Source organism: Heptranchias perlo, chromosome 11, assembly GCF_035084215.1.
Source record: "Heptranchias perlo isolate sHepPer1 chromosome 11, sHepPer1.hap1, whole genome shotgun sequence".
Lineage (NCBI taxonomy): Eukaryota > Metazoa > Chordata > Chondrichthyes > Hexanchiformes > Hexanchidae > Heptranchias > Heptranchias perlo.
In genome coordinates, this window is record NC_090335.1 from 24,708,230 (window position 1) to 24,780,318 (window position 72,089).

General features: G+C 43.8%; 1 protein-coding gene across 2 annotated transcripts; it reads right to left on the bottom strand.

The window, feature by feature from the left end:
• Positions 1–13,013: 13,013 nt before the first annotated feature.
• Positions 13,014–59,220, bottom strand: frmpd4 (FERM and PDZ domain containing 4). Of its 2 annotated transcripts, XM_067992718.1 has the most exons (12): positions 59,122–59,220; positions 55,781–55,888; positions 40,775–40,906; positions 36,516–36,635; positions 34,408–34,544; positions 33,873–33,999; positions 32,658–32,747; positions 29,490–29,672; positions 28,573–28,726; positions 15,485–16,555; positions 13,882–15,192; positions 13,014–13,100 (listed from the first exon to the last, which is right to left on the bottom strand). In XM_067992718.1, the coding sequence occupies exons 1-12, from the start codon at positions 59,206–59,208 to the stop codon at positions 13,096–13,098; spliced, it is 3,525 nt and encodes a 1,174-aa protein (XP_067848819.1). In that variant the 5' UTR covers positions 59,209–59,220; the 3' UTR covers positions 13,014–13,095. The 2 variants fall into 2 exon arrangements, with proteins under 2 accessions (XP_067848819.1, XP_067848820.1); XM_067992719.1 differs by lacking the exons at positions 40,775–40,906; positions 55,781–55,888; positions 59,122–59,220 and adding an exon at positions 40,593–40,642.
• Positions 59,221–72,089: the final 12,869 nt, after the last annotated feature.

The following is a 72,089-nucleotide window of genomic DNA, read 5'->3' on the forward strand; positions in this document are numbered from 1 at the left end:
TTTTTTTTAAAAGTTACAAATCAAAGACGAGTCTTATTGTGTTTTTGTTTAATTGTGTTAATATGTTGGATATTTTTGTTTCATGCTGGTGGCAGCTATTGAGAGATCTGACTCCAAGGTGCCACTGAGTTTGACAAGTATGAGGAAGCTGAATTAACAGACGCAGTTGAATTGGTATGGTCACCAAAGCCCAAAGGAGGGTAGCTCCGATAATATTAATTCAGCTGCTTCATACTTTTGAGCTCAAAGCCCCCTTTACCAGTTCCCCTGAAAATGTCATCCGTATTCTGTTATTGTTAAACAACAATATTGAAACAAAGCTCAAAGTTTGTTCAAAATTTTACAACTGCTTGATTTCTGACAGGGCTTTTGATGCAGAGACTTTAAAAATAAGCACAGAAACATGATTATAATTATCATGGCATCGAACAAGCAACTCTCATGTGCCATCATTAAGAAAAATGTTTTTTGCCAGTAATGAAAACTCACCTTTGGCTCATAACAATCAGAAAACTGTTTGAAAATATGATTTAAAAAAAAACTGTTGTAAATTCTTCAGTTATATAAAAAAACATATATTTTATATTCATCTTCACACAAACATGAGAATTTAGGAAATAGGAGCAGGAGTAGGCCATAGAGAATTCCAAAGATTCACAACTCTCTGAGCGAAGACATTTTTCCTCGTCTCGGTTCTAAATGGCCAACTCCTTATCTTGAGACTATGACCTCTAGTTCCAGATAGTCCAGCCAGGGGAAACAGCCTCTCAGCATTTACCCTGTCAAGCCCTCTAAGAATTTATACATTTCAATGAGATCACCTCTCATTCTTCTAAACTCCAGAGAATATAGGCACATTCTACACAATCTCTCCTCGTAGGCCAACCCTTTCATCCCATGAATAAATCTAGTGAACCTTTGTTGCACACCCTCTAAGGCAGGTATACCCTTCCTTAGGTAAGGAGACCAAAACTATTCACAGTACTCCAGATGTGGTCTCACCAGAGCCCTAAATAATTGCAGCAAGACCTCCTTACTCTTTTACTCCAACCCCCTTGCAATAAAGGCTAATGTATAATTTGCCTTCCTATTTGCTTGCTGTACCTGCATGTTAACTTTTTGTGATTCATGTACAAGGAAACCCAAATCCTTCTGACTACCGACATTTCTTAGTCTCTCACCTTTTAAAAAATATTCTGCTTTTCTATTCTTCCTACCAAAGTGGATAATTTCACATTTCCCCACATTATGCTCCATCTACCGCCTTCTCACCTGTTCACTTAACCTGTCTACATCCCTTTGCAGCCTCTTTGCCTCCTCTTCACTGCCTACTTTTCCACCTAGCTTTGTATCGTCAGTAAATTTGGACATATTACACTTGGTCCCCTCATCTAAGTCATTGATATACATTGTAAACAGCTGAGGCCCAAGCACTGATCCTTGCGGCACCCCACTAGTTACAACCTGCCAACCCGAAAATGACCTGTTTATTCCTACTCTCTGTTTTCTGTCCGTGAACCAATCCTCAATCCATGCTAATATATTACCCCCAATCCCATGAGCCCCACTCTGGTGTAACAACCTCTTGTGTGGCACCTTATTGAATGCCTTTTGAAAATCAAAATATACTACATCCTCTGGTTTCTCCTTACCCTGCTAGTTACATCCTCAAAAAACTCTAATAGATTTGTCAAATACGATTTTCCTTTCATAAAACCATGTTGACTCTGCCTAATCAAATTATGATTTTCCAAGTGCCCTGTCACTACGTCCTTAATAATAGATTCTAGCATTTTCCCTACTACTCATGTCAGGCTAACTGACCAATAGTTCCATGTTTTCTCTCTCCCTCCTTTCTTGAATAGTGGGATTACATTTGTAACCTTCCAATCCACGGGGACCGTTCCAGAATCTAGGGAATTCTAAGGATAAACAATATCCTTTCAGTTCTGAGAGTGACGTATCATGAATATTTGTGACCCTGAAAGCCATTCAACAAAGTCTAAAGAAAGGTATGGATGGGGGTAGTTGAGAACATTTATAACTGTGTGCAGCAAGAAATCAATCAGTCTTCCTTAAAAAGATGGAAACCTGACAAGTGGTCAGATGGTAACAGTATTCCAAGTTAAAAACTGACAATGACTGATGTTGCAGGACACAAATGAAATATCATCGACCCGAAGTGTTAACTCTGTTTCTCTCTCCACAAATGTTGCCTGACCTGCTGAGTTTTTTCAGCATCCACAGTATTTTGCTTTTGTTTTCACAAATAAAATATCTGTGCTTTTCTGACATTTTTTTGTACAGCAAATAATAAGCTGTGCACTTGTTGCTGCAAATCCCACTGTGTTATGTTTTCCCATTCATGGGTAATTCATGATTGCTGTGTGATGGACTGACTTCAGTAAGGATGGCTGATATTACAGTCACATGTGTGTAGATGGATTGTCATATTACCAACTAAAGAGAAACAATGGATGAATAATATTTGGAAAATATAAATGACTATTTATTGCTCAACTATGCTCTAATAGCAGAATTTAAAAACCAAAAGTTTACGGGGGGTGAAATTGGGCCATGTAGCGCCCGTTTTGTAGGCGCTATGCGGACTCCTAAACCCTGAAAATGGCGTTCGTGATGCGGGCGCAACTTCCGACGTGAAGTGCGCAGGACGCCATCTTGGTAAAGCTGGTTGCACCTAACGAATGCTGGCAGCATGTAAGTTAGGGAGATTATGACGTAAATCAGTGTGCAACGCTGATTAGAAACAGCCGATGGCAGTTTGGAACTCCCCGCTCCAGCCAATGCTTAACCTGTCTTAATCTTGCACAACTGAACAGGACTTAAATGGTATGAAGGACCCCACCACCAATGCTATTTAAAGGGATCATGCAGGAGTTACAGGGGTAGGAGCAGGAATGCTGTCATCCTGAGAGAGGACAGCAGGTTCGTCTTCCATGGTGCCACTGCCACTCTCCCGGGGCGACGCCTCAGCAATCCTGGTGATCTGCTGGAGAACAGATTGCTGGAGTGCTGTGATGCCCTGGAAGCCCCATTCCACAGTGGTGTCCACAGCCATGATAGCAGCAGTCTGAGCTTCCAAGGCAGCTGTCTGAGCTTCCAAAACAACAGTCAGACCTTGGCTGGCAGATGTTTGTTTTGCAATGGAAGCTGTGACATCAGTCATCAGATGCTGCCTCATGGTGGGTTCCATAGGTGTGCTGATGGAGATGACCACCCATTCCATGTGGGAAAGGATGGGCTCCAAGCTCAGTGCAAAGCCCTGTGCCAAGTTGGAGCTGGACTCCTCCATTGTATTGTACACAGGCTTTCCAGTGCACCAAGCATTTGGTTATGTACGCCCATCAACCTCCTTCTGTAGCCTGGCCCATCGAAGTCATCACTTGTCTCCTCTGCAGCGGAACTAGTGAGCGACCTCGCCCTCCGGCGAGCTGGCACCTGCGGTATCCTTTCCCACTGCCCCAGCTCCTGCGCTCTTGTGCCCGATGTCTCACCACGTGCAGATCCCTCCTCCATCCTAGCCTCATAAGTACACGCAGTGTCAGTTTCTGAGCTGGTGGCTGTAAGTGTAAAATTGAGTGACGGTGTGTCTGTGCCATCATTGTCATTTTCCTCTGCTTTCTTTGACTGTGCTGGTTCAAGTTCTTGGGTATCTGAAATGACAAAGGGACACGGGTTGAGTTGTGAAGCGAGGAGAGGAGAAATTAAAACATGCTTATACCATCTGCAGCACGTGAGTCAGAAAAGATTGTGGGATGATGGAGAAATGGGAAACGAGAAGGAGGATTAGATATGCAGAGACCCTCATCATCGATACCTCCAGCATCGCCAGTGGCCACGGCTTCAGCGACGGCCCTTCCAATGATGGTCCGCACTGTCTCCTCCATGGGGTTAGGGCGTGTAGCCATGCCTGTTCTCACCCCCCCCCCCCCCCCCCCCGTCTTTCTTGCTGCCTGCTGTTGTGTGCCACCTTCTCCTGTGTGTCAGTGAGTGTCCTGGAAGATGTTTGGTTAATGTGGCTGTCAAGGTTGAATAGCTGCCAGTGTGTGTGATCTGTGAGTTGTAGATATGCGGCTTGCAAGAGTGGTAATGTGTGAGGGTGAGATGCAGCATCTGATTTGCTGGGTTGCATACTGATTTAAAGAGTTTGTTGGTAGGTGGGTGATGCGGGCTGTAGTGCATTGAGCAGTGGATGAGGCTAGTGGTGCAGTTGGTAGGATATGCCACTTGGCAGTTGAACGCACTCACCTTGACCACTCGTGTCAAATCATGGAACTTCTTCCTGCACTACGTCCCCATGTGCAAGGTGCGATGTTCCTGCCATTTACCTTGTCTGCCACAGCCTCCCACTGCCTCTTGAGAATATGTCTTCCCCCCTGCGGATATAGGATGGCCCTCCAACTATCCACCTCTTCCACCTAGCCCTTTAGTGCACCGTCCGAGAACCTTGGTGCCGCTCGCCCCCGGCGCAGCCATTCTTCAATATCTTCCAACACTTCCCAAAGGACTTCCTGCAGCCACAGTGCACTTCCCCTTTAAGAGGTGCAGGCTCCCTTTAATTGGTGCTAGCCACTCCTGATATCGGGGACCCCGCTGGTGCGTGCAGCCAATCAACGGTGCAGGTAGCGCTGGCTGCACGCAGCAATCATTTAAATCATCAGGCAGCATAAATGTTTTGTACTGCCTGCATCGCAACCAACGGCCGTGGGTTAATCGCGCTCCGCGATCCCAGTGCCCGTTTTTGGGAGTTATCCAATAGAACCCCCTACTTTGCTTACTTTTATAAAATGCCTTTTCACACCCTCAGCAAGCTCCAAAGCGTTTCATAACCAATGAATTACTTTTGAAGTATGTCACTGTTGTCTTGTAGGCAATCGTGGCAATGAATTTGCACACAGCAAGGACCCCTAAGTAGCAATTAGGTGAACAAACAGTTAATCTGTTATTGGTAGTATTGGCTTAGGGACAAATGTTAGCCAGGACATTAAGTGCCTTGGGATCTTTTACATCCACCCGAACAGGCAGACAGGTCTCAGTTTACTGTCTCATCCAAGAAATGGATGAATATGGGAGTTTTTGACATGTTGTATATATTATTAAAGTATGTAATATAGTAATTGCTGCACATTTTAAAGAGATGTGTATACATCTGAATTGTCACACAACCCCAAATGCTATAAAAGGAGATATCTATACAAAGGGGTCAATGTTGCTGTTTTTGTTAATTTTAGTGAAAAAGTGAGTAAAAGTTTGTAGAACGTAGGTAGTGTGGGGATTATATTGGCTAACCCCCCAAAACGGGCACTGGGATTGCAGTGCGCAATTAACCGCGCCCATTGGTTGCGATGCAGGCAGCTCGTAACATTCGTGCTGCCTGATGATTTCAATGATAGCTGCGTGCAACCAGCACTACCTGCGATGTTGATTGGCTGCACGCATCAGCAGGGGGACCCGATATCACGAGTGACTTGTGCTTCTTAAAGGCAGCCTGCACCTCTTAAAGGGAAGATGCACTGTGTCTGCAGGTAGTGATGGAAGTCCATTGGGAATATAGTGAAGAATGGCTGCGACTGTGAGAGAGTGTGCACCAAGGTGCTCAGATGATGCACTCGAGGCCTTGGTGCATGAGGTGGAGAGAAGGAGGGGCATCTGGTATCCACAGAGTGGCAGGTGGCCCTCCAGACAAGAAGCAGTGGGAGGAAGTAGCGGCGGAGGTCAATGCTAGGAGCATAGCGCCAAGAACACGGATGCAATGCAGGAAGAAGTTCAATGATTTGACATGAGTTGTCAAGGTGAGTGAGTTTAAGCTTCAAGTGGCATATCATACCAACTGCACCACTAACCTCATCCACTGCTACAATGCACTACACCCCATCACCCACCTACCAACAATCTCTTTCCATCAGTACGCAACTCTTCACATCACATGCTTCATCTCACCCTTACACATTACCACTTTTGCAACATCTCACAGGTCACACACACTGGCAGTTATTCAACCATGACAGCCACATCACCCACATCCCCCTTTCTTGCAGGAGAAGGTGGCGCATAACAGGAGGCAGAAAGAACGAACTGGAGGAAGACAGGCACGGTTACATGTCCTCACCCTCATGGAGGAGACAGTGCTGGCTATCATTGGATCAGCCACCGCTGAGGCCGTGGGCACTGGCAGTACTGGAGGTAGCGATGATGAGGGTCTCTGTATACCTAATCCTCCTTCTCGCTTCCCATTCTCCCTCAGCCCACAATCTTTTCTGACTCACGTGCTGCAGATGGTGTAAGCATGCACATCTTATTTTCTCCTCTCCCTGCATCACAACTCAACCTGTTTCCCTTTGTCATTGAAGATACCCAAGAACTGGAACTGGCACCATCAGAGGAGGCAGAGGAAGAAGACAGTGATGATGAAGACACACCATCACTCAATCTTACACTTGCAGCTGCAAACTCAGAGACTAACACTGCACGTAGTTTAGAGGCTAGGTTAGAGGAGGGATCTGCACATGTTGAGACACCGGGCGCAAGTGCGCAGGAGCCAGGGCGAGGGAGTGGATACTTCAGGTGCCAGCTCGCCGGAGGGTGAGGTCACACACCAATTCTGCTGCTGAGGAGTCAGATGATGACTTTGGTGGGCCAGGCTATAGAAGAAGGCTAATGGGCGTACATAACAAAATGCTTGGTGCACTAGAAAGCCTGACAGAAAGCCTGCACACAATGTCAAGGGGCATGGAGGAATCCAGCTCCAACTTGGCACGGGGCTTTGTGCAGAGCTTGGAGCCCATCCTTTCCCACGTGGAATGGATGGTCACCTCCATCAGCGCACCTGTGGAACCCACCATGATGTAACGTTTGATGACTGATGTCACAGCTTCCATTGCAGCACAAACATCTGCCATCCAAGCTCAGACTGCTTCTTTGGAAGCTCAGACTGCTGCTATCGGGCCGTGGATACCACTGTTGAAAGGGGCTTCCAGGGTGTCGCAGCACTCCAGCAATCTGTTCTCCAGCAGATCACCAGGATTGCTGAGGCGCCGCCCTGGGGAGAGCGGCAGTGGCACCATAGAAGACGAAGCTGCTGTCCTCTCTCAAGATAACAGCATTCCTGCTCCCACCCCTGCCACTCCGCCAGTGCCCTTGCTGTTGCCTGTCAGCCAGCCACGCAAGACTGCCGCAGCCCAGGCCATGATGGTGCAATATGGAGCCGGGCCCTCTCGGCCCAGAGCTGCTCGAGGTTGTCCTCCAAGGCCACGTGCACGCTTCTCAATTGATGATCAGTAGCCTTCCACCAACCATGCTCCAGCCACTGGGGATGCACCTCGTAGAAGCACTAGGAAAGGTAAAGGCACACGAACAAAAGGCACTAAGGAAATGCACAAGGGCGAATAGTATCAGTTTGTTTGAATCATTTGATGTGTAAATCTATAACTGTGATTATGAATATGTATTTGGTGTTGCTTTTCATTTCTGCAATGAACTGAGGGAGGAAGCAATGTATAATCATTGGAGGACGATTTGATGGTCATGTGAGCGAGGAAAGGTAAGGAGTGTTAGACTGTTGGTGAATGGGGAGGTGTCGTTGAGGTCACTGGTATCGCTCATTAATCATCTGATCACGCAGAACCCTGGCAGACTGGGCCTGTCTACCTTGTTGCCTCCCTGCCTCTTCCTCTACTTCCTCCTCCTCCACTTCTTCCTCCGCCTCCTCCTCCACTTCTTGCTCCACCTCCTCCTCCACGTCCTCCTCCTTTGCCTCCTCCTCCTCCTTCCTCTTCTTGCAGCTTGTCCTGCTCTGCGTGGCCTCTCTGCATGCTCCCAGTCATGTTCAACTCCCAGAGGAAGCCCTAGTAGGCTACTCATGTCTGAAAGCAACATTTTTCAGCACAATATTTTAAATGCCACTAACAGTAATGCAAGACCAGCCAGACCATGAAGAGCCCTGGCAGACAGGTCCTGTCTACCTTGTTGCCTCCCTGCCTCTTCCTCCACTTCCTCCTCCTCCCTCTTCTGGCAGCTTGTCCTGCTCTGCATGGCCTTTTTTCTTATTAATTCATGGGATGTGGGCATCCCTGGTGAGGCCAGCATTATTGCCCATCCCTAATTATCCTTGAGACGATGGTGGTGAGTTGCTGCAGTCCATGTGGTCTATGCGACACATGTAGCTTGCTGATTTTAGCCATCTTTATGTTTTGGTGCGAGTCAATGGTTCAGATACGTGGCTAATGTCTGCAAATCTCACGCCTAGGATTTCTCAAATGTTGAGAGCTCTATGAGTGGCCCTTTCCAAGAAATAATTCTGTTATGTAATGCAAGGTAATTTTAACGTCAATGAGGGTGGAAAGGTGCTAACTGAATGGATGCCCTTGCTCTTCTGTCTAGATAGTGATGTGGGTTCATTGTCACTTACTTGGACTGAGCTTTCCCAGCCAATTGGGAAACTTTGGAGCAAAAAGTGGTTTAAGGAAGATTTTAATACAACTTTGCACATACCTGCAGCAGGTTACATATATTCAATGGTTATAGGAAAGTTTGACTTTTTCCACTTCATTAACTTCTCTAATGGCTGGTACAGATGAGTAGCAGTAAAAAAGCCTCACTATCTGTACAGAGGGGATATGTAGCACCTCAAATATGGTGAACACGTTTATTTGCCACCCTTACTTCCACTGTCTGTTCCACTTGCGTTTATACTGGCATCAATAACGGAGTCAAGATTCCAGCTTGTGCCTCCAAAGACAAACACCTTGGGTGGATCTCTGAGAAATCAGAGGCCACAAACATCAACTTGTTTGTATTACATATTTGTTGTTTGCATCAGCTGTTGCATCAACGACAGCTTTGTGATATAAAGGACAAGTCTCCCTTTCTTTGTCTGTTTTATGCTGTAACATCACGTGTGATGAATACATCTATTTTTGTTTGCTCTTGCAAAGCACCTTGGCAAGTTTTTCTATGTTAAAGGCGCTATATAAATGCAAGTTGTTGTAGCTGTTGTTTTGAGGCTGCTTGGTCGTGGATATTTTACATACCACCTTCTCTTCAGTAACATCATGAACTGGGAGGAGTTATCCTGTTTCCCCACTCCAGGCAGCACAACTTCACAATATCACTGACAAGGAATTTTATACATTCTACAGGTTGGTTCCGACCAATGGTTTTATAGCACAAGCCAGTGAAGTACACACGTATCTCCCTTCACAATAATGTGGCAATTCAGATGAATACAATTTCTATTTTCTCTCCCTCCTCCCATTTCCCTCTCGTAGGCCACACACCATTTTTGGCCAAGAGGTAAGGCAGGAAACCTGCTCTTAGACCTCCATCAATGTTGCTCTAAAACCAGTTGCTCAACTGGAAAAGCAACCTGGAATGACCTTCCATCCCCATTGAGAAGTGCCCACGTTCCACCCTGCACCTTTCCACGATAACACAGTCGAGATCAGGAACTCACTGTGTAGGGGATTGGAGATTCAAGCCCACAGGCTTCAGATCAATATCTAAAACACAAGCCTATGCTCATGGCAGAGTCTTCAGATCAATGTCTAGAAACAAAGTTACTAGATATTGCATTTTCAGAAATGTTCACTTTTATACTGCACCACCAAAACAAATCAAATATATGTGAATTAAAAATGTTAAGCATGAAGTGAAATAATGATAGAATGAAGTTGGGCACTGAAGCATATGTATATCAGTGTCATATATGTTATTGCAAAGTTTATTTGATCATCATCAAACTAAGTTTAATTGTATCATTGATGCAGCCAAAAATCATTAGAAGGGACTTTGCCCTGAACAACACTTACTATAAAAAATAATCCTATGTATCCAGAAATGTTCCACATGACATAAATAAATAAATACCGAGCAAATGCACCCATTTTTAAATATTCAGTGCTCCCATTCACATTCAGTTGTTTCTTACAGATGGCACGTTTCTTTCATTTTCTCTCCATCTACTTCATGCTTTCACTGGGGTCGATTTTACCTTGTATTGTCTGGCATTAAAGGGGCAGTGACAGCCTCAAAATGGGGTCATGCTGCCTTACCGCCCTGTTAACCCCGATAATGTGGCCGGCACCATTTTTGAAAGGGGCCCTCTGCTGGGTGCCCAAAATGCCCCTCTCCCCGCCCCCTACTTCAGGCAGTAGGCCCATTTCAATCTGCAAATAGGGGCCTTAGGATCCTGATTGCCATTTTAGGTTGGCAATGGTCAGAGGGTGCGCTGTGCACTCTCTGATCATTTCCACGGGTGATAGAGCCGAAAAGGTCCAGCCAAGATGAGTTTGGTATTAGTTTTCATTAAAAATAATCTGGGCCCCTGCTGCCCCAGGATCTCCATCGTCCGTGATCGCGACCTCCGCCCCCCTCCGTCCGCACTTATCTTTCTGCCAGTTGGGGCGGCCCCATATTCGTAGGCCTCAATCCGGCAAGCTGCATCCGAGAACAGCCGTTCTGCACCATGCAGTTTGCCAGCCCGATGTTAATGAGGCCGTGGCTCCAAATCACTGCCGCCACTTGGTTTCGAGTGCGGGCGACCAGCTAACTCGCTCCGCGCGGTGTTAATGGGTGAAAATACACCAAGTATGGAAACAATTAATAAAGTAAAAGGCATCCCCTAATTGAAAGCAGAGCACCACATAAACATATAAGTGGCACTGCTGTAATTGACCAATGCACTGGAGATTGGTCATTCGATGGATACCACATTCCCAAAGAGAAGCCACATATCCTCCCTGTTCTGTTCCCGCACCTGCTCTTAAATGTTATTAAATCATCAAATATGATATTAGTAGTGGATCATTAATGGATGCTGGGACGTTCTCTCCTCGCTCTTTGAAATCTCTGTACATTCCCAGCTTTCCTTATTTTCTTAGAACGCCTATTTACAGATACTCGCCTGTAAAGTCCAAAGCTTCCTGTCGATAGGGAAGTACTGAACTGTCTGGTACGAAACAACATACAAAAGCTCAGGTGTTTAAAAAAATTGCTCTTTGTAAGTCAGCTGACTTTAAAGGGCATTGTAGGGTGCCAATAAAAAAAAATATTTTTAATACAATATCATTATAAAGAAATCACATACTCTCCAAATATTTCCCTTTATTTTATCATTTCCATCTTCCTATCAGATTAGAATATCTCCCAATTGTGCTTTTGTGCAAAACAATTCTTATTGTTATCTAAACAAATCAAAGCAAAAGGAAGGAAATGCAAATCTTTCATTTATTTTATGATTTGCTCCCCTCAATAATAAGACATAATAGATTGATTTGATTGTTTATTGTTTATATTGTTTGCATTGGTTAAAAAGCATACTTTAAAATTTTAGATAATACTGTATTATTTACAGAGTGATGCAGTATCACATGTGTGAGCAGTAAAGTCCCCCCCATGGCAGTTATAGTACTAGGGGACCTCAACACTCTTTTGGTTAGGGCACTAAACCATTCTTGAGCATGGGTACCATATGAAAAATAACTAATTTTTATACCATTGCTTTCTATACTTCCTTGTCATCAGAAAGGGAGTTTCAATTACATTTCAGTTCTACCAGATTGAGCTGCATAACATTAATATCCCACAACCTCATCATATAAAACATAATGTACACAAAACCAAGTTTCTTTTACAGCAGTACGTGTGGTAGTCCCACACTTACAGTAAACGCTATGTATGGCTTTACAAGGGTACATTTTAAAGTACAATTTGCATTTTATTTGTTTAAAAGCGTTTTAAGTGAACGGGTTAGTGTGCTTACGATAGCTGTCATGGTAATTGAATGTCGCGCTAAAACCTTAACACTAGGGTCGATAGGGGCTGCTCCTGATACTGCTTCCGCAGCTCCCAGTAGACAAATATAGTTCATTACAACCTCGTCTACCTTAGCAACGATTTCCTGTTGCTGTGTTTCAGAATTCATTACTTTAACTAATCGCATGCACGCTTCTGTTAAGCAACACAGTACTTGGAAGCTGGAAGTCATAGCTAAGAGCATTTCCTCTGGGCTTTTTTCTGCGGCAGCCATTTTCCTGCAAGCACTTCCCAACTCTCTCGATTCGACTGACAACAGTTGTTTGTACTGGTTAAATCGGAGTTGATAAAGATCTGGTTTTACGTCTTCTTTTTTCCCAATGCTTGCCTGCAATAGAGACAGCAGCTCACTGGCATCCTTCTGTGCTGCAAGAAATCCACCTGGCAATGCATACACCTTGTGCTTCAGAGCATTGATTCTGGCAATCCTGCTGTCAAATGCCATGTCATTAAGGTTAATGCCTTTGTGTTCCTGCTCTTTGTCACTGTTGCTACCAGTCTCCCTGCAAGGGCCCACAGTGGGCCCCATAGATTTCCTGGCATTTGCAGCGCCGGGAGATGCACAGAATGCTTGTGATGAACTGGAGAACAAATGATTTTGGTCCAAGTAGGACAACTGGCCCTTACTGCCATATCCATCATCGTCGTCATCAGCATCAGTGTCTTTATTAAGGAAACAATAGGTAAAAGGACCATGACACTTCCAGTTGCTCGTCTCCACCTTTGGGAAAGGCAACGGCCTAATGTGTCGAAAATCTTTTTGTACTGAAAATATCTGTGATGATCTCTGACTCTCCTTTCCATCTGCAGTAGTGGAGGAGCACGATGAATTTGTCGTCACTGATCCTTGAGAGTGGCTCTTTGATAATCTCTCGCCCAGAGGAAGTTCAACTCTTTTCTGTACAGGTTGAGGATCAGGTATTTTGGGGAGATCGGAATATTGGAATCCTGTGGAACTCTTTGATTTTTCTAATGGGGTTTCTACGCTTCCCATTCCTGGTGTAACACTGCTGCTGCAACGCCTCAGCACCTTCCTTCTGGGAGGAATTTTAAGGCTTCCTCCACCAACGTCATAGGCCTTTCTATTAAGTGCTGTTGCATGCGCTTGTTCTACTTTGGGAAGATCAGGTGACTCTTGGCAGGTACTTGGCACCTTTGTATCATTGCAAATGTTTGATGGCAGAGTAATGTTTTCAGTTTTGAATTGATTAGTGAAAGATGAAGTTGCACCTCCTCTTCCTCCTTGCTCAGGCTCTGTGCAAGCTACACTAGGGGTGGCAGAAAAACACAGAGAATCATTAAGCATCTCCTTGACAACATGCTGCAATTTACAATCTGGGTTGCACTGCTTGTCCTCAGCAGAGAGCTGCTTCTCATGAAAACCTCCAGGCAGAGCTTTAGTATTCTCACTGGCAGCTCCTTTGCTCAGACTGAGACCTTGCTCAGAATGCAGATCTTGTCCTACATGTCTGTCAAAACAGGCAACTTGTCTCCTTTCCTTATTAATTGTTTCCTCAAGCTGCCTAGGTTTTTGAGTCCTCTGATTAGCTAAGTCATTCTCCCTCCTCAACTTTGATGGTAAAGATGTAAAAAAAATATTTCTAAAATTACATAGTGAATTCTTAGGTAATTTACTTTTACTCGAAGTAAATAAATCCTGGTGTTTAACACTGCCTGGGTCTTTTGATGTTGAAACTAATGAAGGGAATGTTAATGTGTTAGACCTATAACACTTAGAAAATTTCTGATGATCTTTAACACAGTCATTTTCATTTGGGAAAGTGATTGATGTGCTTTTAAGATTAGGAAATGTGCTGAGTTTAATTTCTTGAGATGAACTACTACCATCATCAACTTTGGACTTACTTGCTCTTTCCACCGTATCTGTATTACAATTTTGAGAGCTAACTTCATGAGATGAACCTGACAAAAGAGGACTGTTTTCTTGATCTCGAAAATAATAATTCCTTTCACTCTCTATCTCACTTTCAAATCTTAAATGTTGCAGCTCAACATCTGCGTAAATATTATCTCTGTTTACTGAGGTACCTGTGGTTTCTTTAATCTTGGGTACTCGGTGGCACCCATCACGTATGGTACCAAATATTGGTTCAGCATTTGAAGGCGCATGCGTGTTATGGGCTGTTCTTCTATGACACATGGCTTCAGCTTGGGGATGCAGATCTTTATATGATGTTCCATGGCTTTGAAGCAAAAGTGTTCGCTGATCTTCTGAAATGTAGCCAAGACCTTTTAGAGAAGATTCTGATAATATGTGCTTAATATCAGTTGTACAGAGGGGGGACTCCACTGGGGTGGCACATGTACTACTGCCTGTACTGCAGGCTGCATCTACTGAAGAACACTGGGAGCTCTGCAAAGAGTAATGACCCTCGCTTTGTAAAGAGGACATTCTTTTTGTCATATGGTATTCGCAAAGTCTAGTCACGTTCTGTTCAGCTTCTGGAAGATCTGAAGGGTGATCATCTGGAAAAAGCTCTGTATCTTCTGAATCATTCAGGTGTTTGGCTGAAGACGTGTAAGTGGTATCTGAAAGAAAGCTTTCATCACGTCCAAGCCCTGAAGTGCTGGCCAAGGAACAACGGTCATCCATTTCAGTATCAGCTTCTTTCCCTTCAAGTTCAGTTCTAGAAACTACGCAGGCTTTGTGAAAACTTTTGCCATTAATTAACCCCGGGATATGCTTATCAGCCATCTTTTCATCTGAAACTTGAAACCACCTTTGTGTCTCTCTACGGAAAGTGGTGCTCTCTAAGTCAAAAGAGGTTGTACGATGACTGTTCTTTGTAATCAGTGTGTTGTATTTGCTGTTGGATGACAAATCATCACCCAATTCTGTCTTTCTGTTTGCATGTTGCCTTTTCATTGATACATTACCATCAATTGCTATCTTGATACTAGTATCACCTGCCTTGCTTTTTTGCTTACTTGAGCATGAATACATCAGAGATCCCATCTGCAGTTTGTTGAAGTAGTCCGTGACAGATTTTGTCTCCATTGTCTCTGGCTCCATTTCAATTTCCTCAGAAGGAAGAATTTGTTTCGAAGGCACAACTTTGGACTTTGCGTTGCTTCCTCGTTGAGCGGTCAAGGAATGTGTGGCTTTCGGAATCATTTTAGAAGTGGGCCCTACATTCTCGTTCTGAGAGATTGGGAATTCAGTTTGCTCTTCTTGAAGTTGCTGATAGCCTTCACTGGTGGCCACAAGCATATGCATGGAACCCTCAGAATGCTTCTGTGCTGAGGCTACCTCAGAGCTTTCAGTCATTTCAGAGGAGTTTGTTTCATTGCCAGAATCCGATGACGACTCAGGACTATAAGCTCTTAATATCACTACACCTGTATGCCATAAGAGAATAAACAGCCAATTAATTACTTCATCATAGGCACTTTATTAATCTTAATAAAATAGGTTTATTAAACAAAGTGTTAGCATTCTTAAATTTCAGTGCATAACAAGCATCCAGTGCATGAAATATCAACTAAGATTGTTCCATTAGCATGCCAGATCAGAAAATGGGATGACACAACTGATGGTAAAATTTGTTCTGGAATGTTGCCAAGGTGTTAACAAGTTTACAGATGGAACATTATGACAGTCAATGAATAAATGTTACTATGGTGAAAGAACCTGAACTATCATCTGTTTGCTGAACGGACTGCTCCTCAGAAGCTGCCAACGCCTCCAGTGCTTGTAAAGTGGAAACCACTGCATCATCCAATGCCCGCTCACCACTCTGGTCTTCAGCCTGTGTAGGAATGGCATCTATGAGTGACACAGGGATGTCATCGCTTGGAGAACATTTGGTTTGGCCGGACTCTCCTGAACTTTGTGCCGGCTGATGCTGGCCATCTTCTTCATCTGAGCTGTTGTCTCTGAAGCCAGGTGGAGGGGCAGCTATTGCTATATTCAGTGTGTGAAGAAGAAAATCATCTTCATCGTCATCATCACCTCCAGGTGGAGGAAGTGATGTTAAGTCAATTATGTCATCGCTAGATCCAGAAATATTCAGAATGTCAGTTTTGTCTGCCTCTCCAAGTGGGATATCTTCCTCACAGCTGGCCTCATCTTCATCCTCAGCATCATCTGTGGTCTCTGAATAACAGATGTCATGTAGCAACGGTTCTTCAATGCTTTCTGCATTTGCAAACATTCTGCTATCGTTGATGTTTGCATAAACAGCATGCGTATCAATGTTGTCTACATCGATCCCTGGGAACGAGAACTCTGAGCATTTAATGTCACTTGCATTGGCCAAGTACATAGATGTCTGTTGATCTAAGTTGCTTGGGCCATCATCCAGCAATCTTTCATATCCAAGGGTCCTTGGGTTAAAGGCAGCTACATTGTGATCCTCAAAGACAAAGGATACTTTTGCTCCTCTTGGAGATTCCTGCACTGTTTTGGTAGGCTCTTTCCCAGAGGACAGCCTGTTGAAAGCTTTGTTTTCAGCTTCCATTGTATCTATATATTCAGCCCCTAGATGGCTATGCTCATTAACATCTGTAATCTCAGTTATTAAAATACCCCTGGGATCTTCATGGTAAATTGGATCATCTGAGAAATCTACATTTTTCTGCTTTGATTCTCTAATAGATAATGGCTGAGCATCTTCCTTTTTGGCCCTGACATGGCATGAACTCTTCGGTAAATAATTCCATTCTAAGCTGTGCGTATTATGTTTAGTCTTGTATTCTGGGCCTATGTAAAAAAGAGAGAGAGATAATTATTCACAAACATTCAGCATCACTGTTTAACACATAGAATATGGAATGCTTTACATAGAATTTACAGATCAGAAACAGGCCATTCGGCCCAAATGGTTCATGCCAACGTTTATGTTCCACATGAGCCTCCCTCCCTACTTCATCTCACCCTATCAACATACCCTTCTATTCCTTTCTCCCTCATGTACTTATCTAGATTCCCTTAAATGCATCAATGCCATTCATCTCAACTATTCCATGTGGTAGCGAGTTCCACATTCTAACCATTAACAGTTATACAAACTCGTCGATCTCCCTTGCCGTTGCACAGGAGAGTGAAAACCACTAAAGTGAAAGGATGAAGAATAATTTTACCAGAGCATATGGACATAATTTGGTCCCCGTTTTAAAGTCATACATTCTGTTCTTGTTTTTATACTTCCATTATAAATTCCCATGTCCACATTTATAATGGTAGCTGCCTATGTAAACTTGTTATGCTGTAATTCCATCTGCCTGCCTGCCAATGGTGGGCATGCTGTGCCTCCAGTAGGGGGAGTAATTTCCAGACTTTTAACTTATTTTTTATATCTAAAGTAACCTAAGCGATATTTTCCTCACTGTTTTGTTTAAAGGAAGCTGTAAAACTCTATTCTTGTTTATCGTTCCTCCAGGCTCCCACTACCGATTATGAAATTGGCAGTAATTTAAAAAGGAATTGGTGTTTCAATGGTTAAAAACTAGCTCCAATGGATTTTTTCTAGTCAGGCAAAAGCCCAGGCACTGAACACATAGAATTTACAACATGGAAACAGGCCCTTTGGCCGCACCAGTCTGTGTCAGTGTTTATCCTCCAAGCGAGTCCTTACCACATTTATGCATCCTGTTCCCATATCCCTTTAACCTTGTTTCCTTCATCCACCTATCCAATCTAATGTCACATGTTCAACCACTATCCCTGGAAGTGAATTCCACAGTCCCACAACTCTCTGTGTAAAGAAATTTCTCCTGTCCTCTGTTTTAAATCTCTTACATTTAATCTTGTATCTATGGCCCTTCGTTCTTGACCCCTCAACTACTGGAAACAGCCTGCTTATATCTACCTTGTCCCATCCTTTCATAATTTTAAACACTTCTATACTATCGCCCCCCCCACAATCTGCATTTTTCGAACAAAAAAAACCTACTTTTCCAAGTCTTTCTTTGTATTTATGTTTCCTCATACCAGGCAGCATCCCAGTGAATCTGCATTGATATATGGTTATGTCATAAACTTAACAAGATCAACCTCTGATGCATAATAATGCATGAGAATAGGAAAGGGTGTTAACAAATGAATGGATTATTTGGATGCCCAAAGAAGACGAGCCCACCCAGAGTAGTAAACTCACCTATGGAATGCTAAGGGTTAAGGAAAATTCTGCACTGCATTAATTTGCCTGGTTCACTCAGTTCTTTTAATGCAGAGAACTCTAATCGATTTGTATTGTAATAGCCATTCATTCTCAACCATCGTCAAATTTTGATCCTCACCAATGCCCAGACAAATGAGTCAAGGTCATGATAATAAGCAATAATGCTTTGGTTTCTTTTGGCCAATTTTAAATGGTAAATGAACACAAATCATTGACTGTTGCTCTTTCTATACAACTATGAGTAGAAACTGTAGCAGACACAACGGAACCTTTAAGCAGTCACTTTGTCATAGGCGCCTTATGGGACTTATATTTATTGACCGTACACTGTGTCTGATCGTAGATTTTGTTCCATTTACCTTTCCTGCTGAAAGCCAATACAAACATCAATATAAACCTGAATGCATCAGTTCGAAATATAGGACATTCAGAGATTCTATTGGGAAGGGCAAAAGTAAGGTAACCAATAGCTATGACCCGGTAATTTTAGATGCCGATCCTGCTTCAGCTGTGTTCTAAGGGGAAGATATATGTAAGGCATCTGTCACATGACAACTCTGCCACAGAAGGAGCTTGGTATGATTTATATTAAAATGTTACTTTAAAGTTACATTTTGTTCTCAAGAGGGTTAAATTCTCTGGAGGATGTGTATTCGAACCAGACATATGAGGTTGTGAAATGGGTGTGCAGCAGACACTGATTTGAGATGCTGTAATTACCCAAAACATACCGAAAACAGAGAGGCCCATTTGACTGCAGGGGACATCACGTTCAAACAGATGAGAAGCAGAGGGGTAAAGGAATAAAGAAAACCAAAAAGGAAACTAGAGACTTTTTGAAAAATTGAAAGATTATAAAGGTAGATTGAAAAGGGAATTATGGTGACTGTAGTGAAGAAGCAATGAAGAGAGAAGATGCTCTGAACTTCATTTTAATCCACCATTGCTTTAAAAATGTTTTTTGATACTTTGCCAGCAGGAAGGGTGCAAATTAAGGAGAGAATGCAAATGTGTCAAAATACCTCAAATTACAGAGCATGAAAATCAGCATAGTTCCCTGATTCCAATCCAGTAACTCTGCTGGTAAGTGTACGGGCTCGATCTTGAAACAAAAGTGCGGGTGGGTGCGTTGGGGGCGGGGGAGCGAAGAAAATCGGGTTTTTGAGGAGTCGGCAGAAATCCCGGTTCCAACACGCCTAAGAACACGCATGACCCAGAGTCATTTGTGTGGGTGCGCCGTTCCCGAACCCGAAAGTCCCGCCGGCAATTAAAGCCAGCGGGATGATATTTAAAGCAGTAATTTAAGTATTTAAAATACTTGAAATATACATAAATATAATTAAGAGTGACGGCAAGTGATATTTATGCTGCCTCATCGTGTTTCCCGTGCTGTGTGAAACACGCCATGGGGAACGAGTCGTGTTTCAGCCGGCAGCAATTTGGCCATTTAAATCCCTGTTTGACAGATGGGGATAAAAGGTCAGTTATTGCAGCAGGACATTCACGTCTCTCAGACAAACTTTTGGTTGGGAGATCGTTGTGTTTGGACTGATAATTTTTGGTTTCCACTCTGAATTGTTCTGTTTACACATATTTACCAACTTTTCGGAACCCCTCACACTGACACCATCAGGATGGGGAGTGCCGTGACTGAATTCACCAGAACATCCGAGGATGAGGAACATCACCATCCTCGCCAGGCACGGCGTGCACTTCTGACACTTGTAGCTCCACAACTCAATGCTGCACCACAGGCACCTGCACAAGAGCACAGAGGGGACCAACAGAGGGAGCGATGTCACAGGAGGCACTCCCCTCATCAGAGGGTCTACAGACCAAGGCTCATCTTCCTGGACCTCTCTGAGGAGCAGTGCTTACACAGTCAACTTCATGATGAGCTGCTCCTGGCTGAGCCTGGCGGCATCTCATTCCCCGTCGCAGTTAAAGTGACCACTGCCCTCAACTTCTTTGCCTCCGGAACATTCCAGGGTGCCACCGGTGACATCGCCGGGGTCTCTCAGTCGTCTGCACACAAGTGCTTAAGGCAGGTCACCGACGGTTTGTTTTGCAGGGCCTCGCACTACGTCAACTTCCCCATGGACGACCCCAGCTTTAATAAGCACCAGCAAGAGTGGGTCGCGTTATAGTAGTGTGTTGTGTCCTGCACAACTTGGCACAACAGAAAGGGGTACAGATTGATGAGGCCCGATCCCCTCATCCACCATCCACATCTGCCATCCACATTGAGGAGGAGCAGGAGCAGCAGCAGCAGCAGCAGGAGGAGGAAGAGGAGGAGGACGATGAACCCAAGGGTAGAGCAATGGCTCACCTGGCTGCTCGTGAGGCCAGGGAGTCACTCATATGTGAACAGTTCTCGTAAGATCAGAAAGTGAGATGAGTCCAGTCCTCACACCACCTGGAAAGACCAGTGCCAACACCAGCCCCCCCCACCCCCCCCACACAAAACAGTCCCGCAACTACACATATACCCACTGTAAAGTGACCCACTGGGTGGCATCAAGTGTCGCCGTTCATGATGAAGCACATGAAAGGGAACTATCACAAATGCCAGTCAAGAATGGGCGAGACGTGGCAGTAGAGGTGAGAATGATAACATTTAATGTGACTTTAACAAAAAACAAATATAAATGAAAAACATGACAGTCTGTCAGACACCCTTGTGTGTACCCTTCATGATCACAAATCCTCAGCCTTTCTCTTCCTGCCGCTTCTACGTGGTGTATCCTATGTGGCTGCAGCAAAGGTATTGGCAGGTTGCTCATGTCCATGGCCAGACTGCTTAGATGCTTTCGGCCTATGCCCTCTGGGTTTTGGAACCCGTGAGGGCCCCTCCAAAGACTGCTCCATCTGCACTTGTGTAGGGGCAGACTTGGCCACCTGGAGAGGAGGCAGCATTGCGGCTACTGGTTGAGAGGGAGGCAACGAGTGAGACGGTGAGTGCTTTGAGTGGCATCCCCACTCCTATGTCCACTTTCACCATCATCTCTCTCCTGGACCAGGCCCACATCTCTCCGACCACCCTACTAGAGATCAGTTTGGAGGACATGTATGATGCCTTGGAAGCCTAGTTGTAAATTATCTGTCAGCCTGTTTAAGGGTTGTCAGGACCTTAATGGACTCATTTGTGAGCCGTGCTTGAAGCACAATGGAGGCCAGCCTTCTCTCCATTGCAAATGTTCCCGCATTTACCTGCGACACTATCTCAAACATTTCCGCAGTTATGTGCGACACTATCTCAGAGCTTCCCTCACGTCCCAGTGACATGATCTCAGATATTCCCCCATGTACCTGTGTCACCATTCCACTAATGCAAGAGTTGGACTCCTCCATCCTCTGCACTATTGCGGAGAGTGCGCGTGGCACCTGTTCCAGTGCCTTGCAAGTGTGCTGCTGTCCCTCAATCATTTTCCTATTAAAGGATGGCCCCCAGGGTTCAGATTCTGCATCCAGCTGAGCAGAGCCTGGAGAGGAGTGTGCCCACCGACGTGGACTCTCCACAGCTGCCCCTACCACCAGTGTCTGCTCGTGCTCACATGTGTGTGGTGACTCACCAGGTGCCAACCCAACTAACTCACTACTAGGACCCACAGTGGTGTGAGTATCTGCACTGGTGGATGGCTCACTAAGATGTGATGGTGCACCCTCAGAGGCCGGGAGATCCTCTGAGGAATCATCCTCTCCCGTCACCGCGGTCGTTGAAGGGCCTGTAAGTGAACAGAAGGCAATATTAAGCATCATCACAGATGTGTCATGTTGCGATGAGCACACTGAGGTGTTCAACATGCCAATCATTGTTAACATCAATTCATGTTGTGTGTGATGAATGTTAAAAGTTGTGTCACCAGACGTTTGTGGGTGTCAGTCTCAGCGTCCCCGATGGACAGGCACTCGAGGGTGCGGCTGATCTGCAGGGCTTCCTCCTCCGCTTCTGAGAGGACCACCATTTGTTGTGGCCCCTCTCTGTTCCTCGCCCTCTCGCGTGCATTTTGCACTCTCTTCTCCTAGAAGGGGAGAAAGTACAGACGTGTGAGTGAGTGATGGTGAAGTGGTCAGCCAATTAATGCATTGGTTTGGGTGAGGCTGACCATGAAAGAGGTGCATCAAAGGGTGAGTATCAGACAGAGACATCATTTTGGATCAGGATTGGGGTGAGTGGTGGTGGTGGGGTCACAAATGGGGAGGTGCGGAAGTGAAGGTAAGTTGAGGATGAGCCTTAAGTGGGTGTGAGGAGTGATGTGATGGAGGAGTCTTGGCAGTGCAGAATGAGTTGGGGGGGGGGGGGGCGGTGATGTGGAACACGGAATGCAGGAGAATCAGTGAGTGTACTCACTTTTGCTGACCTAGTTTGGTCATTGAAACGCTTCTTGCACTGGACTCAAATGTGGGATATGTTGCTCCTGCTGGTGACCTCCTCTGCCACCCCGAGCCAGGCCTTCTTTGTGGCAGAGGTAGGGCGCTTCCTCCTGTCGGCCGAGTAAAATAGTTCCCTCCTCCTCCTCACCCCGGCCAGTAGCACCTGAAGTGATGTATCGCTGAATCTTGGAGCAGCCTTGCCCCTGTGATGCTCCACTGGGTCTTCTTGCTCTTTGCTTCAGCAAAATCCACTGGAGCAATGGCCCTTTAAATCTAGACGCTGCAGTTAACAGCCTGTCATGTGGGTGCGCAGTCTGCCCACTGCGCAGCTTTCGGACGGCAAACCCAGAAACAAGATTAATGGCACCAATTACGTTGCGAGAGCGTGGAGAACGGTAAGTTTTTATTATTTGGATTTACCGCGCACCCATTGACCCCCCCCCCACTGCTGCCATCCTGCAGCCTTATTAAAATTGTGCCCTATGTGTCTGTGTTGGGTGTGGACAGGATCAAACTTGACTGTGATGCATTCTGAGATTGAACAGCCTCCCAACGCTCACTGTCCAGGCTCACATATGATCACTTGTACCATGTAGCTACCCGTGGACCATACAGCAACAACTTGCATTTATACAGTGATTCTACAGTAGTAAAATGTCCCAAGATGCTTACCCCAGCAATAGTCAGTGCCTTCAGGGAGGCAGGGAAGAAGATCAGAGACAACAGGCTCAATTTTCAAGCGGAGCCGGGAAGGAGGCAGGGGGGTCAATTTCTAGTCAGGAAACCCATTATTACGGGTTTTCCGGACGTCCGTACGATTTTGGCTGAAGGACATCTTTAATTTTTTTTTGTCAGTTTCCCGTCCGACTGACCGGCTGATTGATAGGCTAGTCTCAGTCAGATGGGAGACCAGCCAGGGAGAGGACGACTGCAGGTAAGTCTTTGTTTGCATGGGGGGAGGGGGGCAGAGGTGGGCAAGGGGCATAGGTGGGCATAAGTGGGCACAGGGGTTGCGAGTCATGGGGGTTGGAATCAGGGTCAATCCGGTGGGGGGGGGGGGGGGCGGGATCGGGGTTCATCGCAGGGGTCCGTGTTCGCTGAGGGGGAGGGTTGGAGGATCGAGGTCAGAGGATCGGGGTCGGGGTCGGGGGATCGGGGTCGGAGGATCAGGGTCGGAGGATCGGGGTCGTGGGATCGGGGTCGGAGGATCGGGGTCGGGGTCGGGGGATCGGGGTCGGAGGATCAGGGTCGGAGGATCGGGGTCGTGGGATCGGGGTCGGAGGATCGGGGTCGGGGTCGGGGGATCGGGGTCGGAGGATCAGGGTCGGAGGATCGGGGTCGGAGGATCGGGGTCGGAGGATCGGGGTCGGAGGATCGGGGTCGGAGGATCGGGGTCGGAGGATCGGGGTCGGAGGATCGGGGTCGTGGGATCGGGGTCGGAGGATCGGGGTCGGAGGATCGGGGTCGGAGGATCGGGGTCGGAGGATCGGGGTCGGAGGATCGGGGTCGGGGTCGGAGGATCAGGGTCGGAGGATCAGGGTCGTGGGATCGGGGTCGGAGGATCAGGGTCGGAGGATCGGGGTCGTGGGATCGGGGTCGGAGGATCAGGGTCGGAGGATCGGGGTCGTGGGATCGGGGTCGGGGGATCAGGGTCGGAGGATCAGGGTCGGGGGATCGGGGTCGGAGGATCAGGGTCGGAGGATCGGGGTCGTGGAATCGGGGTCGGAGGGTCGGGGTCAGGGGATCGGGGTCGGGGGATCAGGGTCGGGGTCGGGGGATCGGGGTCGGGGGATCAGGGACAGATGATCGGGGTCGGGGAATCGGGGTCGGAGGGTCGGGGTCAGGGGATCGGGGTCGGGGGATCGGGGTCAGGGGATCAGGGTCAGATGATCGGGGTCAGATGATCGGGGTCGGATGATCGGGGTCAGATGATCAGGGTCAGATGATCGGGGTCAGATGATCGGGGTCGGATGATCGGGGTCAGATGATCGGGGTCAGATGATCGGGGTCGGGGAATCGGGGTCGGGGGATCGGGGTCGGGGGATCGGGGTCAGGGGATCAGGGTCAGATGATCGGGGTCTGGGGATCGGGGTCGGATGATCGGGGTCGGAGGATCGGGGTCGGGGGGATCGGGGTCGGGGGATCGGGGTCAGGTGATCGGGGTCGGGGGATCGGGGTCGGGGGATCGGGGTCAGGTGATCGGGGTCGGATGATCGGGGTCGGATGATCGGGGTCGGGGGGATCGGGGTCGGGGGATCGGGGTCAGATGATCGGGGTCGGGGGATCGGGGTCAGATGATCGGGGTCGGGGGATCGGGGTTGGGGGGATCGGGGTCAGGTGATCGGGGTCAGATGATCGGGGTCAGGTGATCGGGGTCAGATGATCGGGGTCAGATGATCGGGGTCAGGTGATCGGGGTCAGATGATCGGGGTCGGGAGATCGGGGTTGGAGGATCGGGGTCGGGGGGATCGGGGTCGGGGGATCGGGTCGGGGGATCGGGGTCGGGGGGTCGGGGGATCGGGATCGGGTAATCGGGGTCGGGGGATCGGGGTCGGGGGATCGGGGTCGGGAGATCGGGGTCAGATGATCGGGGTCGGGGGATCGGGGTCGGAGGATCGGGGTCGGGGGATCGGGGTCGGGGGATCGGGGTCGGGGGATCGGGGTCGGGGGGTCGGGGGATCGGGATCGGGTAATCGGGGTCGGGGGATCGGGGTCGGGGGATCGGGGTCGGGAGATCGGGGTCAGATGATCGGGGTCGGGGGATCGGGGTCGGGGGATCGGGGTCGGGGGATCGGGGTCGGGGGGATCGGGGTCGGGGGATCGGGGTCGGGTGATCGGGGTCGGAGGATCGGGGTCGGGGGGATCGGGGTCGGGGGATCGGGGTCGGGGGATCGGGGTCGGATGATCGGGGTCGGGGGATTGGGGTCGGGGGATCAGGGTCGGGGGATCGGGGTCGGGGGGTCGGGGGATCGGGATCGGGTAATCGGGGTCGGGGGATCGGGGTCGGGGGATCGGGGTCGGGGGATCAGGGTCGGGGGATCGGGGTCGGGGGGTCGGGGGATCGGGATCGGGTAATCGGGGTCGGGGGATCGGGGTCGGGGGATCGGGGTCGGGAGATCGGGGTCAGATGATCGGGGTCGGGGGATCGAGGTCGGAGGATCGGGGTCGGGGGATCGGGGTCGGAGGATCGGGGTCGGGGGGATCGGAGTCGGGGGATCGGGGTCGGATGATCGGGGTCGGAGGATCGGGGTCGGGGGGATCGGGGTCGGATGATCGGGGTCGGAGGATCGGGGTCGGGGGGATCGGGGTCGGGGGATCGGGGTCGGGGGATCGGGGTCGGGGGGTCGGGGGATCGGGATCGGGTAATCGGGGTCGGGGGATCGGGGTCGGGAGATCGGGGTCAGATGATCGGGGTCGGGGAAACGGGGTCAGAGGATCAGAGTCAGGGTCAGAGGATCGGGATTGGGAGGTCGGGGTCGGGGGGGAGGGGATCAGGGTTGGAGGATCAGGGTTGGGGGGTTGAGGTCGGAGGATCGGAGTCAGGGTCAGAGGATCGGGATTGGGAGGTTGCGGTCGGGGGGGAGGGGATCGGGGTTGGAAGATCGGGGTTGGGGGGTCAGGGTTGGAGGATCGGAGTCGGGGGACTGGGTTGGGGTCGGAGGATTGTAGTTGGGGGACTGGGTCGGAGGATTGGGGTTGGAGGAGGAGGATCGGGGTCGGGGGTCCGCGATCGGGGGGGTGGGTTCCGCGATTGGGGGTGGGGTGTGGTCGGTGCATGTCGGCTTGTTGGGCCTGGGGGACGCATTCCTACTCCTCCTGGCCCACAAGCTGTGCCTTTCTAGGCACTTACCTGCAGTCTCGGGCCTTCTCGCCTCCTTTCACGAGGCATAAAACAGAAGGCCTGGGAACCCCGGCCCCCCAGGGTTGAAATGGGGAATTGGTTAAAAATGGAGGCCTGAAGCCTGAAGACGTCCTTACAATTTTGACGTAAGGACGTCCTTTTTCTTGTCGATTTCCCGTCTGACTGACTGGCTGATTGACAGGCTGGTCTCAGTCGGATGGGAGACCAACCAGGGAAATGACGTCTGAAGGTCAGTCTTTGTTTGCATGGCGGGAGAAGGGGGACGGGGGGCATGGGTGGGCAAGGGGCATAGCTGGGCAAGGGGTATAGGTGGGCAAGGGGCACAGGTGGGCAAGGAGCATAGCTGGGCAAGGGGCACAGGCGGGCGGGTTGGAGGCGATTTGGGGGCGGGTCTGAAATGGTGGCAATTTTCAATGCCTCCTCGCCCCTAACCCACCCGTTTTTTAATTTGAAAATCGAGCCCAGTAGGTGGGAAGACATGGGGAGGGGTAGAAGGAAATTGAGCCTTTTAGTGATTAGACAGACATTGGTGAGTCACGTCCTCAGAGAAACAATGATGAGATCACCACAGGGAAATATGCCCTTTTTCTGCTAAGTGTGACTAAACTATAAACCCATTCATAAAGAACAGATTTATGATTTCTTTAAATATAGTGTTCCCCTGTACATCCCTGTTCAAAAAAAGGGAGAGGGATGAACCCCGGCAATTACAGGCCAGTCAGCATAACGTCGGTGGTGGGGAAACTTTTAGAGACAACAATCCGGGACAAAATTAATTGGCACTTGGAAAAGTATGGACTAATAAAGCATAGAATAGAAAATTTACGGCACAGAAGGAGGCCATTCGGCCCATTGTGTCCGTGCCGGAATGAAAGTCAGCATGGATTTATTAAAGAAAATTGTGTTTGACTAACTTGATTGAGTTCTTTGATGAAGTAATGGAGAGGGTTGATGAGGGTAGTACAGTTGATGTTGTGTATATGGACTTTCAAAAGGCATTCACTAAAGTACCACATAATAGACTTGTTAGCAAAATTAAAGCCCATGGGATTAAAGGGACAGTGGCAGCATGGATACAAAATTGGCTAAGGGACAGAAAGCAGGGAGTAGTGTTAACAGTTGTTTCTCAGACTGGAGGGAAGTATACAGTGGTGTTACCCAAGGGCCAGTATTAGGACCACTGCTCTTTTTGATATATATTAATGACCTGGACTTGGGTATACAGGGTATAATTTCAAAGTTTGCAGATGACACAAAACTTGGAAATGTAGTAAACAATGTGGAGGATGGTATCAGACTTCAGGAGGATATAGACAGACTGGTGAAATGGGCCGATAAATGGCAGATGAAATTTAACTCAGAGAAGTGTGAAGTGATGCATTTGGGTAGGAAGAATGAGGAGAGGCAATATAAACTAAATGGTACAATTTTAAAGGGGGTGCAGGAACAGAGAGACCTGGGGGTGAACATACACAAATCTTTGAAGGTGGCAGGACAAGTTGAGAAGGCTGTTAAAAAAGCACATGGGATTCTGGGCTTTATTAATAGAGGCATAGAGTATAAAAGCAAGGAAGTTATGCTAAACCTTTATTAAAGACTGGTTAGGCCTCAACTGGAGTATTGTGTTTAATTCTGGGCACCACACTTTAGGAAGGATGTCAAGGCCTTAGAGAAGGTGCAGAAGAGATTTACTAGAACGGTGCCAGGGATGAGTGACTTCAATTATGTGGAGAGACTGGAGAAGCTGGGGTTGTTCTCCTTCGAACAGAGAAGGTTATGGGGAGATTTGATAGAGGTGTTCAAAATCATGAACGGTTTTGACAGAGTAAATGAGGAGAAACTGTTACAGGAGGGTCAGTAACCAGAGGACACAGACTTAAGGTGATCGGCAAAATAGCCAGGGGCGACATCAGGAAACATTTTTACGCAGTGAGTTGTAATGATCTGGAATGCACTGTCTGAAAGGATGGTGGAAGCTGATTCAATAGTAACTTTCAAAAGGAAATTGGATAAATACTTGAAGAAAAAAATTTACAGGGCTATGGGGAAAGAGCAGGGGAATGGGACTAAATGGATAGCTCTTTCAAATAGCCTGCACAGGCACAACGGGCCGAATGGCTTCCTCCTGTGCTGTACCTACTATGATGCCATGGAACAAAACTCCCCTCCGCAATATAGGAAATCATGGGCATAAATCCATGTCTTATCAACTCCCACACATATTAGTATCTTGCTCTCCTCTGGGCCTCCAGTAGTTACAAATGTCTCAAAATCTGGTACATAAGTCACTGCCTGATATTTGGAGGTAATTACTAAATTAATGTTTTTAAAGTAATAAATTCAGAAAAGATGCATGCTCACATCTTATGATGCTACCTGCTTCATTATTTGCAGTGCTTTTGCCATGAGCCATGTTAAATATGGAGCGTCGTGAGTCTACCAACAGCCTGTAGTATCCAGCTGTCAAGCAGGCAAGGTTCATTGCGTCTGTTGACTCCATTAATAATATGATGGGCTGAAAATAAAAAAGACAGTTGCTTGAGAATCATGCACTAGAGAACAGGAAAATTCATTTCAATTTGTTACTCCAGTGAACCCTCCCTTAGTAATAGTGAAAGAATGTTGTCACACATGAGGGCATCAGCCAAATGTACTGACTGACACTCGAAAGCAATCTCATGCTGGAGAGTTTAACGTATGGAACTCCTTTCTGTACTATGTACTACTGTAATGGTTGGATTGGTGTTGTCACTTGCTATATTTTGTCAAAAACAAACGTATCTGTTTGAAAATAAAACTGTATCAAATACATTCATAGTGACGATGAAAAAGGAAAGTTGTGAAATGTAATCTCGTGATTGGGATGTGCTGAATAAGAACATCCCAAACTAATATCAAACCCAGATCTATTCTTGACAAGATTTACACGCCCAATTTAATAAAGAGTGGACATTTTCATCTCTTTAATTTTTTTTTGCAGTTATTTAAATTCCAGGCTTCAAATGTTGCTTCCAGTTAAGAATATACTTACTGGTGATGAAGTAACAAGAGGTGGCTTTTGAACTCTGGGATTTAATTTGTTGGGGAAAAATATTCAGTGGTGTTGACTTGTTACTTTCCTCTGTTGCCTGATCAATGCTCCTCCCACTCCCTGCATCTCTAACTCCAATCCCCCTTCCAAACCTGACTCTGGACCGTCGGCCTCAATGAGGCTCCCCTGCCTCTCAGTTCCCACCACCCCCCTCCAACCTACCTCCAATTAAATGACATTTTCTTACCTTAACATCCAACACATTCAGTTCAACTCTAACATTGTTTTCCTCTTCCGAGAACATCTCAATCTTGTTAACATGGCTGAAGTCAGCCAGTAATGCCACCAGGTGTGTTTTTGCATTGATTACATGGCTTATTCCATATCTTGGTCCTACTAATAAAGTGACTTCAGAGTGCTTCTCCCCTTGCTGTTGTAATCAATAAAGGAAGACAAAGAAGGGTCAAACTTTTTTGCTTCTTTATTTTGCAATTCAAAAATCCAAAAAAATATTGGCAAAGATTTCAAATTAGGAACTGGAATGAACTGTACTATCTTCTGAAATGGACTACAGTTTGATTTACATCATCAAGAAAATAAATAAAATATACCACCATTGAAAAAAATAACTGACTGGTATTGAACAACTACAGTGTAATTCAATCCATTAGCTCTCATAATGCCAGGGTATGAATTAAATGGTTTACAAACATCAGCAAGGTTGTGAGCCTGAAAGACTCCCTTAAACTCACTGACAAATATTTACCATTCTTCGTTGTGTGCAGTTGTTTTGTTGTTATAAAAACTTTTATTCTCTTTCTTAACCTCTATGTAACAGTCTCACTGAATAGAAAAGATTGCAACATTTTGCAGATAAAAGGACAGCAAAAGTGAGAGTAATGTCGGAGCTGAAGGAATCTGGCATTAAAGGACTAAAAGTTTCATTCCTTTCACGACCTCAGGACCTCCCAAAGTGCTTCACAGCCAATGAAGTACTTTTTGAAGTGTAGTCACCGTTATAATGTAGGAAACACGGCAGCCAATTTGTGCACAGTAAAGTCCCACAAACAGCAATACGATAATGACCAGATAATCTGTTTTAGATGTTGTTTGAGGGATAAATATCGGTGAGAACATCAGGGAGAACTACTCTGCTCTTCTTCAAATAGTGCAATGGGATCTTTTCTATCCATCTGAGAGGATAGGCGGTGATATCTACCTCCGAGAGTGCAGCACTCCCTCAGTATTGCACTGGAGTGTCGGCCTAGATTTTGTGCTCAAGTCTCTGGAGTGGGACTTGAATCCACAACCCTCTAGTGAAAGTGCTACCATTGAGCCGCAGCTGGCACCTTACAGTGGATTACTTCTACTGAGTGCTGTCACATTATTGTGGAGTTTGCGGGTGAGAAACTCAAGTGTCTGGCTGCTTATGAATGGGATTGAAGGATATAAAGATAATGATATACAAAGATGACTGGGTACTCTAGGATTCCTGTGCTGCTGGGACCCATGATATGCCATCTGTGGAGTGAAGTTGTTCACAGTTGAACAGTGTGAGCTGTAAGGTTGAATTAATATTCTGGTGTTCAATGTGATTACTTTTGGGACTCATGGGGGCAAATTTCACATAGCCTTATTTTCCTGAAGATTTCACCTATCATTGGTTAACCCTAATAGAAGACTGAGGGGTTGAAAATTATCTGTCCTGTATTGATAAGGAATATGTTATTAGCTCATATAAAAGTGTCCTGTCCAATATTTAATGTAGGTGTTAATCTGTTAAAATAAATAGTTGGTGATTTTGATAAAATAGCGGACAAAGGAATTTAATACGAATGTGCTAACATGCTTGTTACTAATATCGCATAGTGAAATTTCAATTCCTGTGTTGCTTGTGTATAGTCCAAGTTAGGGAAACACCTTGTAGGTTTTTGGAAGGTAAAGCTTGATAAGCCACATGGTATTTTCTTATTCAATTCTTCCCTATCTATAGAGTTAAGAAACTAACCTCAGAAGAATGACCCACTGTGACGGATATTTTCTTATTGATGCACATGCACACAGTTTCAACCTCTTAACTGTTCAAAATCTCACCTTACAAACAATCGGTGTCAAATTTTGTCTGATAACGCTCCTGTGATGCATTTGGGAAGTTTTCCTATGTGAAAGATGCTATATAAATGCACGTTACTGGCCCGGAATTTGTTCCAAAAATAATGGCGAGCTGAACAGGGCTCATCGTTCCTTAAGGGCAAATGGAAGAGCAACTTCCAGTGAGCGGGCACACGTAGTCAAACGCACAAATCTGGAAATTACTCTGTGAGATTCTTCGCTCAATTGAAAGTTGCGAGGGAAGGAGATCTCGCCGGTGAAATGAATGGACCAGCATGAAGTTGCTTCACTGCCCAGCTGGAAACAATCTAATCTACACAGAGAAAGGTACATTGCGTTTCTGAGGTCTAAACTAACTTTTTACGGCGTCGTAAGTCTTAATGACTTCCAAACAACCTCTCTGGTACTGAAAATTAACTTTTAAAAATGTGGAGTCTCGTTACTTCTGATTTTAATTGTTGGAGATTTAAAATATTTTAATTTTTTTTACTTTTTTTCTGTCTCTTTTATCTGTCTTTTAATTCAATATTTCTTACCCTCTCTTTATTTCGCTTTCTCTAACTGATTTTACATTGATTTAACTGCTGTAGCTTTCACTTCCTGGTTCCGACCCTATGCGGCTTGTCAAGGATGCTTCAGTCTGATTGGTTGAGGGGACAGAGAGATCCTTTCCCTGTTCACACAGCTCACTGATGCCCAGGAGAGGACACTGCACTTTTTGCAGCTCACCATTCGAGGAAGTTCCTGCACTAAAACCCATGGATCATTTACGGGCAAGTTTAAATCTAATGAGCAGCGAGGGCCGTTTGTTCACTGCTCAGAGCAAATTCTGGGTCATTGTTGTTGTTGCTGTGATGGTGCAGGAAAATGGCGTTGAGGTAGAATATCAGCAATGACCTTGTTGAATGGCAGAGCAGGCTCGAGGGGCCGGACGGCCTACTCCTGATCCTATTTCTTATATTCTTATGTTGTATGTCGCGCAGTACACCAAGGTCAGAACTTGTCTTACATGTGCAATCCTAATGACTGTAAGTCATGTCAGTGCTCCTCTCTGGTCTTCCTACACAGCAGCACAGGAAAAATCCCTTAACTTCAAAGTATTACCGATGTTCACTTAAATATAAGTCTGTAATCTTGACCTCATTCCATCGTCCATGTGTGTAAAATGTCTCACCTGAGGGGACTGGAGCATGATTATAATTACAGACTTTTATCCAACTTAGGTGAACATTAACATTATTTTTGTTGCCAATGTGTGTCGGTAGAGATTTTACTGGAGAAAAATTAAGAAAAGATACATTACCACCAGCATTGCTTTAAACACTCGGCCTCCATATAAACGTAGGTCACTGAGAAACTTTAAGTAGTGCACCTTGGCTTGTAATGCAGAGAGCTGCAATAGAAAGTAAAAAACTAATCTAAGATAAAATGGTACATTAAAGAACAACGATGAATTGCTGCCATTGAATATCTCCAGTACACAACTGAGTAAAATTTAGTGCTTAAAAATCATTGGTATTTTTGTTTTAAAGTCAGGAATCTCAATTCCTGCCAATGTAAAAGTATGTACTAGAAACAAATGTCAAAATGGAAACAAGTTTAACTCACACCTATTAATACTCTGCTTCATGATCAAGAATAAAGTCCATCAAACAATAGTTGAGTAGATTTAGGGTTCATTAAGAAAGACTACTGAAGCATTTTTGCATCTTTGAAACTTTTCAGCAACTTAATTAGTTAATTAGTCAACTTGGAAATATATTGTCGTTCCTTTATCGTCGCTGGGTCAAAATCCTGAAACTCCCTACCTAACAGCACTGTGGGAGAACCTTCAGCACACAGACTGCAACGGTTCAAGAAGGTGGCTCACCACCACCTTCTCAGGGGCAATTAGAGATGGGCAATAAATGCTGGCCTTGCCAGCGACGCCCACATCCCATGAACGAATGAAAAAATCCATCAGTTGTTCACTGACTGCCATCATTTTGGATACTGGCGATATAGCCTGGCAGAGTTTTCATTCTCCAAGAGCTGCTTCAAAGAGGTTGAAACTGACCCAGAACATCATTCTGAAAAAGCGAGGCAAGTGACTGCCAGTTTAACACAGTGGACGTTTCATTTCTCAAGGCACTTCTGCACTACATCATTGTCCTATTACATTTCTATTTCCTTATTTCTGTATTCCTGTTAATTGAGAAATTAATATTTTCCAGTCACTTGAGCATTTCTTTTATTTAAGAAAAATTGACCAGACGCAATGGACCCTACATCATATATCTACCAAAACAGAAGATGCAATATTTAACACAGGGCACGGTATGATGGTGGTGAAGGATCTACTATTCATTTTTCTACCTTTCCAGAGATAATGGTGATAACAATGGTACATGTCTCCTGTACAAATAACGCATAGTTCCTGCATGATATACACAGGATTCATATACCAGTGTCAGCTTTTACATGGCTGAGCAATATTTTATCTTCTGTAAATTATTATTCATTCATGGTGCAACTGTACCTTTTTGCCTGGAGGGATGAGATTTTGGTTTGCTTTCAAGATGTGGGAAAGTGCTTTCTTCACATTCTTTTCCTTCATGCTTTGTAAAACCATAGGGGGAAGAAAGGTTTCAAGGCCCCATTCTTTCCTGGTAGAGAATTGCATGTCAGATAGAGGGCAAAGGTCGTTATTTCTTAGATTGCTTCTAAATTTTATACTGTTTTATGAAAGTGTTAACAAAGTGAAAATATAGTAATGAACAGGATTCCAAGCCAGCCTTTGGGTTCATAAATGATGTAAAATGGTGGAATTCCTTGTTACAGAAGTAATCCAAATCCAAACGAACAAGAATCTGACAGCTGATCTGTCACTGGTGTGATTAACATCGCGTCTCACTGATATATAACTGACTCTAGCTTCACTGACCTGAACTCAGTTTGGATCAAATCACACAGAGTATGTTTAACTTGCCCAATACCTTATAGAAACATAGTTTTAGCGTTTATATCATTATAACATTGTCTGGATCATGATCAATAGCATTTTCATTACTTACTCAATGTATTTTAGAGAGACTTTCTGGGATTGTTTGGTGCTGACAGTTGAAATGTACATCTGTAATGCAGCGAGTCGGAGAGCTACGTCATACTTCAGCTCAGGCCCAAACCTCTCCTGCACCACATCATTGCAACTCTGACAGAGAAACAGTAGGGGGAGAAATATCACCAACCACCACACAAAGAAATACCTTCAACCACTCCTGCCTGAGATAATATCTGTGATTCCCATCAACAGGCCCTGCAATATGCTGGCAACACAAAGGGATTCGATTTGTAGAACAGCTGTAGCTTCTCAATATTGGATTTGTACAGCATTTTTCCCAGATTTTTCTGGTTCCCTATTTCTTTAAAGATCTGTAATAATATACAGGTAATAAACAGTGAAGAAGATCAGGTATATCAATTTCATTTTGAGTTATGTATGTCACCTTGGTGTACAGCACACAGCAGGTGTGGGGAGAAGCTATGTGAAAATCTATAGTGTTGATTACTGTCACTCCATCCTGATTCTGCACATTCTACAGACACCGTAAAGTTCTGCTAACTCTTTACGCGAAGAGCACCAACTGATTGCATTTCAAGGAAGACAAATTCACTTTCCTCTCCTTCCATCTTGTGGTGTCCTCCATGGATATTAAAATGGAGACAGCGCCCTGAGAAACAGTGAACTCACTCCTACTTTGCTCAGTTTTCTATCAATTAAGAAAAAATCTGCAAATCATTGCTACCTACAATGAACATGTTCAGGCTCTTTTTGTGGCGATCAGTTTTGTGATTGGCAGACTCATAATATTCATCAGAGGCTGACCTTCTCTCTGCCTCACAGAGGTGGCAGGAGATGGAGGCAAAGAGCAGAGGTCAGTCGCTTGTCCGAACCGTGCATCCAGAAAGTTAATCTTTTCAATAGAAGTGTGAATATCTTCAAAATACATGTCACCAGAAAGGAAATGTTTCTGAAAAGTCCTACCTACATATCCGGGGGTGGCGGGGGGGGGGGGGGGCGGAGGGGGAGGGAGGGAGCTGTAATATCACGATGCAGAGCCATGTAGCTCTCATTAAACTGGCTCATGAGTGGTAGGACAAAATTTGGTCCTGCAATTAGTTACACACTGAGTGACTGATCTCAACATTTCCACTTTGGGGTGGTGTAGAGTGGAGTCCAGCTACAAGAAGTGGAAGTCAGAGGGAGATTCATCGAGGCCTTTTTTCCAGAGTCCTAAGTGCCTGTCTAAGAAAGTAGGCTGTGCCAATAAATACTTTTGGCTATGAGCGGACCCAAGAATAGGAAAGGAGAGAAAATACCTTCACAATAGGGAGCATCTCCCTTCTTCCCACAGCCCAAATTGAGACAATTGCAGGGCCCTTACAAAGATTCACAAGTTGTTACTCATCAGAATTTAAACCAATTTTGGTTTAAAAATGTAACCCAGTACAATAAATGTCACTCAGAAAAAATTATAATAGCCTGAAATTTTTTTTTATTAGACCTCTGTGAAGCACTTTGGGACATTTTTCTACGTTAAAGGCACTGTATAAATACAAGTTGTTGTTGTTCTGTAACTCGTGTCACTCTTCATGGTCACACATTCACTTCTCCCATTTCTCTGATGTTGACAGCTTTGCTTTCATAGAGAATACATTGGCCGAGAAATTACTGCTGATGATATTAGTAGTTGATCATTTAACAAGTTAGTATGGCATTCCTTTACCCGTCACTTTAATACAGGTGTTAATCTTTTCACCTTAATTGAGTTAATACTTCTGTTACAAAAGAAGACAAAAGAATGTGAAAGGTGATTCCTTGAACTGGCCGTATGTCTGCGATTTCTCATGGTGCAATCCCTGCAAGTGCATTGCTCTGTTGGGAATTCTGGAATCACTGCTATCATATGGATACAGGTCATGGCCATTAATATTGGTTAATAGGTTACTGTGTTCTTAAAAAAAAATCACTAAAACCTTAACTTGTCAGTTGACAATTATAAATGTTTAAATTATACTCTGGTACTGGACATTGATGGAAAACAAAATGTAATGTATCAGAAACATAACTGTCAGGTAGATTAACATCACAGTATGCACACACTGCATTGGATTCACTTACCTGTACATACAAATACTCAAAAGCAACTGCATCTCTCCGTAGCAAATCAATCGGATCCTTTGGGACAAAGCTTATTCGAAAAAGACACTTCATCTTGTGGGAGCCCGGCCTCTGTGTCACCTAAAGCAAAGTAATATCAGATGAAGGGCAACTGGACAGAGTCCCCAAGAACTACAGTAGAAGTCTCTTAGAGGGAAGGTTGAGCAGAAAGCCCCAGTACCTAATAATTTATATCAAACATTAACTTGATGGCTGAATAACTGGGATGGGCAGACAGGTGGCAGATGAAATTTAACACAAAGAAGTGTGATACCTTTTGGTAGAAAGAATGAGGAGGGGCAATATAAACCAAATGGTACAATTTTAAAGGGGGTGCAAGAACAGAGAGACCTGGGGGTGCTCAAACTCAAATCTTTGGAGGTAGCAGGACAAGTTGTTAAAAAAGCATATGGGATCCTGGGCTTTATTAATAGAGGAATAGAGTACAAAAGCAAGGAAGTTATGCTAAACTTTTATAAAACACTGGTTAGGCCTCAGCTGGCGTATTGTGTTCATTTGTGGGCACCACACTTTAGGAAGGATGTCAAGGCTTTGGAGAGAGTGTAGAAGAGATTTACTAGAATTGTACCAGGGATGAGGGACTTCAGTTATCGGGAGAGATTGGAGAAGCTGAGATTGTTCTCCTGAGAACAGAGAAGGTTAAGGGGAGATTTGATAGAAATATTCAAAATCATGAATGGTTTTGACAGAGTAAATAAGGAGAAACTGTTTCCAGTGGCAGAAGGGTCAGTAACCAGATTTAAGGTGATTGGCAAAAGAGCCAGAGGCGACATGAGGAAACATTTTTTTACATAGCGAGTTGTAATGATCTGGAATGCACTGCCTGAAAGGGTGGTGGAAGCAGATTCAATAGAAACTTTTATAACGGAATTGGATAAATGTTTGGAGGGAAAAAATTTACAGGGCTATATGGAAAGAGCAGGGGAATGGGACTAATAGTATAGCTCTTTCAAAGAGCCAGCACAGGCACAATGGGCTGAATGGCTTCCTCCTTTGTTGTACCTACTTTGATACTATGATACTATGACAGTAGGAATTTGATTTCAATCGCAGCAGCATCTTCAGCATTCAGCTTCAATTAAACTCAGGTGGTTCAAAACAGAATCTTAAACAATGTTCTTTTTTTTCAATTCATTGAATTCTCAAGTTTGGTCAATTGACACAGTTTTGTTCAACCAGAGGCAAAGCTGAAAGCCTGAATCCTCATCTCAACCTAATCGTGCCCCCTTTAACTAATCAATTTTATCAATAGCCATCTCAATCCCACTGTATGTCCTCCAGTACACTCTCGCTCAGTATTAATCCCTCATATTTTCACTTTATCTATCTGAATTGTTCTTTGGTTCTAACATTCGTAGATGTGAAGAAAAGTGGAAAATATCTTCTTATGACTTAAAAACTTATATAACTAAAGTTAAAACAGGTCTTGTCATGTTTTGTGTAACATCCAATATGGCCAAGATCTGTGAAAGCAACTGACAGAGTTAGATTGATGGGACTGAGGTGTGAATTGATGCATAGAGCAAGAGACAGGCGCTGAGCACATTAGATTGTTAGTTGTCGCTTCTGAGCAAACAAATGGAAGTTTCTGCTGGAGTTTCACATCTATATTGTATAGTCTTTTTTATAGCATTGTATTTTAAAAAGAGTTCATATCACACCATAATTTTATTTCTTTGCACTTTGAGTAATTCTTTGCAAAAACATCTTGTGAGCTTTGTTTGGATTAACAATTGATCAATGGTGTATTGAATATAATCTTTGTGCTGTTCGTGGACAGTTTATTAACATTCGTTTGAGATCCCACATCAAAAGGAATTTGTGGTTAAAAGCTGAGGTTTCACTCCAGAGAAGAGGTAACTGAGAGACCCATTGAATCCTGGCATAGGACAGATTTCAAGAAATCATAAAGTTAGTGCAGGAGGAGTTTGGAGAAATGGGTTTTTTAAGCCACAAAAGATTGCCCTACTGAGAGTAGCTGTGTTAAGCAAATTAACATTTAATGAGCTTTCTAAGATGTATCTACCACAGCATTACTTTGATTCTGTAGCATTTCACTAGTCTTTATATTAATCTTTTTTAAATTTGTAAACAAATATTGTACTATTTCAGCCCATAAACAATGTGATCTATCTGTGGCAGTTTATCGAGACACTGTATGGGCCTACATAAAATTCAGTGTCCGGTTTAATGGGTTTATTGTTGGACTTGGGTAATGTAGCCTCTGCAGGGGCAGGACATGCACGATAAACTCGTTCATGTTTATTGGGAGCAAGGTCTACTCAAGGGAAGGATTGCATGACTTTAAAAGCCTGCATTGTAACAATATATTGTTCAGAGTGGGTTGAAGGCGGTACTTCGATTTTGATGATACTGTAAACCATGTAAGCAAACCTCTCATTTATGAGGTCAGTAGAACTCTAAGACAAGACAACTGCCTTTGGCCAATTGCTAGCTATTTGTAATATTTTAGAACACATGACTAAAAATTACTATTGGTGTTATTACTGGTTCAATATTCAATGTGTTTGTATAATATTCCTCCGTCTGCTATTTTAATAGAGGTGTCAACCTCTCAATTTAAATGGGTTAACATCTCCACTAAAATAGTGGACAAGGAGACATACAAATGTGATAAGTGTTTGTCCGCTAATAACAGCAACAGAACTCTTGCTTTTAAAAGAAAATCTTTAATCTTATCCTAAGGCACTGCTGCATACTCAGCTAGTAATGTTGTTCCAGAGTTGAAAAGCTCTGGATTGGTTTCATGATCAATTTGAAATTGCAGCACCCACTAAAATGAATGGGCCACTGCAAGACACAGTCAGTTCTTCCCTATCAGTGACAACAGCAGAGTGACCTTTGATGGGAAGGAGACCTGAAATCATTGGTCTCAATAGGGCAGGAAATTAGAACATCTTTCTAAAGATAATGTGATGATAGCCTAGAAATTATTGTTTACCGGGGCTTAAAGGGTTAAATTATGAGGACAGGTTGCATAAACTTGGCTTATATTCCTTTGAGTTTAGAAGATTGAGGGGTGATTTAATCAAGTTGTTTAAAATGATCAAGAGTTGCGATAGGGTAGCTACAGAGAAACTATTTCCTCTAGTTGGGGAATCCAGAACAAGAAGGCATGATCTTAAAATTAGAGCTAGACTGTTTGGGAGTGAAATCAGGAAACACCTTTTCACACAAAAGGTAGTGGAAATCTGGAACTCTCCCCCAAAGGCTGCACGTGCTGGGTCAATTGAAACTTTCAAGATTAAGTTCGATAGATTATTGTTTGGTAAGGATTTCAAGAGATATTGAACAAAGGCTGGCAAATGAAGCTGAGTGCAGCGTCGGTTTACTAGAATGATACCCGGACTTCAAGGGTTAAGTTACGAGGAGAAATTACACAAATTGGGGTTTTATTCTCTAGAGTTTCGAAGGTTAAGAGGTGATCTGATCGAAGTTTATAAGATATTAAGGGGAACAGATAGGGTGGATAGAGAGAAACTATTTCCGCTGGTTGGGGATTTTAGGAGTAGGGGGCACAGTCTAAAAATTAGAGCCAGACCTTTCAGGAGCGAGATTAGAAAACATTTCTACACAAAGGGCTGTAGAAGTTTGGAACTCTCTTCCGCAAACGGCAATTGATACTAGCTCAATTGCTAAATTTAAATCTGAGATAGATAGCTTTTTGGCAACCAAAGGTATTAAGGGATATGGGCCAAAGGCAGGTATATGGAGTTAGATCACAGATCAGCCATGATCTTATCAAATGGTGGAGCAGGCACGAGGGGCTGAATGGCCTACTCCTGTTGCCATGTCCCTATGTTCCTATCTATGATCTGATTGAATAGTGGTACAGGCTCGAGTGACTGAATGGCTTACTCCTGTTCCTATATTCATATATTAAATGGGTTCATTCCTCTGTTAAAAAAGCAGGCAGAAGAATGTGATATGAACACATGAATTTTTTTTCGGCTAGTATCTAGACTTATTTTTTTCACATAGAAATTGGGGGAGTACCTTGAACAGAAATGGCTCCCAGACTTTCCTTCCCTTTTAAGGAGGTTGTACCATCCAGCCAGCTGTGATAGGTTGCTTTGTGATGCTTCTTGCATGCAAGCTGTTGCCTTGAGTAGGGTTTTCAAATGATAATTGTTATCTTACAAGATGACAGTTTCATGTGCCTCTTCAAGAGAAATTACCTGAGTAAGTGTCTCCTGGTCATGAAGCAAGAGAAGTTTGGTTGCATCTCCTTCAGTGCGCTGCTCAAGCATCAGAGAAAAATGTTCGATGCATTTGATGGACAGTTTCTCTTGAAGGGTTAGGATCACATCCTGTTAACACAGAAAAATAGTTCCAAAATGATTCTTTGTTTTCATTAATGTAGGTTTAATTCGAGTTGAGTCAATTATATCAAAATTCTATCCACAATGGACCATTCATTTCCATTGCTGCCACAGACCACTTAGTCTATCTGTGGACTGAAACAGCCGAAAATTGCCTTTTATTTAAAAAAATTCCTATGAAGGACTGAGTGGTGCAGATAAAACTGCCTTCTCACCCCTTGGGATCTTGAATCTAACCCTATCTGGGGTGCGAGGATGAAGATCTATTCTCTAACAGCTATGCGGGTCTAAGATGACATCAGTTTGGGCAGTTTCAGTTCTTAATCAGCAAGTGCCCATATGACAAAACTTTCAACTGTAGCTGGAACGTATCTCACGTAGATAGGATATAAGGGCAGCTGGTGCTGGGAATTTTAAATCTTGCCACATTGGTACAGAGTGGGTTGCTCCTGTGCAGTGGGGTAAAAGCACATTGTTTGGGGCTGCGTAAAGGGAGCTTCGCTCTGCAGTTAAGCTGTGTAAAACTGACCTTGTGAGTGCTGGATGCTGGCACTGGCCGCCCAAAGTGGAACCAAATGTTCCATTTTCCAGAGAAAGTTAGTTGGGACATCAAAAGAATTGAAACTTTTCTTAAAGTGAAACTGCAGAACCAGAGATTTTTTGAGTTTAAAATTTTTCTTTTCCTTTGCAAACAATCGGTTTCTACATGTTGTAGTTTATTAACTTCTCTGGTTCTTTTCTCTGGCTCCAAACATTATAATCCCTGAATTTAACTCCTCCCCAAAAGGCAACTATGCAACATTAAATCATTTGCAAAAAAGAAATTAATATAAACCCAAACTGAGGTTACTGCACTTCCTAAATTAGCACTGCGGAATTCTAATGAATGCATAACTAGATTGTCAGGAACTTGTATGCATAGATCATAGCTACTGCAAGAATTCTGTGATATTTGTACTTCAGTCTATTTAATTACTGGTACACCAACAGAATTTAAATTTCACCATACAAAATATGACCTTTAGTAAGATAGTGTGATATTTGAAAGATACCTGATAGGCCCTGGACTGATCATATTCCATATACAATGCAATAAAAACAAAGTCCATTCACAACTGTAATACCTGGTGAGGCTCTTCTGGCACCATCTGGACAGGATACAAGAGGAGTGTGTGGTCAGATATGTGATCCTTTCTCATCTCCAGCCTCCAACCTCCATACTATTTCTGTCCATTGTAACCTTTCTAGTATTCCTCTATTCTATCAATACTGCGATGACCATAGTTGCTCTGAACTTATTATAGTATCATAGTAGGGTACAGCACAGGAAGAGGCCATTCGGCCCATCATGCCTGTGCGGGTTCTTTGAAAGAGCTATTCAATTAGTCCCATTCCCCTGTACTTTCCCCACAGAAATGTTTACCCTTCAAATATTTATCCAATTCCCTTATGAAAGTTACTATTGAATCTGTTTCCACCTCCCTTTCAGACAGTGCATTTAAGGTCATCACAACTCGCTGTGTAAAAAAATGTTTCCTCATATCGCCTCTGGCTCTTTTGCCGATCGCCTTAAATCAGAGTCCTCTGGTTACTGACCCTCCTACCACTGGAAACAGTTTCTTCTTATTTACTCTATCAAAATCATCCATGATTTTGATCACCTCTAACAAATCTACCCTTAACCTTCTCCGTTCTAAGGACCCCAGCTTCTCCAGTCTCTCCACATAACTGAAGTCCCTCATCCCTGGTACCATTCTAGTAAATCTCTTCTGCACCCTCTCTAAAGCCTTGACATCCTTCCTAAAGTGTGGTGCCCAGAATTGAACACAATACTCCAGCTGAGGCTTAACCAGTGATTTATAAGGGTTTAGCATAACTTCCTTGCTTTTGTACTCTATACCTCTATTAATAAAGCCCAGGGTCCCATATGCTTTTTTAACAGCCTTCTCAACATGTCCCGCTATCTTCAAAGATTTGTGTACATACACCCCCAGGTCTCTCTGTTAACTGCACTCCCTTTAAAATTGTACCATTTAGTTTATATTGCCTCTCCTCATTCTTCCCACCAATATGTATCACTGCACACTTCTCTGCGTTAAATTTCATCTGCCATGTGTTTGCCCATTTTACCAGTCTGTCTATATCCTCCTGAAGTCTGTTACTATCCTCCACATTGTTTACTACATTTCTGAGTTTTGTGTCATCTGCAAACTTTGAAATTATACCCTCTATACCCAAGTCTAGGTCATTAATATACATCAAAAAGAGCAGTGGTCCTAATACTCACCCCTGGGTAACACCACTGTATACTTCCCTCCAATCTGAAAAACAACCGTTCACCACTACTCTCTGCTTTCTGTCCCTTAGCCAATTTTGTATCCATACTGCCAATGTCCCTTTAATTTCATGGGTTTTAATTTTGTTAACAAGTCTATTATGTGGTACTTTATCAAATGACTTTTGAAAGTCCACATACACAACATCAACTGCACTACCCTCATCAATCCTCTGACTGACCTGAAATTGCTGGGTTTATCCCTCTCCCCTTTTTTGAATAGGGGTGTAACATTTGCAATCCTCCAGTTCTCTACACCGCCCCCATATCAAAGGAGGATTGGAAGATCGTGGCCAGAGCCTCCGCAATTTCCACCTTTACTTCCCTCAGTAACCTAGGATGTATCCCATCTGGACCAGGTGACTTTCCTACTTTGAGTACTGCCAATTTTTTAAGTACCTCCTCTTTAGCTATTTTTATCCTATCCAATATCGCTACTACCTCCTCCTTTACTGCTACAATCATAGAATAGAATCATAGAAGGTTACAGCACGGAAGGAGGCCATTCAGCCCATCGAGTCCGGGCATGGCAGCATCATCATCTGTAGTGAAGACCGATGCAAAGTATTTATTTAGTACCTCAGCCATGCCTTCCGCCCCCAAAAGAATATCTCCTTTTTCGCTCCTAACTACCCTTCCTTTGACTATCTTTTTACCATTTATATATTTATAAAAGACCTTTGGGTTCCCTTTTCCCCCTGTTCCTCCTAAGCTGCGAATGCATCGTGCTACACCTTCACTGTGTTGAAACCAAGACGCACGGCACCATTTCCTACTCTAACTCATTCTTTCCCAGGACTTTAAAACTCAGAACTCAGTATTCCCTTCCTTTTACAATCTATAGGTTTTAAAAATCATTTTAGTCCTGGTTACAAAAATAGAAAGAACCACAAAATGCACAGATAGCAGCCTGCAGCAGATGCACTGCTCTGTGTACTTGCCATGGCATCTTGTTCTTAGCTAACAAAGCATTCCATCAAATAGTGTCTCCAGTCACATCTAGGGAAATTACATCAATTCAATTAAACTGCAGAATCTGTTAGAACCTCCATTTGTGACTGGTGCAATGAAATACATTTAGTGGCAGTGAGATTAATTATGTGATACCCTGAGATGCTCTAGCATATTGGATGCAGTTTGATTTCCATCAAGATTTTCAATCAAAAAAACTTCTCGTCAATAGACATTGGTATATATATATATATATACATGCTTCTCCACCCCTAAAATGAACAAAGATCATTTAGGGCAACCAGGGAGCAATTTCACTGTGGGTCTTTCTTCCAGCCTGTACCATTTGTTACAATTTAATAAAATCTAATACAGAACTACATGTATTATTCAGCTGGCTGAGAGTGTCTTGGGATATAAAAATGAAGCAGTATTTCAAGAGTGGTGTGGGGAGGTGGGGGGGAATAGACTGGTGGAGAAAACGGATTCATTAACAGTCCCTTGGTTAAATTGTACCTGAATGTTTAGCTTGTATTGGATAGATAGAAATGTAGGGCTGGATTTTGCTCTGAAAATAACGGCGAGCCTCACCATTATTTCTGTGCATCTGGTACAACAACTTCCAGCGACCACACATGCGCAGTTAAACGCGGAAATCCAGAAGTCGCTGTACCAGATGCCCTGCTCCACCATAAGCTTCGCGGGAAGGAGATCTCGCTGGCTGACTCACCGTTCAGATGAATGGAACAGCGTGAAGTTCCTGCACTGCCCTCATGGATACGAAGTAATCTTACCAAAAGAAGGTACGTCAAGTTTTTAAAGTTTAAGCATCCTGTTAATGGCATGGTAAGTCTTAATGACTGCCAAACAACCTCTCTGGCACTGAAAATTAACTTTTACAAGTGTGGAGTCTCATTCCTTCAGATTTTAATTGTTGTTGGACATCTAAAATAAAAAATTAAATGTTTATTTTTTTACTTTTTCTTTCTATCCCTTTTATCTGTGTCTCATTAATTCAAAATGTCTTATCCTTGCTTTATTTCGATTTCTGCACCTGATGTGACATGGAATTCACTATTCTAACCTGGTTCTGACTCTGCGTGGCTTATTAACATGCTTCAATCTGATTGGTTAAGGGGATAGATAGTTGCTTGCCCCGTTCGCACAGGTCCCAGATGCCCAGGAGAGGGGGCTGTGCTGGATTGAGGGACCCATGTGAGCAACTTGCCGTGAAAAAGCCCAAGCCCGTGAAAAGTCTATGGGCAAGTCCAAGTCCACTGAATGACAGGCGCCGTTTGTTTGCCTCTCAGAGAAAATTCTGGCCTGTAATGGTTTCCTTTAACACCAGTGATTCATTGTAGATACAATTTCTCATTTCCTAACTGCTTTAAAATTCTCTAAGATTACTGATCAAAGAAACAAGTATGTTAAAAGTAGGTCACTGCATCATATCTGTGTGTGACAGCGTCTCACCAGAGTCATAAAATCGTCAGTGCAGAAGGAGACCATTTGGCCCATTGTGACTGGTGTAAATGCTGGTGGCTGTTTAGGTCTGTCAGGTTCAGGGAAAACTTTACCATTGTTATTAATTAACAGTACAGCCCTCTTATGACTGTACTTATACAAACACTAATAGTTCTCCCGGGGTGCTGCTCATGATAAGTTGGAGGATCTACTGTTTTATAATAATAGGAGTTATATTTTAGAAATGACATGTCATCAGTTACAGCTCAAACCCTTTAGCCCTGCTGGGCTTCCCACATTAATGTGGATTAAAAATGTGCAGCAAAGGATGAAATTAATTTTTCTCTTTTTTTTCTTGTTTTGATTGAAAAACAAACAGAAATCATAGGCATCAGGTTTATATTTTCCTGATTGCTAACAGTAACATTACAGAAGGCATTTGTCATGGGCGGTTATTGAGAGTTGAGCATTTAAACTCCACTAAAATGAAAAATATACCCAGCTTTGCGCTTAACTGGGATAATTTTGACTTTGGGCGATAGTGTAAAATGACCAATATTGGATCAGCCGTCTGTTATACATCTCTCCCAATTTTCATTTCCATTGGATGTATAACAGGTGGCTGATTTGCTATTGCCCATTTTAGGCTATTGCTCATAGTTACAATTATCCCCAGTGAGTCTAAGACACGGGAATACTGCCTCCTGTAGTTGACTGAGAAGGTGTTTACCTACTTTCACTCTTTCAGCCTGGTATTTTGAGTAGGGAACACCCAGGTTGTGATGCTGCTGGAAGAAACAGGTGTGGGTGGGTGGCAGAGGCAGGGGCAGCCAAGGTCCATGACTTTAGGGGTGGACAGGAGAGGAACAGTCTGAAGAAAAGGTAAGGTTGGGCTGATTTCCCCCGATTTCCCTCCCAAGTACAAGGTCATGTCAGCCATTAGCCATGGGTTTAACGGTGGCTCTGTCAGGAATCAGTCAAGAAATTATTATTAGCGGGCCAGGTGGAGTAAGTGGTGAAACACTGTCTCTAAGGGGGGGGGGGGGAAATAAAACTAAGTAGAAAATATAAAGCTACCAGTAGATAATTTTTCAAAAACTCAAAACTTTACCTGGCAGCTTTCACAGATGGGAAAAGGAATATGGCTGACAGAAAGGAATTTGAGGAAACAAAAATGGCTCTGTAGCACCACCAGTGGCCAGAGCATGAAACTACAGCGATCAGAGAACAAACGCAACAGAGTGTCACAGTGCGTCACGTAACATTGGAAATCTCTATTAGGTAAAGTGTTACCTACTCGCATCACAGCACAGGCAAGAGGACTTTTCAATGAAATGTGACAGGACATCACAAATGTAATAATATATTAGTAGATCTCTCATGATTTTGCTCATGGTGAGTCTTCTGCTCAGCTGATATTTGCGTCTTCCTAATTACACCACTGTCAGCACTCTGTGTCTGTCTCTTTGTTCCTCGAAGATGTGTGCTTCCTCTGAGAATTCTTCATTTCTCTCAAGTTATGAATCTCCCCTGATCTTTGTGTCTTTCCTTCTGTCACTGTCACGCTCTCTTTTTCTGTTTCTGGTTCTGATTTGATCCTTTTCTATGTGTCTGCAGATTTCTGTGTCCTTGTGGCCCGATATCACACATTGTGTTGCCCTGATGTGTCCAACTCCATTTCTTCCTGATGTTTATTTGTGTCCCCCTGATTTCTCTATCTCTGTCTCTGGATTACATTATCCTATTGGACAATTTGTCTGTGTCCCCTGCAGCCTATTAGTCTGTGTCTCGATCTCTCTATCTATCAATCTGTTTGTCTTTTGTTATAATCTCTTTCTGCCTTTGTTTTGCAAATGTCTATCTCTTTATGTTTCAACTATGTATCTCTCCGCTGCCTCCCCCATCTCTCTCTCTGTCTTTGTCCCCTGAATCAATCACTGTCTCTGTCGCCTCAAACTTTCTTTTGTTATCCCCAAATCCCTTTCTCCTTCTGTTGCCCATCTCTCCCTCTGTCCCCCAATCCCTCTTTGTCTTTACCATCCAATATCTGTCTTTCTCTGTCTCCCCCCAAAGTCTGTTTCTTTGTTATTCCCATCTCTCTGTCACCCTAATATCTGTGTACTTCCCAATATGTGTTCCTCTGGTCTGGACTAGTTATTCCTGTGGCAAACATTATGTAAACTTAGAGGGGAGCTATAGCAGGAATAAGTGGGCCAAAAATGGGACACACATCAGCAGTGCATGATCAGCAGGAAAACGGAACACTGCTGGTATATATCAGGGACTTAAGCATAACAACCAAGTTCATGAACGGCCTTGAAAATGGGGGAAAGACCCATGAGATTCACCTCAATTTCCACTCCCCCCCCACCAAATTTTCCTGGATCTGAGGTCTGGTGCACATTAAGAATCATAGAAAATTTACGGCACAGAAGGAGGCCATTCGGCCCATCGTGTCCATGCCGGCCGAAAATGAGCCACCCAGCCTAATCCCACTTTCCAGCACTTGGTCCGTAGCCTTGTAGGTCACGGCACTTCGGGTGCACATCCAAGTACTTTTTAAATGAGTTGAGAGTTTTCCGCCTCTACCACCCTTTCAGGCAGTGAACTCCAGACCTCTACCACCCTCTGGGTGAAAAAATTCCTCCTCAGCACCCCTCTAATCCTTCTACTAATCACTTTAAATCTATGCCCCCTGGTTATTGACCTCTCTGCTAAGGGAAATAGGTCCTTCCTATCCACTCCATCTAGGCCCTTCATAATTTTGCACACCTCAACCTCCTCTTTCCAAAGAGAACAACCCCAGCCTATCCAATCTTTCCACACAGCTAAAATTCTCCAGTCCTGGCAACATCCTCGTAAATCTCCTCTGTACCCTCTCTAGTGCAATTATATCCTTCCTGTAATGTGGTGACCGGAACTGTACTCAAGCTGTGGCCTAGCCAGTGTTTTATACAGTTCCAGCATAACCTCCCTGCTCTTATATTCTATGCCTCAGCTAATAAAGGAAAGTATTCCATATGCCTTCTTGACCACCTTATCTACCTGTCCTGCTATCTTCAGGGATCTGTGGACATGCACTCCAAGGTCCCTCACTTCCTTTGCACCTTTCAGTATCCTCCCATTTATTGTGTATTCCCTTGCCTTGTTTGCCCTCCCCAAATGCATTACCTCACACTTCTCTGGATTGAATTCCATTTGCCACTTTTCTGCCCACCTGACCAGTCCATTGATATCTTACTGCAATCTACAGCTTTCCTCCTCACTATCAACCACATGGCCAATTTTTGTATCATCTGCAAACTTCTTAATCATGCCCCCTACATTTAAGTCCAAATATATACCACAAAAAGCAAGGGATCTAGTATTGAGCCCTATAGAACCCCACTGGAAACAGCCTTCCAGTCACAAAAACACCTATCGACCATTACACTCTGCTTCCTGCCACTGAGTCAATTTTGGATCCAACTTGCCACTCTCCCTTGGATCCCATGGGTTTGTACTTTTTTGACCAGTCTTCCATGTGGACCTTGTCAAAAGCCTTGCTAAAATCCATCTAGACAACATCAAATGCACTACCCTCATCGACCCTCCTTGTTACCTCCTCAAAAAATTCAATCAACTTAGTCAGACATGACCTTCCCTTAACAAATCTATGCTGACTGTCCTTGATTACTCTGTGCCTTTCTAAATGACGGTTTATCCTGTCCCTCAGAATTGATTCCAATAATTTGCCCACCACCGAGATTAGGCTGACTGGCCTATGATTACTCGATCTATCCCTCGCTCCCTTTTTAAACAATGGTACAACATTAGCAGTGCTCCAATCCTCCGGCACCATGCCTGTATCCAGTAAGGTTACATGCCCGTGCGTATTTGCCTAGGAGACCAGCTGCATTTTTAGTGTAATATAATGGGAGCAGTGAGTTGAGTCAAACCTGCTTAAAACTGTCACAGGGGGCAGAGAGAAAAATATATCTGGCCTGGATTTTCCACTTCTGCAGAATTAGAGTGCATTTCTGGTGGGGTGGGACTTTGCACTGTGATGGAGATGTGCCTGCTGCCCCTAGCTGATCTTCCAGCACCAGGATCATCTCAATGTTGTAAGCGGGCCCCCTCTCCCCTACCTTTGCCAGGGAATCTTGCCGGAATGCCACTGGTGGGTCCTTGTATGCAGCAGGTGGCTCGTTATAAAATCAAGTGCACGCTGCCTGTCAGTTTTGGTCCAGTGACGCTCATGGAGAGAAAATGTCAGGCAAAGCACCTGTGATTTTTTTGATTAGCTGTTAGCGGGGGCTCAGAAAATATGAAAATGACTGCAGTCGACACTTCCTTTTAGTAAGAGTATTGGTGTTGATTAATGTGAAAGATGACCATTGTACTCACCTGGATGAAGAACTCCCAGATTAGCTATATAACCTGTTAGTAATGTAAGCTTCATCTCCAGCATTGTGACTGTGTGTCTAGAAGCCAGCCTCAGCAGAACAGAAGCACGACACTGCTGCTCGTCGAATTGCCGAAGATTACGAGTGAGATTGCTGAATGTATTGAATTAGTGGCCGGTTTCGTGTTAAGAACTCACTGCCACTGCAATACGGCATTGACCGAGTACACTCAAGATCATTAAAAGCAGAAAAGCTCACCAAATGTAGACTTCCGTAACCTTTCAAATTCACAAAAAAAAGCTCCACATTTGCAGAGAAAACAATTTGCCAGAAAATGCAATTTAGCTGATCAGCTTTGTAAGTGAGAGAGGAGAATTTCACCCGATCGGAGCTGATTATGACCCAAAACTACTATTCACGAAGAAATCTTTTGCTGTGCTCTATATAATAATCTCCATGGCAACGTTCAGCAATATTATTCTTGGTAGACGTAAAAAAAAAATCACAACATGCAAAATGGCAGGAAAATACAGTTCAAGAAAATGGTGGTCGAAACAAGCAGTGCCCATGATTATATCAAGCAGTTATAAACATATCTTACCTTAAGACTCACAATTATACCAAGCAAATGTTAGCATATAAATATTTAATGGCCCTGGTTTTGAAGCCCTCTGCCTGGTGGCAAACAGGAAGTAGTGCCCTGAAAATTGGGGGGAATGAACTTACTGCCCTGTCATGACTGCTGATCCACTCCCTGAATCATTTCTGGTGGGACCTTCACATGGGCGGCCCAGCCCCAGATTGCATCAGGCGGGAGCCTACTTGTAACATGTTAACTGGGGTCCTGTGACGTACACAGGACCCTGATGTAAGGACGCTCTGCCCTTTGGGACTTCAAAGGGACCGCAGCAGGCCGCATCAGAAAATAGTACGTTTCAGTTATTTTCGGAGATTGACTGCTCCTCCTAGCTTTAAGAAGAATCTTCCAGCCCACTGATGGCCTGTCTGCAACCCCGCCCTCACATCCCACCGAGCAATTGCCTGGTACCCACCCTCCTTTCAGCCCCTACTTCCAGCTGGGCTCCATGTCAGAGCCACTGGACATCCCACCAGCCACCACCACCCCCACCCCCCCCCCCCCCCCGACCCCCACTGCTGATTCTGTGCTCGCAGCTCCCTATTGATATTGAAACTAGGCCCAGCGCTCATAATGGCTCGGGCCTGTCACCAGTGAGTTCAGGTGTGCTCGTCCTGCTTTCTGCCCGATGATAAGATCAACTCACATGCATCTGTGTGCAATTCCGCTGGCCACTGACTCGTTATGGAGGAGTTGCAATATTAATTTTAAGGCAATACACCATCCCATGCTTATAGCGGGCTAATCACAGTAACACTAATGCATCCGCTCTAAGCTGTTGGGACGGTACATTGTTGGGCAGGGTGGAAGCAGGTTAGCTCTCGATTGGTACTGCACCACACCAACTGTGGGATGGGAAAATAATCTATTCTCCAACATTCACATTACTCAACTCGATGAGCACAAGATTCACAGCATAGGAAAAGCCTGATTGTTCGGTGGGCAAATACATCATATGACACGGCACTGAGCCATGTAAAGCAGGAAGGTGCCAGCTTGAGGGCTTACTCTGTTCTGAATTAGATTATCTCGGTCAGGCGATGGTTAAGGCCCTGTCATTGTTCTTAATTCAGTGTGAGGGAGAGCAAAACCAACAAATATTCCCACTCCTGCCTGCCACCCAGTTTCAACATTTGGTGAGGGCAGGATTAGGATCAGCTATGATGCTCACCATGCACAAATAGCCTGTAAACACTCACTGTCTGCATTCATACATGAAGACTAGGCATTTGGGTGAGGTCCTGGAAGACTGCATCTTCCCACTGAGCCAGAATCTATTACTGGCTTCAGGATAGAAAAATCAGACGATGGGAATTTTTTTTAAAAACACACACTTGTTGCCAGTTGGCCAAGTTGCAAACATAACTTCCTGACAACATTCTTAAAATCCAAGTCAGGATAATCAACATTACATTAAATGACAAAAAAGTTCTTGCTTACTATTGATTGGGACTAATTTTACAAATACCTCCAGATTAACAGCATAAAGCATAGGGAGCTTTAAGGTCGCCAGTGCATATAGTGTGACCACTGCAGTTGACATAATATATGATTGGCACACTTTTTGTTGGAGTTTTAATTATTTAGCACCTTGAGCACAATACTGTCACAGTGCCATGTACCAATGTCAGCTTGGCTCAATTGATGCGTGGTAAAAAGAAAGAACTTGCATTTATGTATCCTCTTATCACATCCCCAAGATGTCCCAAAGTGTTTTACAACCAATAAATTACTTTTGAAGCACATTCACTGTTATGTAGGCAAATTCAAGTGTCAATTTGCAGACAGCAAGTCCCACAAACAATATTAAAAGATGGATAACCATTTATTCTGTTTTTGTTGGTGGTGGTTGAGGGAGTAATATTGGTAAGACCACTGGGAGAACTCCTCTACTCTTATTCGAATAATGCCAAGGGAGGGAGACATTCCCATATCAACTGCAAAGGAGCTTACGTCTAGAGTAAACCTGTTTCCACGTCCCACTGAGTAGGCAGACAGGGTCTTGGTTTAATATTTCAACTGAAAGACAGCACCTGTGACAATGCAGCACCCCTTAATACTGCACTGAAGTGTCAACCTTAGGTTATGAGCTCCAGTTCATAACGAGCTTGAACACACAACCTTCTGATCTGGGAACAAGAGTACTACCAACTGAGCCAAGCCAATACTGGTACCTGGCTAAATGACAGTAATACGTTAATATTTTCACTCACTGTGTTATATATGCAGTGAGAAGGTGAATGAATTTTGCTGCAATAGGTAGAATGAAAGACAAACTAAAAGCCTTGACTCAATTAGTTTGTAGCTAAGAATGTTTGTTGGCAAATCATCTCAGCAGTCTGTCAGTGCCTGTTTATAACAAAACCTTGTCAACTTAGCCTTAATGAATTAAAACTCCGATCATGTGTCAATCATGTAGTTCGTCAACTGCAGTGGTCACACTTTACGTACTGGCGACCTTAAAGAACAATTAGGGGCGAAATTCTAGCTCTCAGTGATCACAAAGGTCATTTAGCACTTTGGTTTCATGGAATGATCTTGCAGTAGCCAGACTGCAAGATACACGGTCTGCAACAGAATGATGGCTTGATTGGTAAAGAGATTGCCCCAGAAGGTTACATGCTCAGAAAATTCCCCTCTCTGTGCTGAGTTAGCTGACCTCAGCTATCATGGCCATTGCACCCTGGGCTACGGAGGTGGGTTGTTGGGTGTGAGGGCAGGGGTGGGGTGGGGGTGGAGGGGGTGGAGGGAGAGAACAGGGATGGAAATCGGTTCGGGTTCTTGTTCCTGATCGCTATCCAGTGGCACCTGCTGGAAAGGGCATGTGTGTGGATATCAATAAGCTTAGGATTGGATTTGGCTGCGATGTCTCCCATGGTATAATAGTCTGCCAGTACTTATCGTCTAGGCTCACACATGAAGAATGGTCACTTGGGTGAGTGCCAGAGTGCTCCCAGCATCTACAGAACCCTACCACACTCAGGAAGGAAGGATGAAATGGGAAGAAAGCTGTGCGCTGCTGGAGGAAAACATTCAGAAAAATAGGCTCTGGCCTTCTTCTCATCATATATTTAGTTACAAACACATCCTGTACAATGCATAACTACAGTGTTTGGTTTTAATTAATTTAATTTCATCATATGCACAACTGCATCAATAAAGTTGAATTACAAAAAGATTTACTGTCACAAAATTTCTACTGAAAGTGCTTGGCGTAACAGCGCATCCTCCCACTATATCTTCATCACCATGGGGAAAGCCCATCATTCAACTGACACTGACACAACCAACATTCTGCTCGTACTAGTTTTGGAGTAGAATGAACTAGAGTTAGACAAACTGTGACTCGACATTCTGGTTTCAGCACGATTACTCAACAGTCGGCCCAACAGAAAGTTTGCCAATAACAGAATGTTACATCTTCTGGCAGGCCACATTTATCATTTTGTTGTTGGTGCCCTTTAATGCTGCATTCATTCCCTTCCGCCCTTCCCCACTTAAAAAAAAAAGTGCTACTCAGCAAAATAAGCAGCTCCTTAAAAATTTGAATTTAAATCAGACTTGAGGCGTTGCCTTGACAAACTTTTTTTTGTTTGTAGAAGGAAAGAACCAGAACAGTCACACATTTCTGCCACGGCAATGTCAAACTCAAGTGATGTCATGATGTATTTTCAAGCGACTTCTATGCCGACATTGCCTGTTTAGGAATGGAAAAGGAAAAATTTGCGGAACATTTTTTAATGAAAATGGTACCTCCTTGCTGAATTAAATGATTGTACTCTTGTGTTACTCATTGCGCCAATCATTATCCTGTACATCCAGCATGCAAACAGCCAGACCCATCTTGTAAGCACAAGCCACACATCAGTGATCATTCCCTAGGAATAGTACTTCATCTCCATTTGGGGGAAGATAAAAAATATTGCAGGGTGTCATGGTGCTACAGCGCACTGGTGTTAGGATGTGTTTTTAACCTGTGACCCGTTCCTTCCCACAGAATGAGCTCCCAATCTCAGCCATTAGTCATGGGGAATACTGACAACACTGATTCAAACCTTGCCCAAACTGAAGTCTTTTCTCTTTGGTAGCTGCGAGTGCCCTATGTGAGATGAGTTTTAATTAAGCCTCAGGCCTGTTCCTGGTGCATATAGGGTCACAGAAATTAAATTGATAATCTCATTCAGAGTAATCACAAGGATGCTCAGTTTGAGAAGTAGTAAAACTCATATTAATGCACGAGGGGGTGTACTTTTGAGGTTGGGGTTAAATACAATTTTGGGTTTGAATAGAAGGTGCATTACCCTGCACTTTGAACCAGAACTGACAGTGACTGAAGCTCTGGGTACCCAAAGTGAAAGTGTGCTGCTCCCAGAACTGATATTCCTTACATTTATAAGGAAAGAATTGAAAAAGAGTTGGCCCCTCAATACTTAAATTTCCAGTAACTGGACTTATTACACTAACCCAGGTGTTAGCTGTGGCTCAGTGGTAGCACTTCTCGCCTCTAAATCAGAAGATGGGTGGGTTCAAATCCCACTCTAGTGCAGTACTGCAGGAGCGCTGAACTGTCGGATGGTGCTGCCTTTCAGATGAGATGTTAAACTGAAGCCCCATCTACCCTCTCAGATGGCCGTAAAAGATCCCATGGCAGTTTTTCAAAGGAGAGCAGGGGAGTTCCCCCTGGTGTCCTGGCCGATATTTATCCCTCAACCAACATTACTAAAAACAGGTTATCTAGTCATTAATACACTATTTTTTTTAGGGCCTTGCTGTGCGCAAATTGGGTGCCGCATTTCCTACATTACAACAGTGACTACACTTTAAAAGTACTTCATTGGCTGTAAAGTGCTTTGGGACGTCCTGAGGTTGTGAAAGATGCCATATAAATGCAAGTCTTTCTTTTATTGGAAATGTTTCAGCTCAAAGGTACAGGCCACTAGAGGGAGCTCAAAATATCGATATAGCTCATTAACAGCTCCAGTAGTACAAATTCGTGTTAGATGTAGTCAAGTCCTGTACCTGCATAGCTACTGGAAATCAAAAACCCAGCCCTGCCTGAATGTACTGTTTACTGTCGGGCGAAGACCTACCTTCATTGTTGTGCTGCTGTCAAATCGGAAAGATTTAGTCTGTCCATTCTCAAGGTAAACTTTCAATACGTTCGGCATGAACAGGAGGGAATTGTCTTTGACAGTGTCCTGTGAATAGACAAGACAGGCACATTACAGTCTAACCTTTAGAGGAATGCAGTGGTATTTCTGCAGCATACACAATGACATTTTCTCCTCATTATCTGCAGAGAGTACATTGAACTGTGAAATGTTCCTTACATTAGACTAGTTCCAGTTTAGAATTTTCTTTCATCATAAATTTATAGAAAATCATTTGTGAAAAATCTATTCCTGGCAGAAATCATACAAATTCCTGTACTTGAAAAATTAAATAAATGCAAGCTGATCTCCTGTGCAATTGCTCAAAGAAAAAAATAAAAGCTGTGTCTTTCTTTATCTCTTAGTTTCTTTCCCTCTCTAATTCATTCTGTGTCCTTCTCTTTGTCTTTGTTTGTCTTCTCACTTTCAGTTTGGCTCTCACATCCTTTTCCTCATTGTTGCCATACCTTCTATTAGAAGGCAAGTGTTTTCATAGATAACACTTGGATCATGTGATCTCCCGGACTGGATTTGATCGGCTGAGAAAATCGGAGAGGAATGTTCCAGGATATTTTTTCCCTCATTGGCCCTGGGTTTTTCCTCTTTTTCTTTGCCTCTCCCAGGAGATTACATGGCTGTGCGGGTTGAGAGGGGGGGAATGAGGGAGGGAGGAAGTGTTTAGTCACGATGCTCCGGTCATCATAAGTGTGGGGCAGGCTTGATGGACCTGCTGGTCTTTTTCCTGCTCAGCAATTTCGTAAGTTCGTATGTCACTGCCTGTACTTTGTTGTTTGCCTGTTCCATTCCATCTGTCTTGTAATTCCTACTTTCCAGTGTCTGCTCAATGATCTGTTTCCCACTGTGTCTTTTTGCAGCCTATGAATGTACCTTCCCTTTGTTTTGTAGTTTTTAAAGACTAAGGCATGCAGCAAGATGAGTTGTTGTACCTAGTTGTTGGTGGGGATCTGGCCTAGATGGAACATGTTGTGATGTATACAGATGTAAATGCAACAGAGACTGATGCCTGAGACAGGATTTGAGCTGGAGTCCAGCCTAGAAGAGAGCTAGGAAAGGGAAGGAAAGGCTGAGGGCTGGACTGATGGATCTGGAATTGGGACCTTATGCCTGGGCCAGATGGACTTCTGATTTTTGAGGATGTAACTGGTAGAATAGATAAGGGAGAACCAGTGGATGTGGCTTATTTGGATTTTCAGAAGGCCTTTGATAAAGTCCTAAATAAGAGGTTAATGCACAAAGTTAAAGCACATGGGATTGGGGGTAATATACTGGCATGGATTGAAAATTGGTTAACAGACAGGAAACAGAGAGTAGGAACAAATGGGTCTTTTTCGGGGTGGCAAGCGGTGACTAGTGGGGTACCGCAGGGATCAGTGCTTGGGCCCCAGCTATTCACAATATATATCAATGATTTGGATGAGGGAACCAAATGTAATATTTCCAAGTTTGCTAACGACACAAAACTAGGTGGGATCGTGAGTTGTGAGGAGGATGCAAAGAGGCTTCAAGGCAATTTAGACAAGTTGAGTGAGTGGGCAAATACATGGCAGATGCAGTATAACATGGATAAATGTGAAGTTATCCACTTCGGAAGGAAAAACAGAAAGGCAGAGTGTTATTTAAATGGTGATAGATTGGGAAATGTTGATGTACAAAGGGATCTGGATGTCCTTGTACACCAATCACTAAAAGCAAACATGCAGATGCAGCAAGCAGTTAGGAAAGCAAATGGTATGTTGGCCTTCACTGCAAGAGGATTTGAGTACAGGAGCAAGGCTGTCTTACTGCAGTTATACAGGGCCTTGGTGAGACCACACCTGGAGTATTTTGTGCAGTTTTGGTCACCTTACCTAGGAAAGGATGTACTTGCCATTGAGGGAGTGCAGCGAAGGTTCACCAGACTGATTCCTGGGATGGCAGGACTGTCGTATGAGGACAGATTGGGTCGACTCGGCCTGTATTCACTTGAGTTTAAAAGAATGAGAGGGGATCTCATTGGAACATATAAAATTCTGACAGGGCTAAACAGACTGGATGCAGGGATGACGTTTCCCCTGGCTCAGGGGTCCAGAACGAGGGGTCACAGTCTCAGGAAATGGGGGTTGGACATTTAGGACTGAGATGAGGAGAAATTTCTTCACTCAGAGGGTGGTGAGCCTGTGGAATTCTCTACCACAGAAGGCTGTGGAAGCCAAGTCACTGAATATATTTAAGAAGGAGCTGGATAGATTTCTAGACACAAAAGGCAACAAGGGGTATGGGGAGAGAGCGGGAATATGGTATTGAGATAGAGGATCAGCCATGGTCATATTGAATGGCGGAGTAGGCTCGAAGGGCCGAATGGCCTACTCCTGCTCCTATTTTCTATGTTTCTTTGATTGATGTTCTGATGGATCCGGAATTGAATTGTAAAATTTACACTATAACGATGACATATTAAATGGGTCCCTTCGATTTTACAGTCTCAGTTTCAAGACGTAGGACAACATGATTTCAATCTAAACGTTTAAAATGTAGTGAGAATGACAGGCATCCTTTTCCTCGCAGCAAAATCTCACCATTGACTCGTGAGTCTCTCTCCCTCAACTTCAGGGCTTTCTGCTCCCAACAGAGTACATTACTCTAATTGAATAAAAATGTGTTTTAAGCTCAGCAAAGTTTGCAAACAACAGCACATTGCACAAACTGTTGACCCGTGACACCACTGTGAGAACAGTATTTCGTATGGAAGCTTTTCCAATGATTTATGTTGAAGGACGTGTTTCGCTGATTCATTCTCTAATATGTAGCAGCAATGTCGCAGGTGCTAGGGAACTAAAGCCCCACACCAGTTTTGGCACAGTTCATTGTAAATTTCCAAATATATTTGGTATCAATCTGATCTATTTTGCTAGGTTACATATCTTGCAAGGGCTGGAAACCTTTCAAATTAGAAGGATATGCAGATAGGGTTAAATGAAGTAAGGTGGGAGGAGGCTCGTGTGGAGCATAAACACTGGCACGGACCAGTTGGGCCCAATGGCCTGTTTCTGTGCTGTAAATTCGATGTAATTCTATGTAATAAATATCTCTGAGGTAAGAAAGAGGTGACAAAATTAATTATATATCTGGCATCTCAGTATCAGCCTGTGCTGGAACTAGACTCAGAGACTCAGTGGTGCAAAGCGAACAAATTACATTCCCTGCCACAAAGCTGTTCATCTCAGTGGCAGGTGCTAATTTTCCACACATCCAGGAAATGCACCATATCCAGTTCCACTTACCAGGACCTGACCATTTATGATGACCTCCTCGGAGAAACGAACTTTCACAGGGTTGGACTTCAACCTGGCCTTCTTGGCAGCGCTCATAAAGGCCGACTTGGGAGACTGAAACAGTTAACAAGATTTAGGCATTGGGGATTATTAATGGCACCATTAATCTGCTCGTGTGGTCAAAGTGATATCAGCTCAACTACAAACCCTCTTGAGGGCTACCAGAGCATTTTTGATTACAATATAAAAATATTACAAGTTGTTTAGGTTTGATTTGATTCATGAAGTACCACCAACACAAAAATGTTCTATATCCTACTTTTTTTTTAAAGATTGTATCTTAAATTCTAATTTTCTTTTGTTGTTTATCCCTGTTTTTCTTACCTTTTGGTCACACTTTCAGTGGCTTTAGAGGGCAGATGGGTGACTCCCCCCAAGGCCTCTGCACCAGGAGGTGCACAAGAACAATTTGATAACACCTCTGATTTCCCCCCCCCACCCCCGCCCCTACTCCTGTAGGGAAACACCTGACCTTAGCTCAGCATCACCTCACAACAAGGTGGCACAAAACTCAGCAGCTCAATGAGGGTTGAACATGATTTGCACCAACCTGTGGCATCAAGTGTCAATGCTGCAATTATTGCACAACTACGCTGCCCAATTCCACAAATTTGCTTAACGCTAACAATTCACGCAGTACCAGTTCTGTAGATTGTATGAGAGAAACTGAAGGTGTATTTTAAAATCCATTATGGAAATTGAGTACTCTAAAGGTTAATACATGTGAAAGCAATGTTTTCATTAATGGCTTCACAACAACATCCGAACTATTAACAATTTATTGATGACAGTAGCCAATTAATCTATAATTTAATAAGGAATCATAAAAACATCATTTATGCAGCAATGCAGCTTCAGTGATTTACTTTAAGAATGACATGAACTAATCAGTTTCACAACGTTCTGAAGTCCACGTGATCCCAGAATAAAATAATAATGAACTTAGCTTCATTACGCTTTAGAATTTTTGCTATGGTGCTTCTAAAGTTGGCTTTGTTAGCACATATCTGTTATACGTGGCCCTACTTTCATGCCATTCAGTTAACGTTAACAATTCACACAGTACCAGTTCTGTAGGTTAAGAGAAGCTGAAGGTGTATTTTAAAATCCATTGTGGAAATCTAGTTCTCTAAAGGTTATTGAATATGAAGGCAGTGGTTTCATTAATGATTTAACAACATCCAAATCATTAACAATTTCTTGATGACAGTAGCCAATTAGCCTATAATTTACTAAATCCTTCCCTTGTCAGTTTTCTAATTTCAACCAAGAAAAGCTTATCTCATGAAGATGTTTCAGAACAGATGCGACTGACATCCTCAAATGTATGCTGTGTTTACCGACTGCACTGACATCCATTCTACAATGCTTCATCGCTTTAGTTACACAGCCAGCGACTGCCGGCACTGAATGGAGACCATTGCAATTTGACAAGTCTGCCTGTTTGATGATTTCATCCAAAATAGCGAAAGTATCCACCTCAAACACTTATTGTAAGTAACATACTTAAGTAATAAGGAACAGTAAAAATATTATTTAAGCAGCATTGCAGCTTCAGTGATTTATTTTAAGAATGACATCAAGAATGTTTCACAACATTCTGAATTCCAAGTGATCCCAAAATAAAATAATAATGAACCTAGCTTCATTACTATACAGATTTTTTGCTATGGTGCTTCTAAAGTTTCCTTGGCTTTGTCAGCATATATTCGTTACACATGGTCCTACTTTCCTGCCATTCAGTCCTATCATTTAAACCATTTCAACAAGCAGTAGCTCAGGCCAATAAAGGTCAAATCAACCATCACCCAACTGCAGTGCCCTGACCAACTGATATCAATCCAACTCTGCACAGACCAGGACTCGATGCACTGGCCTTCTGATTTCTATGGTTTAGTACCACACCTGGTGGTGCATTTACCTAAGAAGTAATTAGGTGAGCCTCAAACATCCATTTCTATTGACTTTAAGTGGCGAGCAAGCTTAAAGTAGCAGCCATCATATATATTTTCTTTAAGAAAGTTAACAGTCATTTTAAAATAGGATTGCATAAGAGGTGTGTGTTAATGGAGAATGTATAAATCATATCCAAAAATAACATTACCAGTGCTTTTTTTTAATATAACTTTGATTTTCTCCATTTGCATTTAATTGAGAGAAAAAATGGTGCGACACCTTCCTTTGTATTCATGCAAATTCCATTCGACCTAGGCAAATCAATAGGATGCTTTCTCTACTCATCCAAGATGATCCCATACTGTGCAGGAGATGAAGGCTGGATATACGGCTAATTTACAGCGCACTACCTGCTGTCTAATGCCCTGCTTTCATTAGATGTCTAAAACGGGAACAATGATTGTACATATCACTAATTCAGCCCATGAAAAATTGAGGGTAATAATCTGTAGTCCAAAAATGACTGGAATAATATGAATAAATATGTTATTTGACAGGTTGCATCACATTTCTGAAGACATGTAAGCTTGAGAATACAGATTAACTGCAAGATCTGTAAGATTTGATTTAAGCATAATAAATGGGGTACAAATGTTCAAACACTTAACGTGCTGGTCTGAAATTCCACTCTCCATTGTTTTAGCAGAAACATTAACCCGTTTATTTTAAAGGTGTTAAGTAAGCATAGAGAGAGGAATTTCAGACAAACCGGTTCAACAGTTGTTTTATTAATACCCCCATGGTGTAATTTCAGGGCCTTTTGTGTTCTATAAACTTCAGTAAACAGATTAACTGTGGCCAATGAGTTTTAATAAGGGGAAGAGCTCTGAAGCCTATGAAGTTCTGTGTGCAGCTTATTATCTGAGGCCTTTAAGACTTTGTACATTCATTAATTCTGAGGCCCATAAGATTCAGAACACAGATTATATGCTCTGTAAACTTCAGGAAGCAGAATAATCAATAGCATACAACTAATCCGAGTGCACAGTTGGGCTGCATTTAGCTGTATTTAACTCTGACCAGCTTTAGTGACTATAGCATGCTTTTAATTAATTGGTAATCATTTTATTCCACCGCCCTCAAAAGCAGTTAGTTTTCTTCTCGTAAAATGAAATAATATTTCCATGTAAGTTGGTTGTCTTTAGAGAACAAGAATAAAGACTTGTTACAATAACGCAAAGCTGTATCATTTTTAGTAATGATAGTGGTTCGCTGGGAGAGGGAGACGCAGTGAAACAAAATCAATCCCCCACTGTTATGAAAAGCCACGAAGAAATACACGGATGAACAGCCAGTTATGATATATATGTGTGTGTATGGACAGAAGCACAGATAGATAAGTGAAAGGATAAGTGAGATACTAACTTTACTCACTGTTGCATCAGTGCACTATGACTATGCCACTAAAGAAAATCATTGCATTCCTTTTTGATATCATTAAATTTTTGGAATTATCGCCCACATGACAGATGCAGCAATTATAGGTTCATAGAACTGCATGGTTCAGGACGTTCTATCTGTGCATCCGGTGATGAGGGTTGACAAGGTGCTACGCCAATACCAGCTTTGTTGTGCTTTGCATGAAGTTCTTGAATGACAGCAAGGTAAAATAATAGGCTCATTTCCAATCTTCGCCATGCCTATGTAATCTGAATTTCCTCTACGTCCATTCCCATATATATATTGGCTGCCGCCCCAGACCCGAGCCCATTATTTCCATCTCCCTTTTGCTTTCTCTTCTTTTTACTCCTCTTGGGCCCTTCTCTCCTGTCTCCTCCCCTTCTTGTTACCCAGTCATGCCTCCTTTCATTCTACCCTCTTGAGTGACATCTCATCCTCAGTGATTTCAACCTCCATCTCAACTCAGCCTACTCTATTGTCTCTGAGTTCATTGCCTTCTTGTCCTTCCTTAACCTCTCCCTCCATTTAAACTTTCCTACCCATATTCACGGCGATCCCCCCAACCTTGTTATCTTATGTGGCCTTTCTATTCCTATCATCTCAATCACAGACAATGCCTTCTCTGATCACTTCCTTGTATCACTCACCACTCACATCCCCTTCCCCTTCCAACCCCATTTCCTTCTGTGTCCAGCCCCTGGAAAAACTCTTCCACATGTCTCTTACAACAGCACTTTCAAACTCCCAACTGTCTAGCGTTTGGCCCTCCATTTGTCACAATACTTCTGCAGCAGTCGATCTGCTTAATCACTCCCTCAGCTCTGCCTTTGATGCCTTTATTCCTAGTAAAACCCTTACTCTTTCCCACCCTGGTCGTTCCCCCTGGTACGACTCTTATCTTTGCTCCCATAAAGCTGAGGGGTGCCACCTTGAACATATATGGCACATAACTGGTTTAGCCATTCACCGCCAGATCTGGCTGGACCATCGTGCCCTGCTCTCCTCTGCCAGAACTGCTCACTACTCCCGAATCATCCTGGAATGCAAAGATAACCTACGGCTTCTTTTCTCCACTACCAATCATCTCCTTAAACCACTCTTCCCTGTCCACTCCATCCTCACATCCAACAACAAGTGTGAGGAGCTCATGGACTTCTTTATCATTAAGATTGAGAACATCTGTTGAGCTAATTTGCCCCATCCCTCCCTTCTCCTTGCCCACCAAGCCAAGCTTCCCCCAAGGATTCCCCCTGTCCTAGCCCTGAACCCGCACCTTTCTCTAGTTTCTCTCATATCTCCTTTTATCCCCTCTCCGAGCTTATCTTGACCCACCACTGCTCTCTTGACTCTATTCCCATTAAAAGACTGAACACCCAACTTCCCTTCCTCGCCCCCATGCTATCTGACATTGTAAACGGTTCGCTCTCAGTTGTTGTTGTTGTTAAATCCCCTTCTGGGTGGGAATTCAGCAGATAGCGGCAGAACATTGTGTGGCTTGGAGGCAGGTGTCCTTGCTGCCTCCTCAGTTGAGCAGGCTAAAATCAGGAACTGTCAGCTCCCGATGGCTCCAAGGCTGGTAAGTAACCTGAGTGATTTTAACTGGCCATTCACCTGGGTTCTGCCTGGTGACTTGGGTTAAAATTGCTCCCTGTGTACAGTACTCACAAGACCTGAGAACAGATGTGAAAGGTGATGGCACGCCTGAAGGAAGCTACCAAGGTAAGACAATCCATCAGTCCCATTTACCAAGCAGATATCCTAAGTATGCATTCCACAACTGTTACATGTCAATCTGTGGCCAATGCCAGGCTCTTACACAACCAGATAGCTCTTTGATTACTGGCCATGCATACCCATACTTCAGCAGGGCACACATTCAAGTTGCAACTTACAGTTGAAAGCCTTGACACACTTACACCTTCAAAGGGCTTCACACGTTAAAAACACTGCAGCATAAACCTAGTTGCATGATGCATGGTCACTTACTGGCACAGTGGATGGGCTTCAAGTTGAGTTCGTGCTTGTCACTTTGTTTGTGCTCCTTCACCTTGCATCTAAAAACTACTTCTATACTTGCCTGACAAGATGAATACAAGGGAAGAGATCAAACCTGGAGGAGGGCTCAAAAATGACAAGCCTTACACTTCCTTGAAGGAGGCCACCCAGGCATTCTTGCCTATAAGGGCATGACAGGATTAGGGGTATATTGAAGTGGCAGGTTTCCCCTAAGCACAGAGCTAGTACCATCCAGTTCTTATGTCTGGTTCTCTTCTCATTCACTCCCACTCATGAAAAAAACATAACCATATAAATATCACACACAGTTCGTATTTTGTAATAAAAGCTCTATTGGAACATGCACCCTAGAGCTAGCATTCTAAAATTTATCCCTTTTCTGTTGTGGTGAATTTAGAATAGGAGTCGGCCATTACTGTCAGTGGTCCAGGACAAGACAGCACCCAGTATCCCTCTCAGCATTTGTAGGCTCCAGCATAGTTACATACATGCTGCTGGATGCAATTAGTGAACTTGAGGAGGTAGTGCAGAGTGAGTCACAGTGTACATGTGAGAAATACCAAATGGTGGTGGCAGAGCAGCAGAAGGCACCTGCTGCCCAGATGACCACGTGACTGTCGTCATTGACCCCTCTATTTTGGGAAATATAGCAGTGTGGTGACATTGGGCAGCTGTATTATGCTACTACTCATATTCAATGAGAAAGGAAGTGAAAGTACTGACCAACGCACCAGTCGCCTGTTTGATACATGTGTGCAGACTGCAGATGATTTATATGCTAGCTTGGAATGAGATGAAGGAAGAAAGGTTGTCCGCCATGCCCTGGGGTAATTTGAATGAGGGAAGTGGTCTCTTTGGCCTTCGCTGGGGGGTCATTCATGTCAGGTGGGGCAGTGACTTGCTGCAGCAGGTGGAATAGGCAGTTGCCGAGCTGGCTGTTTTCTTCTGGTGATGTGGCCTGCGCACAGCCACAGTCTGAGAGTGTTTGCACAAGCCCCTCTTCTCTTGAATTCCCACTCCACCGAGCTACGAACGCTGGATGCCGCGGCCTAACAGATGGCGTCCAGTGTTTGAATTGGGCAAATGCAAGAAACATGATGGAGGCTAGAATAGTTTTACACCACATAGATCCACAAAAAACCTCCCTGGGAAGCTAGGCCTTCATCACTAAGAAGGAGTCCACCTAGTAACAGCCAAAAATGGAAAAACTTACCCACTGAATCTAACTTGAATACTGATTCAAGATTTCTTCGCTCATGAGCTATATCATGAACCTCAACTACACAGATAAATATTATATGAGGCCTCTCTAGCATCCTCTATTGACAACACTTATGATCCTGGATGGCACGTTTCTGCAGATTGATACTTGACTATCCACTGGTGCTAGCCTTCTTAGGAAGAGAATGGGGCTTTGCGCAAAGCAGCCTAAAAAATAGGGAGAGGTAAATAACTAAAGATAATGAAAACATAAAATTTAAATGAAAGTATATGGCATGAATGTTATAATTCTAAGGTTACAAGGTGTTGGTGTTATGTGACGTTTATTTTCGCTCATGAATGTGATGACAAATCGCTTGTGAAAGAAACTGTCTGACAAAGACAATTCATGAATGAGTGCATTTGAGTGATTCTGTAGGATAAAATCAACAGGTGCTACTAAAGAAATCTTTCAAAGAATATTGTGAAGTATAACATCCTATGTAACAAGTACAAGATATATTTCAGATTTCAGTATTAATGGAACCTTTCACTGCCATACAGTATTTTGTTGGCTGGTATCTCTCTCGAACACTCACTCACACACACACACACACACAGACTTGCAACTATATTGTACAATGTCTCTCAGTTATGATACAAGACACTCAAATCATGATGACATCACAGAACTTTCAATGGAGACAATGCATAAAGGATCAAACAACAGCAAAGATCATGTGATAAGCAGGTAGTGTATAGTGTTGGTGATGGAAGAAGTTAATGCTGAAGAATGATTTTATGAATTAACTGAACCTAACCCAAAAGGGGCAGTGTGACTTTGTGCGTCATCAGATCAGTTCATTACCATAACTCCTAGATCTCCTTTGCTTGCCTGGCTCTGTGAGTAACTGAATTGATTATTCAATTCCTAAAGCATCACTGACATGTTTCCAGTCTTCATCTTTTATGCTGAGAGGCAATGATGGAGCAATTTCAATTTACATCTTCAAAAAGTATGGCTTTTATCACATTTTGAGATATATTCATGGCCTGTCAAAGAGCAGTGGGGCCTTACTTGGCTTACAATCGTAGGGAAAGCAGGGTATCTGCACTGAAAACAAAACAGGAGAGAATGGCAGAATGTTTATAGTGGTTAATATTATTACAAAGGTCTATATTTCATTTAGTAAACTAACACTTTAAGGATGAATTTGAGCTTCCTTGCTGGGGACTTTAAAGGAGCAATACTGCTGGCAATATTCAAAAAGAAAATGAGAAACACATAGGGGTAAACTTTCATCTTTAGTATTCCCAGAACAGAGCTTCACATGCTTGTAGCGAGTATCAGGAATTTGGACACATGCTGCCCAATCATATTCTGACCATTACTGCATAGCACCATGACTAAAAGCATGAGCGAAACAGAAATAACAGATATTAAGCAGAATAAAAGCAAGTTTATACTTACAGGGTATGGTTGAACAACTGTCAGGATGATTGATTCCTTGCAGCTTCTGTTGAGGGAAAAAAAAATGCAATTGTGGAATTACCTTTCTAAACTTCTTTTTACAGTATCTGTGAGGTTCCATCACCAAATCATTAGCTAATTTACAGCCAGAAGCTTTCATCTCTATCGCCTCCATCTGTAAATATGACAGCCAATTTCTCTTAGAAATGAGAAAAAAATTCCATTGAACTTGGTCTTAGTTGGGCTTCATCATTTTATTGTGCTGAGATGGATTACTCTGACGTTAACCTGCTGTCAGATGGTGCATTCTTAAAGAGATTGTCCTGAATTTCCTTTTTTCTCACTTTAGGACAATTTGCCCAAGGATCACAAACGATTATTGGCCAGTGAAAATGAGGGGCTTGGAGGGAGAATACGACAGCAGCTTTCCATTTGCAATAAAAAAGTAGAAACAGAAAATGCTGGAAACAGGTCAGGCTGCATCTGTGCAGAGAGGAAGGTATGGTCAATGTTTCAGGACGATGACCTTTCACCATTCCATTTAACATCAGTTACCTCTGGCCTAAGTTTAACTGAGTCAGACCAAAGTGCAGCAAAATAGGGAGATATTTTTATTGTACATACCATATAATTTTAGATCGGATAAATCCTTTTAAAAAAAAAGCTTCAGCCAGCCAAATCTTTAAGGAAATCTTAATGTTTTTGTGATCAGTATATATAACTGACTGCACAATAAGACCACGGCAATAGGAGATGCCTGTCTTTGATGGATGCTCTTTGGTTCAGAATTTAATTAATTAATTCAAAAACTGCTTGATAGCTCAGACTGGCTGTTTGAAATGTTGATGTATGCAGGTTAACAGGCAAGGGATGCGACAAATTAAATTACTCTCTGACGGCTGAGCCATTAAAGCACAGCGTTTGCAGGAAGGCGGCAATACTTAGACATTAACATTCTCCTCACAATGATGTGAGAATTGATTTCAAAGGAATAGCTATAAAATGAATGGATTTCCATAGCATAAATGATAAATATAGTTACTCAGCCTCAGTTCTGTCCAGAAATCAGAGGGGTAATTTTAAATCCCAGGCGGGAAGCCAGCGGGAAGTGGGGGCCGCCCACCCAGGAGTGAGTCCCTGTGGGAGGTATGGCTGATATTAGCTGCCAGGCCTCGTTTACATCCCGCCAGTCAGCTTCCCACTCGAAACGGGTGTAAAGAGGCAGCTAGCCGGCTGCCAGCCAGCGGAGATTGAGAGACCTGGAGGCCACCCGCTGGGCGGGGGGGACGGGGTTCGACACAGTTTTGCAGATGGGAAGCAGGAGGCCCAAACTTTCCTGCTCCTCCTGGCCCTACAAAGATAAGTTTGATACTTACCTCTTAGGATTCTGCTTCTTCCTGGACAAGTTTTACAGACTGTATTCCCAGTAACTTGATATGTATTACTGCTTCTGTGCATTATTCAAGCCATAAATAAAACAGGCTATTACTTTTAGCCTGGATGAAACAATCTGACATCGCAGTAGATTTTGCCTTTCCAAAAGAGTAACAGGAATGCGGTTGGCCCCAAATAGCTGATATCACAATAAAAGGGTAACTGTTAATCCTCTGTATGCTGTCTTTGGCACAGCATGTAAAGGGCCCAGGTTTAGCTGAAATTCGGATGCTTATGGAAACCACATTTTTGCTGTGAAGATTAGACAAAAGTGTTGGATGAAAGCTCGGATCTTAACATCCCAGCCATTTATTGGTAGGTCAGTCAAGTCAAGAAATTACAATCATATTTTCATCACAATGCAACTTTAGATCGATATCTAGATGGTACAATGCGCATGTAATTCTTCCAAGTCTAAGAATGAAAATCTATATTGAGTAATATATTGAATTTATTTTTTTGGCAGTCAGTGATGCATTTGTCTGCAGCTCACTCATTACTAAAATAATAAGCAACAAACAATCACTCTCCCTCAACCAGTAGTGCGAAGACAACAAAATAAGGTCATATAAGTCTAGAAATTACTATTAATACTAGTAGACAATCACTTGAAGCATTGTATAACATTCTTATTAGCTATTTTAATACAGTTGTTAATTTTAAGCATTTAACATTCATATACTTATAGTGCAAACAGGAATTTCTAGGTCAGAGTTCTGCTCTGTAATCTGTGAACCATGCAAAACATTTATCTGCAATTTTTTTGGTTATTTAGCAAACTTCCTGCACTTATAGGCTACACTCTACATTGTTAATGGAAAGGCTAATTATATATTCCTCTTTAGTTTTAGATTTTATTGTCGATTTGCAGTGAAGCACAAGATAAGTAGCATAGGTGCAAGTCATTATCAGTCAGTTTTAGACTGTATTTCTAACAGACACCAAGATATAACAATAAGATGTCACTATTAACGACAATGTTATTTTAATAGAAGGTTTCCTAGGGCAATAAATGGCCATTTTATTGAACCTGAACTTAGTGTGCAGGACATTATATGAGAAACCACATGTGTATGATATAAAGCACATAAGAGTTAATACTTTACACAGTAAAAGGGACTTGTGCTGTTAATAGTTGCCATGATGTGGTCATTCTCTCTCTCTCTGCCTTTCGGGTCTCTCTCTCTCTCTCTCTCTCTCTGTCTTTGTGATCTGACCCCTTGTGTATTCAGTATTCTTGGATGTAATGTTTCCCTGACTAACCTGTCTGAACACCATCCACTCCTTTGATTGCTGTGACTACCTCTCTGCCGAGGTGTGATAACGGGCAGTTGGAAAGATTATCTGTAATCACCAGGCATTGTTCTCTGACTATATATGCTATGCCTTTATGGAACCCTGCACTCACCTGACGAAGGAGAAAAGCTCCGAAAGCTTGTGATTTCAAATAAAGCTGTTGGACTATAACCTGGTGTTGTACGACTCCTTACATTTGTTAATAGTTGGACAGCAAACCTAATGTTGCTTCACAAGTCTGAAGGCAATTCAGGCCGAATATAAGATATGTATATATATCAGTAGAAGTGACCATGAAGCTGTCGGATTGTTGTAAACACCAAACTGGTTCATTAATGTCCATTAGGGAAGGAAATCTGCTGTCCAAACCTGGTCTGGCCTGTATGTGATTCCAGTCCTACACCAACATAGTTGACTCTTAACTGTATAGCAAGATACTTAATTGTTATCAAACTGCTAGAAAGGAAAATATGAATAAAATCGGCTGGACCACCGGGCTTTCTTTTTTATTCGTTCATGGGATGTGGGCGTCGCTGGCGAGACCGGCATTTATTGCCCATCTCTAATTGCCCTTGAAAAGGTGGTGGTGAGCTGCCTTCTTGAACCGCTGCAGTCCGTGTGGTGACGGTTCTCCCACAGTGCTGTTAGGAAGGGAGTTCCAGGGTTTTGATCCAGCGACGATGAAGGAACGGCGATATATTTCCAAGTTGGGATGGTGTGTGACTTGGAGGGGAACGTGCAGGTGGTGTTGTTCCCATGTACCCGCTGCTCTTGTCCTTCTAGGTGGTAGAGGTTTGGGAGGTGCTGTCGAAGAAGCCTTGGCGAGTTGCTGCAGTGCATCCTGTGGATGGTATACACTGCAGCCACAGTGCGCCGGTGGTGAAGGGAGTGAATGTTTAGCGTGGTGGAAGGGGTGCCAATCAAGCGGGCTGCTTTGTCCTGGATGGTGTTGAGCTTCTTGAATGTTGTTGGAGCTGCACTCATCCAGGCAAGTGGAGAGTATTCCATCACACTCCTGACTTGTGCCTTGTAGATGGTGGAAAGGCTTTGGGGAGTCAGGAGGTGAGTCACTCACCGCAGAATACCCAGCCTCTGACCTGCTCTTGTAGCCACAGTATTTATATGGCTGCGACTTAGGCATCGAATTAGGACACGGCAAAGGCAAACTCAACCCCATTGATCCTGCAAAGTCCTCCTCACTAACATCTGTGGACTGGTGCCAAAGCTGAGAGAGCTGTTCCACAGACTAGTGGGTATGTCCTGTTCCACAGTGATATACAGTTGGGCGGAAGTGGACCTGGGAATCAACAGCATTAACTCTGGACCCCATGAAGTCTCATGGCTGAAGGTCAAACATGGGCATGGAAACTTCCTGCTGATTACCATCTCCCGCTCTCCCTCAGCTGATGAATCAGTACTTGAACACCATTTGGATGAAGCACTGAGGGGTATCAAGAGTACAGAATATATTCTGGGTGGCAAAGGACAATGTCCATCACCAAGAATGGCTGAATAGTACCACCACTGACCGAGCAGACCAAGACCTGGAGGACATAGCTGCCAGACTGGGCTCGCGGCAGGTGATGAGAGAACCAACATTAGGGAACAGCATACTTGACCTCATCCTTACCAACTTACTTGTCACAGATGTGTCTGTCCATGAGAGCATTGGTAGGAGTGACCACCACACAGTCCTTGTAGGGACCAAGTCCTGTCTTCACACTGAGGATACCCTCCATCGTGCCTTGTGACAGTGCTACCATTCTAAGTGGGATAGATTAAGAACAGATCTATCAGCTCAAAACTGGGCATCCATAAGGCGCTGTGAGCCGTCATCAGAAGCAGAATTGTATAGCACCACATTCTGTAACCTCAAGACCCGGCATGTCCCTCATTTCTCCATCACCATCAAACCAGGTGATCAACCCTGCTTTAATAAGGAGTGCAGAAGAGCATGCCGAAAGCAGCACCAGGCGGACCTGGAAACGAGGTGCTAACCTGGTGAAGTTACAAGAGAGGACTACAAGCATGCTAAACAACAAAAGCAGCATGCTATAGATAGAGCTAACTGACCCCACAAGCAACAGATCAGGTCAAAGCTCTGCAGTCCTGCCACATCCAGTCGTGAATGGTGGTGGACAAT

Excerpts from the sequence above, each read along its gene's own strand:
- frmpd4 (XM_067992718.1), bottom strand. The coding sequence starts at position 59,208 with ATGAGCGCTGCCAAGAAGGCCAGGTTGAAGTCCAACCCTGTGAAAGTT. Across the intron at positions 34,000-34,407 it reads GTCTCTCTAAAATACATTGA|GAAAGAATGGGGCCTTGAAA; the intron begins GTAAGTAATGAA and ends ATTCTCTACCAG. Across the intron at positions 15,193-15,484 it reads GCAAACAGATGATAGTTCAG|GTGTAGTGATATTAAGAGCT; the intron begins GTTCTTTCACCA and ends TATGGCATACAG.